Raw genomic sequence first — 72,089 nt, forward strand, 5'->3', positions numbered from 1 at the left:
CACCTTACATCGTTTGCTAATGTTACCAGTGGAGCATGAGAACAAAATACAATACAAAAAGCTAACTGGAGAAGCATGCTTGGAAGTTTCAAGAGTATTGAAGAAGATGCAAGTTCTCATTATTGATGAGGTGAGCATGGTATCAAACTTAATGCTTGCCTTTGTGCATTTAAGAATGCAGCAAATTCTAAGGACAGACTATGACGTGTTATTTGGTGGAAAACATGTCATAGTTTTTGGGGATCTTCTACAGCTTACTCCAGTTAAAGGACAACCAGTGTTTAATACTGTGACACATGAAGACACAAAGAAGTCATTGGGAAGCATTGGTAATGCAAATATTTGGTCCTTCTTTGAGTACAAGGGACTTACTACTAATATGAGGCAAGCAAACAATGAAGAATATGGAAGTATTCTGAAAGATATCAGGATTGGACTACTCACTGAAGCAGGCACAAAAGCATTACAGAGTCGGTTGCTACATAATTTATTTCCAAAGGAAGAAATAGTTGCAGAGAAGATATACAAGAACATTGCAGAAAAGAAAAGTGTCATCTGCTTAATGCCAACTCTACGTGAATGCTCAATATTCAATGAGGAGCTTTTGAAATTGGAAAAGGAAGATATCAGGAAATTGGAAGCAGTGGACAAAATTGAGGATGGAAGAGTTACTATCACATTAACAGGCACACTGAAAAATAAATTGGATTCACTAGAGAAGAACATTTCCAAAACAGCTGGATTAGAAAAAAATCTATATGTTTGCATGAACTGTAGAGTATTTTTAAGGAGAAATTTGGATGTTGAAAAAGGTTTAGTTAATGGAGCTATGGGAAGAGTTGTGGGTTTTATTAATTATCAGAAAAAAGATGGAATTGAATGTTTAAAAATAAAATTTGATCAGATAGAAGAAGTTAAAGACATTTGTCGTTGTTCAGTTCGTTGCATGCTTGTGAAAGACTTATATGTACGTAGGAAGCAGTTTCCGTTTTCTCTAGCATATGCTGTAACTATTCACAAGTCTCAAGGATTGACTGTAGATTGTGCATTTGTGAACATTGGTTCAACTGTGTTCAAAGAAGGTATGGCATATGTTGCTTTGTCACGAGTGAAAACATTATCAGGTTTATTCATGATAGACTTTGATGACTCAAAAGTTAGTGCTGATACAAATTGTGTAAAGGAGTATAATAGATTAAGAAGAAGCTATGCTCCTCATTTAGGTCAGTATCCTGTGTTGGAGAAACGTGTAGTTTCTCGTAAAAGGAGAAATGAGAATGTCTGTAATGAAGATGTAGAGAGGAGGAAAAAAAAGAGGAGTGATGTAATTGCAAGCAAAAAGAAAAAGGAAAATGAAGAACAGGTTGTAGGATGTCATTTTGAAAATAGCTCTGGTGTCAACTGCTACGCTAATGTAGTGCTGAATGTTGCATTTTATCTGGAAAGTGTGCAAGAGCAGATAATAGTAAATCAGGGAAAAAGATTCTGTTCTGAGTTGAGTCTCCTTTTTCAAAAGCTGAGTAATGATAAAACTCAAATAGAAAGTGCTACTGAAATTAGAAAACTTTTAGATGTATGTTCAGGACGAACACAGTTTTCTCAAAATGTACAGCAAGATGCACAGGATGTCTTGATGTTTTTTCTTCAGGTACTGGAAGAAGAAGGGGTTCCCATTGAAAATGTATTTGGTCTCTCTTATAAATGGGAACATAGTTGTGAAAACTGTTACAATATATGTGGCTCTAATGTTGATTCTGAAAGGTTTATTTATTTAACATTGCCAGAAAGTAAAACAGTCACTTTTGCTAAATTAGTTAAAGATGCTAATCATAGCATGGAATGCAGTGAGTGTCAATCTGACATGTTTTCAACGTTAATTTTAAAGGAATACGGGCAATATGTAATTTTAATGATGCAACGCTGTAAAGCTGATGGTTCAAAATTAGATACTTTAATAAAGAAGTTTACAGGACAGCAATTATCAATTTCAGGAAAAACTTTTGTAACAGTTGCAATAATTTTCCATGAAGGACCTACTGTAACTTCTGGACATTACACAGTTTATCTTAAATGTGAAAAAGGCTGGACACTGTGTAATGATTCCCAATTGATTTTTAAGCAACGTTTGCCTTTTGATTTAGCAAATTCCTATCTAATCTTCCTGAAACCTAAATTTTAGAGAGATTTGGCAACATCTGTACAAAACAATTTTACCATTTTATTGGATTACCATTGGAATTTTAAAAAAAAATGATTTTACTAATTATCATTTGGCCTAATGGAAAGGTAACCAATTGTAATGTGGACTTTTACAATTTTTAATGAAACTTTGGAAAACCAAAAATTTAGACAAAATCGGTAACATCTGCACAATTTAAATTTTGGAATGTTATTGGATTGCCATTGGAAATTTATTCAAAAAAGATTTTTAAAATTACTATTTGGCCATGCGGAAAGGTAAACAATTCTATTGTGGACTTATTTAATTATTAATTAATCTTTCGGAAACCAAAATGTTACAGACAATCGGTGAGATCTGTACAATTTAAACTTTAGATTTTTATTGGATTACCATTGGAAATTTAATCAAAAAAGAATTTTAAAATTACTATTTGGCCTAAAGGAAATGGAACCAGATGTATTGTGGAGTTATTTGAGATATATTTTTGTGATTATACTTCTGAAACAAAAATGTCAGACGGTATTTTAAAGAAATAAGTATTGATATTAGATGATATTTTTTAAGAATATTATGCATTTCTATAAAGTTATGTTTATGCAAAAAGAGATTGTGGGCTTTTTTAAAACAATCTTTGAGATTGTTAATTTTTTTTTTGCCCGCTGTTAAATGATGAATGCAATTGCTTTCACAATTTATAGTGAAATGCAATATATTCTGAAAACAGCAAAAAAAAGGCAAAACATTTTTTTGAAAAATATGTAAATATGTGTACTGTATTATAAAATGTTTTATTAAATATTAATACTTTTTTCTTTTTTTTCAGATTGAGATAGAAAATTTTCGAAAACTAGAACCATTTTTAAAGCAATTTAAATTAATAAATATTTTTTTGAGTGGGTATGGTAAGTCAAAAATTTGATGGTCCCTTTTTTCCACTTCTCCACAATCACATTTTCAGTTTTTCATTGTAGTCTCTCAAGGACCTTGTAATGTGATAATTGATTTTTAGTGTTTTTTAAAAAAAAAAAAAAAAATTACGCGCACCGTACGCGTACGGTAAAAAAAAAATTAAAAAAAAGTTTTAAAAACATATATAAAAAATAGTTGAAAGGTAAGGTTGGCTCTTACAAGAGCCGTTGTGTTCATGCAGGGACAGAGGAAAGAAAGAATGGGAATATTAGTCGGTACGACAAATGTGCTGATCTATTTTATTGTTCACTAGGGAAACACTGGTCTCCCTATGACAAATTAGATCATGACAAGTGGCGCACCGTATTTCAACCCTCACAAACCGATGGTTTGTTTCCAGAGGAGAAGAAAAAGGAGATGCTCCCACCACAGATGAAGGGCTCACCTGACCTGCCGAAGATGGACTCGGCCCTGCAGATGATGGACCAGGCTGAGCTGCTGTGGATGTGCTTGGTTGACTTACTGAAGGGTTACCTTCAGTATGTCGAGCATGTGTCCTTCTGTGTACATCTTTAAGGTGTCTCAACATGGTGTGATTCCCGAAGGAATACTTCTTGTTGGGATTCCCTCTTGAAAGTACACGGCCACACAGCTTACAAGTCACTAAGGGTGCATTTACCTTTTTCTTGTTCTCTGGAAAAGTAAAATACTCCCATATGAAAGAGGTCTTTTGTTTCCTCCTTCTCTGCCTCAAGGTAGTGCTGCTAGCCTCACTCTCAGCAGAAGAGTACTGTTCTGCCATCGTATCACAAAGACAACCCAGCTCCTTCTCCTAAGGGATCACAAGCAGAAATGAGGGGAATGGGTGTGGTGTAGGAGAGTTCTAGAACTGAAAGTAGTTTCAACCAATCAAAAGTTGTGTTTCATGATCACATGACCCACCGTGCGCGTACGTTACGCTTACGGTGCGCTTACGGTGCGCTTACGGTGCGCTTACGGCAAAAGTACGCATGCGCGTAAAAAAGACACGCGCTCGCGCGCATGCGCATAACAGTCACTCCCCAACACTTCCGCGTAACGTGCGCGTGTAGCGTACACGCCTACGCGGCCCACGCGCAGTACGCGCGGCTACGCAAATTGCGTAACTATACGCAAACAGAGTAGATAAATTACGGACATTGCGTAAACCGTACGCTTACCGTACGCTTACCGTACGCGCACTACAAAAAAAAAAAAAGAAAAAAAAAATATTTTCAAAGTTATACTAATATATCTTACCTGTTTGGTAAAAAAAAAAAAGAGAAAACTTGAAATATTGCAGATTTTTTAGAAAAAACATAGTGTTTTAAGAGAATAAAAAGTTTTAAAAAAACTTGTTTTTTTTTAAAAAAACACATTAAATATAAGAATTTATAATAAAAAATCATAAAAAATCAATAAAAAAAAATATGGGAATCACATATGTTATAGCTAAGAATTAGCATTTAAAAAACCATACAAATTCACTGAAAAAACCATGGGTTTCACACACGTTATAGTTAGAAATTAGCATTTAAAAAACCTTGCAAATTCACTGAAAAAACCATAGGTTTCACACATGTTATAGTTAGGAATTAGCATTTAAAAAACCTTGCAAATTCAGTGAAAAAACCATAGGTTTCACACACGTTATAGTTAGGAATTAGCATTTAAAAAACCTTGCAAATTCAGTGAAAAAACCATAGCTTTCACACACGTTATAGTTAGCTGGACATTTCACTCGTAAAAAACCAATGAAATTTCCCCGTTATAGTTAGTTAAGCTAACTATAACTCGCGCGCCCGCAATGCACTGCTGATGACGTCACATATTACATCACTCATGACATGGTCAGTGACATCACTCATGACATCACTGATGACATCTCAAATGACATCACTGATGACATCACTGATGACATCATCCATGTGATAAAGTGGCAGACCTCCTCTCACCCTAATATAACCTTTGATACACACATTCAAAAATAGAGACTGAAATTTTCAAAAAAATGGACATGCCAATACCAATTACAACAACCTCTTTAATAATTCTAAGATCCACATAAACATCCACTTATTCACCAACAGTCCTGTACAGTCACTCATTCGTGTACTCACACATCATATGTACTCATACACCTATACATCCTGTAACACAATGCCTCTCATCCATAGAGTTACTCACACACATAGTTACTCATGCTAATAAAGAATCAAACATACATTTATTCGCATATACAGTTATACACACACCACCACACTTACTTCTACGGAAACTTACACATACTTAGTCTTTTAAACAATCACTTATAGAAACACATACTTATTCATACAGGAACTCTTTCAATCTCTCACTCTCACATACAATCACTTATATACACCAATAGTCACATATACTAGTTTAAAACATATGTAGTTACTCATAAAGACACTATTGAGACAGCCATTCACTCACTAACACACCCATACACACACTCTTCCACCCATACAGTCCTGCACATATGCTGTCTTCAACACATACAAACAGTGAGTCACTCATTCATGCACTTATGCACTACGTAATACCCCCCACTGAACCATACAGACACTCAGACACTCATACTGATACTCAAAAAACCAACTAATAACCTATATAGACACTCATGTTGCTGCTCACCAACCCATGCAGCCACTTATACACAAAGTGAGAGACTGATACAGGTATTTACACATTTAAACATTACTCACTTAGCCATGTATTCAATAAGATACACTTAATCAGTCAGTAATACAATCAATTTTTCAAAAACAAATCATCCATTTAGACACTTATATACTCATTTATTCTTCCATCGACCTTGAGATATATAAAACATATTTAATTTTCAGAAAAACACACATTCACTGGATGATGTCATCAGTGATGTCATTTGAGATGTCATCAGTGATGTCATGAGTGATGTCACTGACCATGTCATGAGTAATGTAATATGTGACGTCATCAGCAGTGCATTGCGGGCGCGCGAGTTATAGTTAGCTTAACTAACTATAACGGGGAAATTTCATTGGTTTTTTACGAGTGAAATGTCCAGCTAACTATAACGTGTGTGAAACCTATGGTTTTTTCACTGAATATATATATACATACATATATAAACATATATATAATCTGCATATCTATATAAATACAAATATAAATGCATGCATATATATACATATAAATATACATATATGCATACATATGCATGTTATGTACATGAAAGTTTGAAAAACACTAATACAAGCAAAGCTAAAAAGCCACCTAATTACAAACAGAATTGCTTTAACTTAAACGAGGGCGAGACCTATTGCATTTTCAATGCTTGTTTACTTTGGTTCTATCAAGAAGGCATTCAGATGTGTCACACATTTTCCATCAATTCTGAATGTTAGCACTCTAGTTACTCATTAGATCACTGTAGCAAAGCTACTGCTCACCAGGGAAGTCTGCTACTGGTACTCAAAGTGCATGTTTCAGTCTGCATGTCAGAACTTTTTAATGAAATAGAAGAGGATTTGAGAAGCCAAAATGTGCCCTAATTTTTCTTTCTGCAGCACTAATCATAATTTCTATGGCAAAATGAACCCCCTCATTTTGTTCCTTTGCAAATTAAATGTTTTAAGTGTTACCACTTTATTCCAATCAAGATGGCTTCAGGTGTGCCATACTTTTGTCATAAGTAAGACTGTTAGCGGTCTAGTGGTTCTTGAGAATACTCTGGGACATTCTGTCATTGGGCTATACTTGGGCTACATCTGGGTGATATTTGTGCTACATTTGGGCTCTTTTGTCTCTGGTGGCCATCTTGGGAGACTTATTTGTTATGAAGTTTCTTAATTTCCTCATTTACTACAGTCTCTTCAGTAGGAAATACTTTCAGCCCCCCCAGCCCTTCTTCACTCACCGGGCTGCTCTTCTGGGGGGGGCTCCTCCTCGCGGCTGCAGCACTTCTGTTGCGGGGATTCCCTGCACTCCTGGGAGCCCCGCACTGCTGTGGTCATCCTCGGCCGCCGCATTCTTCACCCGGGCCCCCTCCTGGGACCCGGGGCTTCTCTTCACTCCGGCCGCCACCGCGGGGCTCTCCCTTCAGCATGGGAGCCCCGCGATAGCACGGCACGACGGTTTCTGTTTTTGCCGGATCAGGCCCCCAACGTCCCGGGCAAGGGCGCCTGACTTCCGGCTTGTTTTTTGTTGTTGCTAATTTCAACCCGCTTCGTGGCCTGTTGCTGACACATTGAATAGAGTGACTTTGTTTAATACACTCCCCCACGGGCCCGATGATTGTATTTGTTCTGATTCTTCATTCGTATTTCTTGAGGTGTTGGAAATTGAGTGTTTTTTGCTTTCCAGGTCTCGGTGGCGGACAGGCGAGGCTTGGGCTGCAGTTTAAATAATGCATTTCTGTGGGACGTAAGGTGGTCTCCCCAGTTCGGGTTGAGTGGTTCTGTGATGAGATCGTGTTGCATGGCTTCAACTAGCACCTGCTGAAAGAGGCAAGCGTTTTCCTCTCTTTGTAATACTTTGTGTTAAAAGATATTTTTTAAATTACAGAGGGCGACCTCTTTGGATGTGTTATTTCTTTTTAATTGTACCCATAACCCTTATCTTTTGAAGTTAAAAAAAAAAAGAATTTGCAATTCAATAGGTCTCACATTTGCGAGGGTTTCAGCTATGGGCATTGTAATTGACAATGTCTTTTATTTATATGTTGGTTTTTTAAACAGATAAATTAAAGGCATAGTCATTTACAATGCTAATAGCTTAAACTCTCGCAAATGCGAGACCTATTGCATTGCAAATGCTTGTTTACTTTGATTCCATCAAGAAGGCATTCAGATATGTCACACATTTGCCATAAATTCGGAATGTTAGCACTCTAGTTGCTTATTAGATCAATGTAGTAAAGCTACTGCTCACCAGGGAAGTCTGATGCTGGTATTGAAAGTGCATGTTTCAGTCTGCATGTCAGAATTTTTTATTGAAATAGAAGAGGATTTGAGAAGTCACTCAAAATGTGCCCTAATTTGTCTTTTTTCAGCACTAATCATAATTTCTATGGCAAAATGAACCCCCTCATTGTGTTCTTTTTAAATTAAGCTACTCACTCTCTACTACTCACTCGCTACTACTCTCTACTACTCACTCTCTACTACTCACTATCTTCTACTCTGTACTACTCTCTACTACTACTCTCTACTACTCACTCTCTACTACTCTCTACTACTCACTCTCCTACTCTCTACCACTCACTCTCTACTACTCTACTACTCACTCTCTACTACTCCCTCTCTACTACTTCCTCTCTACTATTCACTCTCTACTACTCTTTCTCTACTACTCACTCTCTACTACTCACTCTCTACTACTCGCTCTCTATTGCTCTCTACTACTCACTCTCTACTACTCTACTTCTCTACTACTCTACTTCTCTACTTCTCACTCTCTACTACGCACTCTCTACTACGCACTCTCTACTACTCTACTACTCACTACTACTCTCTCTACTACTCACTCTCTACTATTCTCTACTACTCACTCTACTACTCTCTACTACTCTCTACCACTCACTCTCTACTACTCTACTACTCACTCTATACTACTCTCTACTACTCTCTCTCTACTACTCACTCTCTACTACTCTCTCTCTACTACTCACTCTCTACTACTCACTCTCTACTACTCACTCTCTACTACTCACTCTCTACTACTCGCTCTCTACTACTCTCTACTACTCACTCTCCACCACTCACTCTCTACTACTCACTTTCTACTACTCTACTAATCTCTACTACTCTCTCTACTACTCACTCTCTACTAATCTCTACTACTCATTCTCTACTACACACTCTCTACTACTTGCTCTCTACTACTCGCTCTCTACTACTCACTCTACTATTCACTCTCTACTACTCCCTACTACTCACTCTACTACTCACTCTCTACTACTCTCTACTACTCACTCTCTACTACTCCACTACTCTCTACTACTCCCTACTACTCACTCTCTACTACTCACTCTCTACTGCTCTCTACTACTCACTCTCTACTACTCTCTACTACTCACTCTCTACTACTCTATCTCTACTACTCTCTCTACTACTCTCTGCTACTCTCTACTACTCACTCTCTACTACTCTCTCTCTACTACTCTCTACTACTCACTCTACTACTCACTCTACTACTCTCTACTACTCTCTCTGCTACTCACTCTCTACTACTCACTCTCTACTACTCTCTACTATGCTCTACTACTCACTCTCTACTACTCTCTCTACTACTCACTATCTACTACTGTCTACTACTCACTCTACTACCCACTCTCTGCTACTCACTACTACTCACTCTCTACTATTCTCTACTGCTCACTCTCTACTACTCACTCTACTAACTCTACTAATCTCTACTACTAACTCTCTGCTACTCTCTCTACTACTCTCTACAACTCACTCTCTACTCTCTACTCTCTATTACTCATCCTCTACTCTCTACCTCTCTACCTCTCTCTACCTCTCTCTCTACTTCTCTCTACCTATCTACCTCTCTACCTCTACCTCTCTACCTCTACCTCTCTACCTCTACCTCTCTACCTCTACACCTCTACACCTGTACCTCTCTGTACCTCTCTCTACACGCACACATATGCACATATATATATCTTTGTATACTGCTCGTTTCAATCCCCAATCTCCGGAATATGAAGCAGGCACGGACCACGTTTCAGTGCAGAAGATTTATTTCTTTAGTCAGCCATGACGTGTTTCGGTCCTTCCTGGACCTTGATCACATGACAGCGCTCTTTGGCTTCAACCACCATTTTTTAATCCTTAAAGTGACAGTGCATAGTGAAAAAAACAGCAGCAGCAGCTTTGGCCCAATAGACAGTGATAACATACTAACCATGGAACCAGTTAACTCATTACATTCCATCTGTTTCAATAAACATTAACATATAAATAGTCACTTAAATATTCAATATGTATGGATTACCACTTAATGATTTTGGCACGCTTTTGACTATAAATACTAATCAATAAATAATTTAAGTCAATAAATAGGTACATAAAAACTATATATGACCAAATGGATAATAAAACATGATAAAATATCTTGTATATTATTTCAGTGCTAAAAATCATTGTATATAAAACGACAAATCATTTAATAATTGCATAAATGCAAATAGCAGTTATTTAAAAATTGTTTGTTTACTTTGGTAGGTTATCACTCCTGTCCATGATAGTTGTTGTAACCAGTAATAATGCTGTTTTTTATATAAGTGCAAAAAGGTGCTTTATTTCGTGAACTCACATTTGAGTTTGGACCTATTAGGTGACCTAAAGTTTTGAAAGCAGGTAGTAAAACCTGCCCTAGAGTTATGTTATGTTATGTTAATTTGGATTTGTTGAGCGCTTAATACCAAAAAGGTCTCTAAGCGCTGTAGAAGAAGAGTAGCGTAGACTCAGCAGAGCACTGATCGATATGTTAAGCCCAGGCTTCTATAAACAAGATGGTTTTCAATTGTTTCCTAAAAGGGAGAAGGCGGGCTTCAGCTCGAAGTTGGCTGGGAAGCTTGTTCCAAAGAGTTGGAATAACGGAGGAGAAGGCTCTTCCTCCTCTGGAGACATAGTTGAAACTGGGACAGTGGAGCAGACTTCCTGTGGAGGACCTGAGTACACGCCCTGGCACGTATTTTGTGAGGCGCTGTTTGATATATGAGGGTGCTTGGCCATAAATTGCTTTATGGGCAATGCACAGTCCCTTGAATTTAGCCCTTTGTTTCACAGGGAGCCAATGAAGGCGTTGGAGAAGAGTCGAGGCTCGAGTGTGTCTTGGTAATTTGAAAATGAGCCTAGCAGCGTCATTTATTGCTATCTGTAGTTTTTTAACCAAGAAGTCAGGAAGTCCAATATATAGGGAATTGGCGTAGTCGAGACGGGCCAAAATGATGGCAGATACAATAGTTCTCATGGTGGAGAATGAGAGAATGGGGGAGAGCCTCCTTAGCAGTCGAAGAAGTCCCACACAAGTGCCGAAGACCGTGGAGACTTGATTGGCCAGGGTGAGTTTGTCATCTATTTTGATACCCAGGCTTTTAACCACCGGGATCGGGACAGGGGCCTCACCCAGCTCCTGGGGCCAGAACAGAGAGTTCCACGGATTGTGGTCATCTGACATTGCCAGGACTTCGGTTTTGTCAGGGTTAATTTTAAGTGAATTGGCCGTCATCCAATTGACCGTAAAGCTTAAAATCTCTTTTGCCCTGGATTGTGCATGGGGAGAGTTCTCAATGTGGAGGATGAGCTGAGTGTCATCTGCATAGTTAAAAATCTGGCAGTCCATAGCCGACAAAGCCTTGATTAAAGGACTGCGATAAATATTGAACAGAAGGGGTGAAAGTGCGGATCCTTGCGGGACTCCACAGGTGATAGGGCCTTTCCCCGAGACCCAATCACCCATCTGGATTCTTTGGGTGCGATCTGTCAAAAAACAGGTGACCCATTGTAAGACTGATCCCCCCAATCCCAATGAACGTAATCTTTTCAGAAGGGTAGCGTGGTTAACCGTGTCGAACGCTGCCGACAGGTCAAGAAGGACCAGCACGCAAGGCATCTTATTGTCGACATTTAATCTGATGTCGTCGAGGACCGATAGCATTACCAATTTGGTGCTATGGTGAGCACGAAAGCCTGCTTGCCTGTCCCCCAGAAGATGGTGATCTTCAAGGAACCTGGAGAGATTCTGCAGCACATGCTGTTCAAGTATTTTAGCGAGAAAGGGAAGTTGGGAGATGGGGCGGTAATTCTTCATATCGGATATATCCGCACCGGGTTTTTTAAGGAGGGGGATAATTCTAGCCTCCTTGAAGCAGCTAGGAACCTTCCCTAAGCGTAGGGAGGCGTTGAGAAGAGCCAGAGTGTCGTGCTCAATTTCTGGGAATGCAAGGTTGAAAATACTAGGTGGACAGGGGTCGGCTGGGGAGCCAGATTTAGTTTTTTTGGCCAGACCTCGAAGGACATCCATTCCGAGGAGTGAGAAGGAGGAAAGAGAATCGGCCATAATGACTTGTGAGTCGTCCACTATTTTGGGTGGAGGTGTGCAGGGAGAGTTGTCAATCTCCATCAGAGTGTAGTAATAATAATGCAATTGTGATTTTAAAAAACCATAGTTGTTTTGGTTAAGGTCTGGTGGCAGCCTGTGGTTACATGATTACATTTCCACAGTTTTCTATTTGTTTATTGACATCTGATGTATCAGATTTGAAATAGTGGGGATCGGCTTAAGGATCATTACAAAGTTAAATCCTTCCAATGCATATAAATCTTAGTGAGTAATGACGCATGTATCGCAAAATCGAGTTAGTTTGTAATAAATAAAACCATTGAACTCATGCGTTAAACCACACCAAGCACCTTGCCTTAGCACACTGCCACCAGCTTACCCCGTATCTGGCGCTGCTTTTCATTGATCGGTGTTCATGGCCTGGTGTGTGGCCCTACGCCACACACGCTGGGAGGGGACACTCACCAGGCAGACGCCCTTGTGGAGTGGCACCTAGCTGAAGGAAACTTCTTCCCTCCAAGGCTTCAGTCGCTGGGACCACATCAGGATCTCGCTCCTCGGAGACGTTTGGGTAGGGGACCACATCCGATCGTTTGCGGATCTCCAACAACGTTACTCACTCCACTCCTCCCAATTTTATAAATATTTACAATTAAGGCATGCCCTAAGAATGCACATTCCGTCTCCCACCTCCTTCCCGGAATTCAGTCCCCTCGAGGCCCAAGTGATGATGGGGAACCTGGGCAGAGGGGGGGTATCGCAGATCTACCGTTCCCTCATGAACAATGGCCCCGCATCCCTAGACTTGCCGCTGGGAGGGGTGACGCTGATTGGAGGGATGCCCTTATGGCTCCCAAGACCCTGACAGCCTCCTCCAAGCTGCATCTGGTCCAACTCTATTATCTCCATGTGGCATACCTTACCCCAGCGCGCCTTTACAGGGCCCGTTTGCGACCTTCTCCATCCTGCGCGCGTTGCAGTCACGCCCCTGCAGATTTCTACCACATGACCTGGCAGTGCGCCGACCGGGAGCCATTTTGGTCGGGGCTGGAGCTGGAACTCATGCAGACCCTGGGATGGGAGGTTCCTCACGACCCGGTGCGCCTGATCCTGGGTGTGTTTGACGGTCTTGATGGCTCCCGGGCCGATAAGCGCTTCCTGGGCACAGCGTTGGCGGTGGCGAAAAGGGATATAGCGGCACTCTGGTCCCAGGCCAAGCCACCGACTATGCAGAAATGGAGAAGGGGAGTGGACTGGTGCGGTACCCAAGAGGAGGCCCTCTTTGAGGCACGGGGCTGTCCCGAGCTTTTTGATAAGGTATGGGGCAAGTGGTTCAACCTGCAGCCCTAGGGGGTGCAAATGCTTTTTGTCTAAGATTGTTCGTGGGTGATTGTGTTCTTATTTTATTTGCAACTACCTTACAGGTCTATGTCCTTTTTTCTTCCATTGGGTCTCTTCAATCATTGTGCATGATTTTACTGCCAGGAATGTTTCTTTGTAATTTGTTCTTGAAACCAATAAATTTGAATATCAAAAAAAAAAACACACCAAATTGTATATGGTGCAGGAGGGCGGGAGGGAACAGGTTAAATGCAAGTATAAAGATCTTCTGTGGTATTGAGACCTCCAGGCATCTTGCTATCGAGATTGATGATATATCTAGTTTCCAGTTTGCGCAATGTGCCCTCTCTGTCCCCTCCTCTTCTGTTTTTAGGCACCGAATCTATGAGATAGTAGGACAAGTGTTTTAAGTCGCTGTTATGTGTTTCTTGGAAATGTCTCATGACTGGATAGGTGGGGTCTCTGTTGGTTATGGCTCTGAGGTGCTGTAGTATTATTTTATTTGCATGGAGTTTTGTGCTGCCCACATATCTAAGATTATATGTGCATTCGAGAATATACACAGCATAATCTGTTTTGCAATGTAATGCTCGACTTATTTCCACCTCCCTGTTACTGAAGGGTGTCTTATATGTTTTCCTATTTATGCCTTATTGACACGCTTTGCAATTTTTGCATTTAAAAAACCCTTTTCTTTGCGTGAGCCAATTCTGGGTTTCTACCATCTCAGGGCTGCTTGTAACGAAACTACTACTCATAGAATGTGCCTTCCTGTACGTTACACCCAATGTTTTTGGTAAGAGCCCTCCTATGGCCGGATCATCTAGCACTATAGGCCAATTGCGCTGTACTATATTTCTGATTGCTTTGTGTTGAAGATTATGGTGCCGATTCCGATCCTGGGAAAATTTCCCACGTACGAATTGGATCCGCATTTTTTTCCTTACGAATCGTACAAGTAGCGTACAAACTGCCAAGTATGATTCGCATGGGAAAAACTCCATACGATTCACATCCGGAACATTTCCCCACACGTCCTCGGGTCGGAAAATGTGTCCGACACATCCCCGGACGATTTACCGTACGAATCAGAAAAATGAAGTCCGACCGCGCAAGTACGATCACTCCCGTCCTTTCGATTTTACAACTGTATGGAGAAAACACCGTACGGACCGAACTCCTATAGCACCCATGGAGACATGTGCCCGCATACGCGCCGAACACCCCACCCCAGACCCCGTATGTACGCGCAGAACAACTGCCCAGCCCTCGTACGTACGCGCCGAAACCCCCCCATCCCCCGCATGTACGCGCCAAACGCCCCCCGGCCGCGGATGTCCGTGCCCAACCCCCCCCAGTGTATGTATGGAGCGTACCCCCACCCTTGTATGTATGGAGCGTACCCACACCCCACCAGTGTATGTACGGACCGTACCCCCACCCGTGTCTGTACGGACCGTACCCCCACCCGTGTATGCATGGAGCGTACCAACTCCCCACCCGTGTATGTACGGACCGTACCCCCACCCGTGTATGCATGGAGCATACCAACTCCCCACCCGTGTATGTACGGACCGTACCCCCACCCGTGTATGAATGGAGCGTACCAACACCCCACCAGTGTATGTACGGACCGTACCCCCACCCGTTTATGTACGGACCGTACCCCCACCCGTGTATGCATGGAGCGTACCAACTCCCCACCCGTGTATGTACGGACCGTACCTCCACCCGTGTATGCATGGAGCGTACCAACTCCCCACCCGTGTATGTACGGACCGTACCCTCACCCGTGTATGTACGGACCGTACCCCCACCCGTGTATGCATGGAGCGTACCAACACCCCACCAGTGTAAATACAGACCGTACCCCCACCCGTGTATGCATGGAGCGTACCAACTCCCCACCAACCGTGTATGTACGGACCATACCCCCACCCGTGTATGTACGGACCGTACCCCCACCCGTGTATGTATGGACCGTACCCCCACCGGTGTATGCATGGAGCGTACCAACTCCCCACCCGTGTATGTATGGACCGTACCCCCACCCGTGTATGAATGGAGCGTACCAACACCCCACCAGTGTATGTACGGACCGTACCCCCACCCGTGTATGAATGGAGCATACCAACACCCCACCAGTATATGTACGGACCGTACCCCCACCCGTGTATGTACGGACCGTACCCCCACCCGTGTATGCATGGAGCGTACCAACTCCCCACCCGTGTATGTAAGGACCGTACCCCCACCCGTGTATGCATGGAGCATACCAACTCCCCACCCGTGTATGTACGGACCGTACCCCCACCCGTGTATGTACGGACCGTACCCCCACCCGTGTATGCATGGAGCGTACCAACACCCCACCAGTGTATGTACGGACCGTACCCCCACCCGTGTATGCATGGAGCATACCAACTCCCCACCCGTGTATGTACGGACCGTACCCCCACCCGTGTATGTACGGACCGTACCCCCACCCGTGTATGCATGGAGCGTACCAACACCCCACCAGTGTATGTACGGACCGTACCCCCACCCGTGTATGTACGGACCGTACCCCCACCCGTGTATGTACGGACCGTACCCCCACCGGTGTATGCATGGAGCGTACCAACTCCCCACCCGTGTATGTACGGACCGTACCCCCACCCGTGTATGCATGGAGCGTACCAACTCCCCACCCGTGTATGTACGGACCGTACCCCCACCCGTGTATGTACGGACCGTACCCCCACCCGTGTATGTACGGACCGTACCCCCACCGGTGTATGCATGGAGCGTACCAACTCCCCACCCGTGTATGTACGGACCGTACCCCCACCCGTGTATGCATGGAGTGTACCAACTCCCCACCCGTGTATGTACGGACCGTACCCCCACCCGTGTATGTACGGACCGTACCCCCACCCGTGTATGCATGGAGCGTACCAACTCCCCACCCGTGCATGTACGGACCGTACCCCCACCCGTGTATGTACGGACCGTACCCCCACCCGTGTATGCATGGAGCATACCAACACCCCACCAGTGTATGTACGGACCGTACCCCCACCCGTGTATGTACGGACCGTACCCCCACCCGTGTATGAATGGAGCGTACCAACACCCCAACAGTGTATGTACGGACCGTACCCCCACCTGTGTATGTACGGACCATACCCCCACCCGTGTATGAATGGAGCGTACCAACACTCCACCAGTGTATGTACGGACCGTACACCCAGCCCCCCCTGTATGTACGGTGTGAAACACCACCACCGATGGACGGTGCGGACCAACACCCTGCCCGTGTCTGTACGCACCCTACCCCAGGCCCCCACACCAGCACCCTCACCCAACATCGCGCATGTACAAGTCGTACTAAGCCATAGCAAAGGACAGCACTGTACAACAACATGGCCCATGTACGCACCGTACAGACGCAAAAAACACTCCTACTGAACCAGGACAAACCAAAAAAACACAAGGAGAGTCAATTCGATGCACACAACACCACAAAACATCTCCAACAAGCCCAAATACATCCTATACACTGACCTGCAACTGACAAACAGCTAAACAGAGGCCCAAACCACTACCACTCCTTATAACACACCCACCCAAAGTTCAAACACAGCCACACCCACAAATGGACCAATAAAAAGGCCCAGCACACACGAACCATGATCCTTTGCAACAGATCCACTACTGCCAGACCACAGAGACAACGCACTGCACCATACTACATACATCAATACACCTTACACTTGCACTCCTTCACACAACCACCATCACCAACACACCCTCATCACATTCACACACACACACCTGCACAACCACACTCACACCCCCACAACCATCCACACCCACACCCCCACAACCATCCACACCCACACCCCACACCATGCCCACTAACAAGAATCCAAAGTTCACCAAGGAGGAGCTGGAGGTCCTTGTCGACGAAATCGTCAGAGTCGAGCCACAGCTCTTTGGAACATTGGTCAGACGGACCAGCATAGCCGAAAAATCAGCCATGTGGGAGAGGATTGTCAATTCTGTGAATGCTGTTGGGTCCACCAGAAGGACCAGGCATGAGTGCCAAGCCAGGTGGTACGATCTGCGGAGGACGGTCCGCCGCAAAATGACGGACGAGCACAACCAGGCCAACATCACTGGAGGAGGGCCGCCCCGCAGACTGGTACAGTACCATCGCTGGGAGGAGAAGGTGATGGCCACGCTGCCACCGGTGGGAGTAGACGGAGTAGAAGGAGTCCGAGAGCCTGGTGAGTACACAAACAACTCACCTCACATGGGGAGAAACGCCATACACAACCAAAATACCAATAATGCACGCAACCCCCCCAAAGCCAGCACCGGACACAACCACACTCCAAAAACACACACATGCCACTAGCGCCTCCATGCCCCATGCCCCAAGCAAGGCCATGCCAAGTCACAGGCCACACAAAACACCAACACAAGACAGGATGTCCCCGATGCCGGGAGGGTGGGCCCCAAAACTAACATGGAGCAACTCTGAAGCACACAACAATGCCCTCAGCCCATATGGCCTAGGGCACAGCCATACAAACAGTGTGTCCCCACACATTACTGTGTTGCCTGCTAATGGTGGCCGTGTTGCAGGATGACATGGGTATGAAGGCACAATTTGCACATAACAGCAGCTAATGAAGACGCATCACCCTGAAAGAGTGTCAGCACACACCGCCACAGCAGCAGCACAGACTCAGACACTCCGCCCAATGAGTGCCCGGAGATAAGAAACAAACCCACATGAACAAGCCAATGGCCTTTGAAAGACCTGCAAACTGTGTGTGCCCAGGAAGCTGGGCTGAGGTGACAGAGGGTGACACACAGAGGGAGGGAGAGGGGGAGAGAGAGGGACGGAGACAGAGGTGGACACAGGGAGACAGACAGAGGGAGGGAGGAGGCTGACAGAGGGAGGGAGAAAGGGAGACAGAGGGAGACGGACAGTGGGAGGAGGCTGACAGGGGGAGGGAGAAAGGGAGACAGAGGGAGACCAGACAGTGGGAGGAGGGTGACAGAGGGAGGGAGAAAGGGAGACGGACAGTGGGAGGAGGGTGACAGAGGGAGGGAGAAAGGGAGACGGACAGTGGGAGGAGGGTGACAGAGGGAGGGAGAAAGGGAGACGGGACAGTGGGAGGAGGCTGACAGAGGGAGGGAGAAAGGGAGACGGGACAGTGGGAGGAGGCTGACAGAGGGAGGGAGAAAGGGAGACAGAGGGAGACGGACAGTGAGAGGAGGCTGACAGAGGGAGGGAGAAAGGGAGACGGACAGAGGGAGGAGGCTGACAGAGGGAGGGAGAAAGGGAGACAGAGGGAGACGGACAGTGGGAGGAGTGTGACAGAGGGAGGGAGAAAGGGAGACGGGACAGTGGGAGGAGGCTGACAGAGGGAGGGAGAAAGGGAGACGGGACAGTGGGAGGAGGCTGACAGAGGGAGGGAGAAAGGGAGACAGAGGGAGACGGACAGTGAGAGGAGGCTGACAGAGGGAGGGAGAAAGGGAGACGGACAGAGGGAGGAGGCTGACAGAGGGAGGGAGAAAGGGAGACAGAGGGAGACGGACAGTGGGAGGAGGGTGACAGAGGGAGGGAGAAAGGGAGACGGGACAGTGGGAGGAGGCTGACAGAGGGAGGGAGAAAGGGAGACAGAGGGAGACGGACAGAGGGAGGAGGCTGACAGGGGGAGGGAGAAAGGGAGACAGAGGGAGACGGGACAGTGGGAGGAGGCTGACAGAGGGAGGGAGAAAGGGAGACAGAGGGAGACGGACAGTGGGAGGAGGGTGACAGAGGGAGGGAGAAAGAGAGACAGAGGGAAACGGACAGTGGGAGGAGGGTGACAGAGGGAGGGAGAAAGGGAGACGGGACAGTGGGAGGAGGATGACAGGGGGAGGAAGAAAGGGAGACAGAGGGAGAACAAATAACCCTTGGGTGGTGTGGCCATGTCCGCTCGTCAGCGGGTGGACTGTGTGCATGTAGACAAGGTTTGGCAGTGCGTGAACCCCCCCTCAACCCATTGATAAACACTGGGCCATGTGTCAATCTGTGCACGAGTACATCCGTGCTGCAGGCACCAACATAACCTTACACCCAGTATACCCACCCACTGTGTTTGTCAGAACCCTGTCACAAATGCTTAAGTTACCTACCTGCATTCTCAAATAGCATGGAAAAAACACCATTTGGCCACGTACAGTGCAACACGTAAGGCGGCTCTGCATGGCTTGCTACGCCCGCTCACTACACTGCTGACTGTGTTCCCAAAAGATGCATCAACTAAGATTGTGTCACACGTAGGTAAAGTGTCGAAAGCTGTAGCCAAGGGACATACCCATGCACAAGTGCACTGAGAGGAATGCTAGCCAAATCCAACCACCCAGAGGAACTGTGCCAACTCAAAAATGAATGAAACATGGATGTCGCATGTAACACAATTAACACTGTCTCTCTCACACACAGGTCAACGTCGTCGATCTCCCCCCAACACTGGGGGGAAGACTCACAGGACCAGGCTCTGCGTGAAGAGGACCCCACCGGCAGCGACGACTCTCACCACTCCGTGGATGACCCAGATCAACCTGGCCCCTCTGGTGTCCAACCACCTGCAGCACCTGCGTCAGGTACAACTGTGCCAACCACCACCCCCATTCCTGCCACATCCCAGGAGACACCCAGGAGCCCTTCCCGCACACAACAACACAGCCAGTCTGTCCAGGAGGGACAATGTTCTCTGGGCACCCAGGAGGAGGCAGGCGACACCGCAAATGCCATCCCTCAGGGGTCCCGGAGACCCGATGTGCCCACAACGGCAGGCCAGACGCAAGTGGGCAGGGGTGGTGGGAGTGGAGGACGGCGGAGGCGCGAACCTGACCAGTTGGCTCAGGAACCGGTAATGTCACACGTCAGCAACATCCTGGACACATACCGCGTGACACCAGGGGCATCAGCCAGGTTGTGTCCACCCTCGAGGAGATGAAGACCCTGCAGGCCGAGCAACATGCCAGTCAACAGCGACACCAAGGACGGATGGAGGCAAGACTGACTGAGCTTGTGGCGGTGCAAACGAACATGACCCGTGTACTCCGTCGGATTGCCGAAAACATGGCCAACCCTCCGGGATCAGGAGGAGGAGGATTCATCCGACGGAGCATCACAAGCATCGTCACGGCCTGCTTCTGAGGGTCCCCGCAGGAGGGTGGGTCGTCCACGCAAAAGACCGTGAGAGTCAGCGGAACATCACCATCTCCCAGGTCACCTGGCCTGGCACCTGGCCCTCTGGCCCAACAGCAGCACATCAGCAAAAGACATTCTCTGCCACATGGCCTTGCTGGTCACTGTCTGACCAATGTTGACAAAGACTGTGGCATAGACTCTGATGACTTTCAATGGCAAGGATACAAACTCCCCTTGTGAACTTTGGATTCTACACTCCCGCCAAGCACCTCTTGTCATCCCCCCCAAACACGTGCCCCACCACAAATAAAATTCATCACAATCACGAGATGATGCCGTCATTTTGCATTATTCCACTACATGTGTGTGTTGCAAAGTCAAACCATGCCTGATTTCAGAAGTTACTTCAACCATCCATACCCTGGGGTCTGAGTCTGGCACAGGACACACATGGGTCACAATGTATCATCCAATACAGACATGGAGCACCATACTCACCCGTGATGGGCCAAACCAGCTGAGGGGGTGCCCGCACAACTGTGCCTACAGACCTATTTAGAAGAGCAACAGTCATGAGCAGAGGTCAGGGATCATGTGGAGTGTCCTGGGGTGGGAGTCCCAGGTATGTGTAGACACGTGGCAGAACCATGTCCTGCATGCTTGAGTCAGGTGGATGTGGAGAATGGTGGGCCGGCCAAGGTTGGATGCATGGAGATGGCACAATGGGGTGTGGGATCACAGTGCCACAAGGTTGTGTTGTGGTTGTGGGCTGCATCCTGAGTGTGTGCGTGGATTGAGAAGGTCATCCTGCAGCTGGCAGTGATCCATTCCCCCCATCTCTGTTGGACGTTGATGTGGCCTGGTCGCCGGATGTAGAAGCAGAGCTGAGCAGATGCACCCTGGATGTGGACAACTATCATGGTAGTTGTAATGCACATGTCCGTAGAGTGCAGGGTAGGATTACACACGGATGTCGTAGTTGACCAGGGGGATGGTCTCCCTCTTGCCTTGAGGTGGATGGAACTGGGGATCTTGTGCATAATGCAGAGTGTGCTGCAGCATGAGGCACAGATGCTGCTGATCAGCATAGCACATGTCAGCAAGCAATCCATGATGGACACCAGCTCGTTTGCGTGGACACTGGGTGCCCTTGCTGCAGGGCCTGCAGCAGCATGCGCCATGTCAAGAAAACAATGCCACAAGTAGCACACAAAGACAAGGATCTCAGGAAGGAACTATGCAAAAGGTGTATGTCAAGGAAGGAATGTCTGGTTCAACATGGCACACACACACACAATGGATTCACATGCAGCACAGTGGCCGTCATGGATACTGACATGCCACAATACGTACACAGCCATGGACATCATGCACAATACAGATTCTAATCCCTGACAAACAGCTTGCATCTTGCTACTCTACACATAGACTCATATGCACCATCTCTGAGAACAATGCCAGACATGCCGCATGCACAGTGGCAACAGACCACCATTGACAGAGATGAGGCACCTTGGAGGCAGAGGGACACCTTTATTACTCATGTGTGTCGGAATGCTAATGCAACTCTGTCAACACATACACAGGTCATGTGGATGAATACGTGGGACCAACACTGGCACCCCCCTTTGCACCACAGATGCTGGAAATCCATAGAACTGGCACACAAGTGACGGGTTACAGCTAAACACCCCCTGCTGCTCACGGAGAGGCTGCTATACAGCATTGAGCCCCTAATGGGGAATTCACACACCATGTCAACCCGGTGCAACCCGTATGTTTCCGAGGGCAGTGTTACACACATTGATGGCTTCATCACAATCCACAATCCCATTACAGATGACTGTCACCAAGTGTGACCATCAATTCAGGTGAATTCAGCTCCATGTCATGTGCCCCATGTTGATTCTACATGTATGTAAAGTATCCAAACATGAACAGGAGCAGTGCACACACATTCAAAACAAATACCCCTCCCAAAAAGCCGTGCTGCATCCCTTACCCTAAGGAGATTTTCAAACTTGTCCGTGCATGTAACGCTGATTCAGCACATGTTGCTGTGTTCATGAGGAATAGCAGGAGCACAACAATGCCACCAGCAGACAGCATGCGCAAGTACCTGTGGATGAGAGACCCACCAGAAGTCAGCCAAAAGAAGCACATCCGCATGCATGTGCATGTACTCAACACGTATAAGGTTGTCAACATGCTAGGTGACAATGATGACTCTGGAAAAACATTCTTCCATTGCACCATCACTCGAGTGACACATTCAAACACACCTCTGACTCACTTGGCAGACATGCAGATGGACACACACATTGCAACACATGCCACACACGGCCCAATGCGTGCACACGCAGACACTGGAACTCACCACTAAGCAAAGAAGTTGCGTATGAGCCGACTCCGGATGTCCTCTACCGCCTCCTCCTCCTCCACATCACTTGCCTCGTGACCAAGCCCTTCATCCTCCACGGGTGGATGGTCCTGCTCATCTGGATCCAGGATGAGTGGCACAGCTTTCTCCACTGCCATGTTGTGCAGCATGCAGCACACGAGGAAGATCTTGCAGGCCTTCACCGGTGCATATGGGAGTGCGCCACCGGTCTTGTGGAGGCAACGGAATCGGCTCTTCAGGAGGCCAAAGGTCCTCTCTATCACTCGCCTGGTCCGCCCATGGGCGTTGTTGTAGCGGTGATCAGCAGCCGTGCTGGGGTTGCGGAGAGGCGTGATCAGCCATGGCATGTTGGGATAGCCAGCGTCCCCTACATGGAAACATCATGGACAACAGTGGGTCAGGAGAAGCAGTAAGACAGGAATATGACGTTAAATACAGGACTGCCAGAGTACACCCACCAACAATACATGCTCGTTCGTTGCGCAGCTGCAGCATCATTTCAGGCACCCTGCTACGCCTCATGATGTAGGCATCGTGTGCTGATCCTGGAAAACGAGCACAGACATGTGAAATCACCATGTTGGCAAGACACACCACAAGGGCATTAATGGAGTGGTAATGCTTGCGGTTCCTATACGCTACCTCCTGTGCCTGTGGTGGTACCAAAGCCACATGTGTTCCATCTATGGACCCAATGACATGGGGCATCCCTCCCAGGGCATAGAACTCACGCTTGACACCTGTCAACTGCTCAGGAGTAGGGAATTTTATGAACTCATCCAGGTGTTCCAACATGGCCTCTAAAAAATCATGCAGAACACGGCTGAACATGGTTTGGGACATGCCACCAACATGGGCAATGGTATGTTGAAAGGTACCCGTGGCAAAGAAATGTAGGGCTGCCATCACCTTCATCTTGGGTGTCAGTGCAGTAGGATACCTGTGTAGCAGTTGGAGGTGTGGTGCCAGCCGTGTCGTCAAGTCCTCAATCAAATGTTGGGGGAAGCGGTAGCGGCGTATACAGTCATGTTCCCTCAGGTCAGCCAAGTCCGGAATTGGTGGAGGGAGAGGCGGAGCCCTGCAGTGAATTAGAAGGGACAACGAAGAGTGAGTACAGTACACCACCAATGTCAATGTACTGAGCACATGTTCAACAGGCAATACACATATGCTACATACAGATTCAGGTCTGTGCAATATGCCCTGGACACGTATGCCAGGCAGGTGACACTCCTACCAAGAGCCAGCTACAAAGGTTGAATCTCAACCTCAATATGCCATGCCATGAAACTAACTGTGGGCCAGTGTAAGTGAACAGGCAGACGCTTTGCAGGAGTTACAGACATCCACACATGTGCAGAAGAAGGATGTGTATTGTACAGACAGGTTGCTGAACACTAGAGGCACAGGTCACATGTCATAGAAAAAGGACAGACCACACACCTTGCCATGAAGGATTACATGTCAAGACTGATCACACAGACATTGAGAGTATGCAGATATGTCCTTGTTTTGAAACTCCGTGTCGATGCATACATACACACCTTACGTCGGATTACACATGTGGGCTGGTGTGCGTAACAGTGTGCCATGGCCATCTACACACAGACACATGTTGGTTGCAGCAACTGCAGATGCATGTGACCAAACACCTACAGCAAACCTATGGGAACACATGACACACACATGACATAGTTACAGCGTGCAACGCGGGCATTCTCATGTCAGGGGTAATATTCCGTGTACCTGGCATCAGGGGACAGTTGCGGGTGTCGGTGACTGTGCCATGCCAGTGATGCATGGCTCAACAAGTCTGTACTACATGCACACATGTCAAAGGAGTGAAGGGGATGTGTGGCACATAGGGCACCATCACACATGACATGTGTACACAGCTCATCATACTTTTATTAGCTTCACACCGCAGGAGTATAGTGCCAGATCACAGCCTGACCCACCTGTGCCTGACACATGTAGTACTGCACAGACAATGCCTTGATGTCCAGCCTTGGACAAGTATGACAGCTCAATTCCTTTCTGTGTGCCACCTGTCACCACTGTCAGGTGTGAAACGCACCGTACATACGCTCTGAGGGCGTGTGTAGGGTCCCTATCACTATGGGAGTGCTGGAGTACACGTACGCCATAGTGATACGGACCGTACACGCGTGTGTAGGGTCCCTATCACTATGGGAGTGCTGGCGTACGCGTACGCCATAGTGATACGGACCGTACATGTGTGTGTAGGGTCCCTATCACTATGGGAGTGCTGGCGTACGCCATAGTGATACGGACCGTACACGCGTGTGTAGGGTCCGTATCACTATGGGAGTGCTGGCGTACATGTACGCCATAGTGATACGGACCGTACACGCATGTGTAGGGTCCCTATCACTATGGGAGTGCTGGTGTATGCGTACACCATAGTGATACGGACCGACCCTACACACGCGTGTACGGTCCGTATCACTGTGGCGTACACATACGCCAGCACTCCCATAGTGATAGGGACCCTACACACGCGTGTACGGTCCGTATCACTATGGCGAACGTGTACGCCAGCACTCCCATAGTGATAGGGACCCTACACACGCGTGTACGGTCCGTATCACTGTGGCGTACGCATACGCCAGCACTCCCATAGTGATAGGGACCCTACACACGCGTGTACGGTCCGTATCACTGTGGCGTACGCCAGCACTCCCATAGTGATAGGGACCCTACACACGCGTGTACGGTCCGTATCACTGTGGCGTAAGCGTACGCCAGCACTCCCATAGTGATAGGGACCCTACACACGCGTGTACGGTCCGTATCACTGTGGCGTACGCGTACGCCAGCACTCCCATAGTAATAGGGACCCTACACACGCGTGTACGGTCCGTATCACTATGGCGTACGCGTACGCCAGCACTCCCATAGTGATAGGGACCCTACACACGTGTGTATGGTCCGTATCACTATGGCGTACGCGTACGCCAGCACTCCCATAGTGATAGGGACCCTACACACGCGTGTACGGTCCGTATCACTATGGCGTACGCCTACGCCAGCACTCCCATAGTGATAGGGACCCTACACACGCGTGTACGGTCCGTATCACTGCATTTGGGGTGCCCTAGGGCCATGGAACGGACCGTACCTGTGTGTAAATATTGAAATAACATAGGGGACACATGAGGGACAAGTTTAAGGGCCTAAATGCATGCTGGTTGTCATGGAGACCGAGTTTAAAGTTTGAATTATTGCATCAGGTGGCCAGCAGAAGTCGGTTTGAAACAATATACTTTGTTGCAAAGTGGTTGTTGACTTGACATCATGCTCAATTTTTAAACCATGCAAAGCCACTCACTGGGGTAGGTTTAAAGGGATTGGAGGAAACGTAGGATGCTAATGTGACTGACCAATCACTCTGTACTCCTGTAAATGAAACAGGCCAGCAAGGCAGATATAAGGCAGCCAGGTCCCATGAGAGAGCACTTGCCTGCACATCCTTTCATTCCACAACACTGCTGCTGCTCGTGATTCCTCTGGCACCATGTCCAGGTCTTTGGAGAGGGCCCAGCCATTCACCATGGAGGAGAATATGGCGTTGGTGGATGTGATCCTCCCACAGTACACCATGCTGTATGGTCGACCAGGGGAGCAGGTGCGTGCAGACTTCACTAGCTTAGACTGTGCCCCTTTTTTGTGACTGTGACTTCTGGCATTGTGTCCCTGTGTGACAGACATGCAATGTTGTTTCGAGTGGGTCCCAGGGTGGGGAAGGCCTCATGTCTCCCATGCAGAGTATGCTGTGGTTCCTGTGTGCACTCCTCACTTGCATTGTGCTTACTGTGACAATCAATGCATGGTGCATGCCACATTCTGCCTGGCTACTCCTCCTGGGAATGTTGTTGCTACAGTCCTGATGTGATTCTGTGGTCCCCCCAGTGTGACAGGTGACAGTACCCATAGATGTGTGTTTGTTCAGTGTACCTGTGCTGTGAGTGTCCAAATGATGTGTTCGTCCCCTGGACATTGGTGTGTGTGTAAGTCCCCTGTCATGTGGGTGAGTGCATATGGGGAGTGTTGCACACCAGCTGCATGAGGGATGGATATACCCTGCCCATGTGATGTGAGAAGGGAGCAGTGCTGTGTGACTGCCGTGCTGAGCCAGCCCCACACCTGCGACACCCCCCAGTCTAGTGGCACATGGGCAGAGTGAGGTTTGTACCCGCAGTTGGCAATGGCAGGTGATTGTCCTGTGCCTGTGTGTGTCTGTGTACTCTGCTGAGGTAGCGTCAGTGGGCTGGGGCATGTGACTGCTTAGAGGTGCTGTACATAATCCTTGTGTAGCTTGTGATGCACAGTGTGATCCAGGATCATTGATTGTGTGGCACCCCTCATGCCACCTGTGTACTTTCAATGCCACGTAGTGCATTTTGCCTTCCACAGTGGGTTATGTCCCTATGACAAATGTGCAATGAGTTGCCTGCATACCATGGCCTGTTCAAAGAAGACAAATTGTTAATATGTGTGTCTCTGTGTCATTGCTCAGGTGAATTAAAGTATTCTCACTTTTGCATCCTCACAGGTAGGCGTCCATGCCAAGGGGGAGATATGGAAGCAAGCCGTCAGTGCCGTGAGGAATACGGAGGGTCGGAAGCGGCGCCTAGCCCAGGTGAGGAAACGCTGGCAGGATATCCGGTGCTGGACGAGGAGGATTGCACGGGTCCTGCTGGGGGACTCACCTGAGAGCCGGAAGAACCGTGGGCGCCGGCGTCTGACCCACATCCATAAGCGTGTGCTGGCGGTGGTCTTCCCCAGCTTTTGGAAGTGCGCAGTTGCATGGATACACTGCCAGGGTTTACATGTGCAGTGCATAACCAGTTCCCCAAAGTAAACCGGTGCCTTTCTTCCTCCCTTCCCCTCCTTGCCATGGATTCCCTGGTCTGTGTGTAGTCACTCTTGCACAAGGTAATCTAGGCTGGCAGTTAATCCAAGTGCCCAATGCTTGCAGCATCATGTGTGGGGGTGGAGTGTAACAGGTTTTGGGACCTTGGCTGTGCCCTGGCCAGTTCAGTCATTGTGGGGTCCATGTCAGTTGGCACTGATGCTGAGTCCCAACATAGGAGTGTGTCTTTAAAGTGTACTGCCTTCCAGCATGCATGTCCAATGTTGTGCCCTCTGACATGATGTCCATGAGTGGGAGTAATGCATAGTGCATGGACGGTTGCTTCAGTTGCAGTCATATCCATCCAGGACCATGGAGGTGTGTGGCCACTACCGTGCCCTGGGGCACCTTTTCCTAGGTATCATGTGTGTCATCCAACTATGTGGACATTCTCTGTGTCTTCGGCATAGGTTGGGCTCTGTGGCATTGTACCCTGGCCTCATCTGTATTAACGTAAACTGTGCTACGTGTGTCCACTGTACAGTATGACCCAATTTTGCTTGTGCATACTCACAGTGGGCAGTTCCTGTGTGTCTTGGTACGACAATCTGATGATGGTTGATTGTCAATGATATATGTGGACAGGCGCACCAGGGGTGGTTTGTGTACAATCAGGATTTAGTGCAGGCCACGTGTTTTTATCCCAGAGTAAGAGGTGTAAGTACTTCCTCTGTCTCAATCACATTGTCTCAGGTAGGGGGTGCTTTGTGCAGGAAAGGCCTACATGTCCAAATCTGAAGTCCCCCTGCTAGGTCTGGCATGTGTGTGATGTTTGTCTGGACATACACTCAAGGTGCAGTGACCCAGTCATGTTGTGCATGTTTTAATGTATTAGCTTTGCAGCATGTGCAAAAAGTTAATAGACATGGTTCCTGCTCATCCCTTTTTTGTCAACTCTGTGTGGTACAGATGCTGTGCACGATTGTCCCCAGAGCCTGGCTCCTCTATCCTATTTGATATCAAGAAATTTGCTGTTGGGTCGTGCTCTCCATTGTTTCTCAGTGGCATGGTGGGTCAACCAGCTGTGTGTTGCAGGGCCTACATATGTACCTTGTGTTGTAGATGTTACTCATGTTGCTTTCCAGGCTATGCACTGTGACCTATGTAGATTTGACTCATGTGACATATGTATACAGGTGTCTGATTATTTCCTGTCTCTTCACCTTGCCCACAGCATCGTCTGGGGACACCGAGGGAGACACTGGCACGGACCGTGAGGAGGGAGCAGGCACCAGTGGCAGCAGTGCTGTCTTGTCTGGCGCATCGAGTGGCACGGAGGCCGAGGGGAGTGAGGCGGAGGACCTGTCCAGTAACACCACCGACTATGACGCTGACGGGTCCGAGGCTGATCTCCCAGAGGAGGCGGAGGCTGCTCCCACAGCTGACAGCAGCACTCGATCTCTACCCGCCCCCTCGATTCCCATCACCGGCCTCCCACTTGCTCTGGTCCCTTCCCGCCGTGCTAGGTCACCTCGTGTCTCCTTCTTGCCAGGCACCGCACCCCCTGCCCCTGTCTCCACTGCTGCCACCAATGCCGAGTCTGTGGACATCCTGCGCCAGTTGCAGGTTGGTCAGACTGCGATGCTTAATGTCCTCCATGGCCACACACGAGTGCTCACCCAGATGGAGGCATACATGGAGGGCATCTCAGCTGCGCAGTCTGACCAACGCCAGTTGCTGAGGTCCATTGACTCGACACTGACTGCAGCAGTGGGTCTCCTGCAGCGCTACGTCCCCACCCCTACCCCTGCACCATCCACACTTCCCACTCCCATGCCTGTCCAAAGCACACCCAGACGTCCCATGCACGCACCCCACCAGACACAGGCACCACACCACCAGGGAAGGCCAAGCGCACACCTCCTGTCACGCACACACAGGGTGAAGTAGGCACACCCACTGGGTCGGGGGGCAAACGGAAGACACGCAGCCACAGTGGGAGTCCACATTCATCACAACCCACTACCTCCAAATCCACTCCCCTCAGCTCTCCTGGCCAGGATTCCACCAAAGAATCCTTCATGGCCACTCTGTCCCTGAGCCCCAAAGTGACACCACCCCGCAAGCGGTCAAAGGAGTCCCCGGTCAGGGTGGTTGAGTCCCCCCCTGTCCACACCCTCCCCCAGTAGTGCTGCGACCCATCCCTCTGACCCCCCCCCCTCCTTGGGGCATGTGGTTCCTTCGGGTGCAGGGGAGACGCTGGAGGACCTTGCAACCGTGTGCAGCGCCCTTCTCACCTCCACCTTTGGCGCTGCCCCACCCCCTGTGGTCGAGTCCTCCGTCCCTGCACCCACAACACCTACCCTTGTCCCTCCTGTCCCTGCGGTGCCTGGTCCTTCCCCCCCACATGATGCCCCCCCCCTGTGGAAGCAAAGGAGGTATGAACTGTGCAGGCAAGCTAGGGGACACGCGTCCCTATGTGTCCCCCACCAGGAATTGGACTATGGACTGCCCTATGGGCCTTGTACATATTGAACTTTTAATAACAAATGTTTTTTTTAATGCTGAATAAAGCAATGTTTTTTTCCCTTTGCACACTACTGCTTTTCTGGTATTGCTGTTGGTGGTGCTGCTCCATGATTTGGGGTGGGGATAATGTGTTAGGTGTCTGGGAAATGTGCTGCTCATGGGGTGGACCCTGGTATCTGTGTGCCATCACAAGGTATTTGCGAAATAACTTTGTTCATGTAAGCTCTTACTGCATGGTGACATTGTCCCAAGGTGTGTTCCTTCCTCTGTGGACCCTGACATCTTCCCTGCAGGGTGTTTCCTAAATGTTGTGCTGAGCTGTGTCTACATATCCTTGGTGTGTGACGGATCCGTTCAACTTTGGCCATGCATGCTGGGCAATGTCTCCACCTGCATCATTTGTGGCATCCTTGGTGGTCACTGTACTTGTGTGTGGAGTATATTGAAGTTACTTCATGTGGACATGTTCCCTTTTACACACTATGCATGTGTGTACTCCCAGCCTCGCACACATATTACGTGTTCTGCAGGGTCTTTGAGCACCTGACTGACAATTGTGGGCATTGTATCTGTGGGTACTGCACCCTTTTCTTTCCATGGGCACTGCTGGGAGGACTCTGCACCCACCCCTCCTGTGTCTGGGCACTGCTGGGAGGACTCTGCACCCACCCCTCCTATGTCTGGGCACTGCTGGGAGGACTCTGCACCCACCCCTCCTGTGTCTGGGCACTGCTGGGAGTGATAGGCACCCACCCCTCCTGTGTCTGGGCACTGCTGGGAGGACTCTGCACCCACCCCTCCTATGTCTGGGCACTGCTGGGAGGACTCTGCACCCACCCCTCCTGTGTCTGGGCACTGCTGGGAGGACTCTGCACCCACCCCTCCTGTGTCTGGGCACTGCTGAGAGTGATACGCACCCACCCCTCCTGTGTCTGGGCACTGCTGGGAGGACTCTGCACCCACCCCTCCTATGTCTGGGCACTGCTGGGAGTGATAGGCACCCACCCCTCCTGTGTCTGGGCACTGCTGGGAGGACTCTGCACCCACCCCTCCTGTGTCTGGGCACTGCTGGGAGGACTCTGCACCCATCCCTCCTGTGTCTGGGCACTGCTGGGAGTGATAGGCACCCACCCCTCCTGTGTCTGGGCACTGCTGGGAGGACTCTGCACCTACCCCTCCTATGTCTGGGCACTGCTGGGAGTGATAGGCACCCACCCCCCCTGTGTCTGGGCACTGCTGGGAGGACTCTGCACCCACCCCTCCTGTGTCTGGGCACTGCTGGGAGGACTCTGCACCCACCCCTCCTATGTCTGGGCACTGCTGGGAGGACTCTGCACCCACCCCTCCTGTGTCTGGGCACTGCTGGGAGTGATAGGCACCCACCCCTCCTGTGTCTGGGCACTGCTGGGAGGACTCTGCACCCACCCCTCCTATGTCTGGGCACTGCTGGGAGGACTCTGCACCCACCCCTCCTGTGTCTGGGCACTGCTGGGAGGACTCTGCACCCACCCCTCCTATGTCTGGGCACTGCTGGGAGGACTCTGCACCCACCCCTCCTGTGTCTGGGCACTGCTGGGAGTGATAGGCACCCACCCCTCCTGTATCTGGGCACTGCTGGGAGGACTCTGCACCCACCCCTCCTATGTCTGGGCACTGCTGGGAGTGATAGGCACCCACCCCTCCTGTGTCTGGGCACTGCTGGGAGGACTCTGCACCCACCCCTCCTGTGTCTGGGCACTGCTGGGAGGACTCTGCACCCACCCCTCCTGTGTCTGGGCACTGCTGGGAGTGATAGGCACCCACCCCTCCTGTGTCTGGGCACTGCTGGGAGGACTCTGCACCCACCCCTCCTATGTCTGGGCACTGCTGGGAGGACTCTGCACCCACCCCTCCTGTGTCTGGGCACTGCTGGGAGGACTCTGCACCCACCCCTCCTGTGTCTGGGCACTGTTGGGAGTGATAGGCACCCACCCCTCCTGTGTCTGGGCACTGCTGGGAGGACTCTGCACCCACCCCTCCTGTGTCTGGGCACTGCTGGGAGGACTCTGCACCCACCCCTCCTATGTCTGGGCACTGCTGGGAGGACTCTGCACCCACCCCTCCTGTGTCTGGGCACTGCTGGGAGTGATAGGCACCCACCCCTCCTGTGTCTGGGCACTGCTGGGAGGACTCTGCACCCATCCCTCCTATGTCTGGGCACTGCTGGGAGGACTCTGCACCCACCCCTCCTATGTCTGGTCACTGCTGGGAGGACTCTGCACCCACCCCTTCTGTGTCTGGCCACTGCTGGGAGGACTCTGCACCCACCCCTCCTGTGTCTGGGCACTGCTGGGAGTGATAGGCACCCACCCCTCCTGTGTCTGGGCACTGCTGGGAGGACTCTGCACACACCCCTCCTATGTCTGGGCACTGCTGGGAGGACTCTGCACCCACCCCTCCTGTGTCTGGGCACTGCTGGGAGTAATAGGAACCCACCCCTCCTGTGTCTGGGCACTGCTGGGAGGACTCTGCACCCACCCCTCCTGTGGCTGGGCATGTACGCTCGGGACATACACGGGTGTGGGTACGCTCCATTCATACACGGGTGGGGGTACGCTCCGTACATACACTGATGGGGTGTGGGTACGCTCCATTCATACACGGGTGTGGGTACGCTCCGTACATACACTGGTGGGGTGTGGGTACGCTCCATTCATACACGGGTGTGGGTGCGCTCCATTCATACATGGGTGTGGGTACGCTACGTACATACACTGGTGGGGTGTGGGTACGCTCCATTCATACACGTGTGGGGGTACGCTCCATTCATACATGGGTGTGGGTGCGTTCCATTCATACACGGGTGGGGGTACGCTCCGTCCATACACTGGTGGGGTGTGGGTACGCTCCATTCATACACGGGTGGTGGTACGCTTCGTACATTCCCGTACCCACGATCTGCAGGCCTGGGTACTACCGTACCCACGCCTTAGGAGCGTGTGTACGGGTCGTACCACGCCCACCCCTACGTCACCCCAACAATGGCGGTACGGCCCGTACCCACGTTATGAAGACCTGGGTACGGGCCGTACCAGCATTGTTGGGGTGATGTAGGGGTACGCGTGGTACGACTCGTACCCACGCTCTGAAGGGCTGGGTACGGTGCGTACCCCTACGGCACCCCATTGGGGGTCTGCACCGTACCCAGGCCTTCAGGGCGGGGGTACGGGTCGTACCATGCGTACCCCTACATCACCCGAACAATGCTGGTACGGCCCGTACCCAGGCCTTTTGAACGTGGGTACGGGCCGTACCGCCATTGTTGGGGTGACGTAGGGGTGGGCATGGTACGACCCGTACCCACGCTCTTAAGGCGTGGGTACGGTACGTACCGGTATCGTTGTGTTGCCGGTTCGCGTCACCATCCACTTCCGTTGTGGTGGACGCTTGCGTTGCTGGACACGCCCCCACCCCCTCGAGGTGACCAGGTCCTGCAGGTCAGGTATGTCCAGGGCATGTGTGATTTGTGACTTGGGTGGGGGTTATGTGTCCTGCCCCTGCCCCCCCCTTTGCCCCTGGGTGTTGTTCTGACCTTCTGCGGCGTCTGCGTCGGTTCCTGTAGAGCAGGTGGACTGCTATGAGTGCTGGGATGACACGTAGGTTCGAGTCCATGGCTGTCTGTCGCGTACAGGTGCTCCTTGTGCGCGTCATCCTGATTTTCCGGCAGTTTTTGGCAGCCGGAGATTTTTATCCGTGCGGGGTGACGTCGGTGCGGATCGTACTTCCTGGTTCGTGAAACGCAGCCTGCATGCGTCCCGACGTCACGTCGGCGCTGTCTCGGATCACATTGGTATGTATTTTTTAGTCGATCGGTGTTTTTTACGGTTCGTACGGAAATGGTTTTTCCGTGCGAATCGTACTTGCATGTTTGTAATGTTTATTTCCCGGGTACGAGTCGGACGGAGAAAACGCTCCGACCGACGGTTCGTACCCGGTTTCTCCAGGATCGGAATCGGCCCCTAAATGTAGTAATCAAACGCAATTGGTGTGCTTCGTTGTCTTTTTCTGATTTGTTTGGCTTAGTTGTTAAAAGAGTCTCCCGCTCTAGTCTCATAGTTTTGGCTATTGCTGCATCTATTGTTTTGATGTTATATCCTCTTGCTAAAAATCTTTTTTTGCTTTCTAATTGTGCTGTTTGTAAATCAATTAAATTACTGCAAATATGCTTGATTCTTAACATTTCCCCATAGGGGATACTGTTTATCAGATGTCTTGGGTGGAAACTCGTAGAGTGAAGCACCGAGTTTCTTGCTAATTTTTTCCTAAAAAGTTTTGTTTCCAGTTTCTTGCTCTTTACAAAGACCTCTACATCCAAAAAATTGAAAGTGTGACTATCAATTGTTGCCGTAAAACTCAAATTGATCTCATTAATGTTAATACTTTTTAAAAATTCATTTGCTTCAGTTAATGAGCCATCCCAAACAACAAAAATATCATCAATGTATCTAAGAAATAGTTTCACATTTTTGTCCATTGTTTTCTTGTGTGTCACGTTGAGGACCAGCTCCTCCCACCAGCCCATGTGTAAACAGGCAAAGCTGGGGGAGAAGCTGGCCCCCATCGCAACACCACATACCTGTTGATAGACAGTTTTATCAAACACAAATACATTATTGTTTAGGCAAAATTTAGTTAGATTGCTTAGCATTATACAATGTGTAGTCTTGGTTTGCCTTTGCTCAGAAAATATTCTAGTGCCCTTATACCGTCCCTGTCTCTTATGCTGGTATAAAGTGACACTACATCCAGAGGCATTAAATAGTATCCATCTTTCCATACAAAGTTTTAATTTTTTCTAGGGAATTGCTGGTGTCTCCAATGTATGTTGGCAAGGAATGTACTGATTCCTGTAAAAAAATAGTGTATATATTGACTGGCATTTTCCAATAGGCTATTTTGTGCCAATATGATTGGTAGGCCAGGTGGATTTTTGATGTCTTTATGAATTTTAGGAATTAAGTAAATATTGGGTACAGTTGGATTTTCTTTGTGTATGAACTTGTACTCTTCCATTGTTAGGATTCCTGCACTTTTCCATGCCAGCACTTTCCCATAGAAATCGTCTTGTATTGTTTTTAACGCACCCCAGTTGCTGATTCTATAGCATGATCTATCGTTGAGGTGAGATAGCGCCTCCTTCATGTATTGATTTCTATCCCACAACACGATATTGCCTCCTTTATCAGCAATTCTTACAATCAAGTTCTTGTTACTTTGTAATTTTGTCATTAACTGTTTGTACTGTCTATCTTTAGGGTGCCATTTTTGTTTACTTTGCAGTATTTTGTAGTTAAGTTTTTTGATTTTATTGGTTACTTGTTCATTAAAAATTTCAATACTGTCTCTGGGCATTATAGGATTGAATGTTGATTTTCTTTTGAAAGGGGTACTTGTTCTTTCAGGCATTTCTTCAGCTGTAGGTGAGGTTATTGTCTGTATTGTTTCACTGTTGTTTTGAAGACAAGATTGCGTATTAGTATTTTCTTCACCTTCGGTGGAGCTTGCATTATGTAATTCCATAAGTGTTTCCAGTAGAGTTGAATCTGCTACCTGCGATGTTTCTCTTTGGTCATTTTCAGAAATGTTAATTTCCACCATTTCTTTTTCTTTTGTTATCTTATTTTCTTTTGTTAATGCATGATATTTTTTTAGCTTTAATTTCCTTATGAATCTGTATATGTCCATTGGTGTTGGCATAATTGAAATTTGATTCAGGGCACAATGAAAGTCCTAATGATAAAATGTGTTCTTCAGCTTTTGTTAAGGTAGTTCCCGTGAGGTTGATGATTGTTTTTGCTGGATTTCTATTTAGTTGTGGTTCCACCAGCCCCTCCCTCTCCCTCTTGGCTTTTTGACTGTTGGCCGCTCGGTTTGCCTTTCTCCTCTGTCTCCACTTATGGTTGCGCCTCTTCCTCTGGCGTTCTTCTGAATCCTCGGACGTAGCGTCGCCCTTCTTTCTTCCACTAAAAAATTCATTTCTTCGCCTGGAGATAGGCTTGGTAGTGTTTTTCTTGGAGCTGATGATTGGCCCTCTGGTTCTGCCTCACTTTCCAGATTGGAACTTAAATTAGAATTTGATATCGGTTCATAAGTATCTTTGCGTGTAGATGCATTGGTATCCGTTTCGTTCTGTTTTTTAATATTGTTGGTTTTCATCACATCGTATTTTTTAGAAAAAGTGAAAATACGACCTGTTTCATAGTCCACTCTGTCTCGGTGGAATTTAAAAGCTTTACGCTCTTTAATCTTGTCTTCCTCTCTTTTTAGGTGCACTATCATTTCCTCTCTTAATTTTTTCTCTTCGTCGCCCTTATTCATTTGTTTAATTTTTTCATTCAGTGTTTAAATTTTTTCCTGCAGTTCCACTCTGTCTATTTCAGCATACTTAACTAAGATTTCGACTAGCCTCCTGGACGATTCCAAGTTACTTTGGGCCCAGTCTCTCATCATGCTCGGATTGGGTTGGTCATAGCTGGGGGCTATTAATATTCTTAATCCCCTCGGGATTCTATCCACATCTAAATAGTGCTGCAAAGATTTACGTTCCCACCATTTGCCTTGTTCTGATTTAGACAGTTTTTCTAGCAGCCTGAATTTGTCTTTAATATTTGTGTTTACTGGATTTGCCGCAACTTGATATGTTACTGAGTTGCCTTGAGGTATATTACTAAATAATTCAGAGGCTGCCGCCTCGCGGTCCCTGAGCGTGTCCGCCAACATATTCAAGTGACTCCAATATTTTATGCAGCTAGAAGTGACAAGCGTTTCTGCGAATGCGTCCCGCTGTCTCTGCTGCTCGCACACCACTCTCCCCGCAATGCCGTGTACCCTCCTACCTTAAATGTTCAATCCTCGGCTGGCATATATATGCATATGCATTTAGATGTATGTATGTGTATATATATGCATACATATATAAACATATATATAATCTGCATATCTATATAAATACAAATATAAATGCATGCATACATATACATATACATATATGCATACATATGCATGTTATGTACATGAAAGTTTGAAAAACACTAATAAAAAAGCAAAGCTAAAAAGCCACCTAATTACAAACAGAATTGCTTTAACTTAAACCAGGGCTGTTAAATGGTAGCGGCAGTTTCAGTCGGTATCCTTTCAAGTATTTGCCCGGCGGTAATCGCCTCTCATACCACTCGATAATTTACCAATAAAAGAGGCAGGCGCCGGAGACTGGAAGGCAGGAAACAAGGTTTTATTCCGTCGGAGCAGAACACATCAGATCAGACAGCAAGGTATCGTCACGAGGTGCTCTAACTGCATCTCTGAGACCTGGTCTCTTATACACTGGTTTATTGCTTTATTACACATAGTACATTCTCGAGATTCCCTTGATGTGCGGGGGAATATCCCCTGAAGCCCCGGTTCAGATCCGTTCCCACACATAGATACAGTAGAAGTTCCCACCCCATCCACAGTAGGAGATGGCTATTGCGCAGCAGGGTATTCCGCCAATTCCTGGGGGTGTGTGCGACCGGTCGGGTCTCAGGGAGTAGGGGCTTTGATCTACTGTAATCCCTTTGATGTGGGGTGTTTCCCTTACAGTAGGGGCAATAAACTGCATCTGCAGGGCTAGGTGATGGCCTGGGACCAGTTCGGACAATGGGGCGCAGAGGAAGGGGGTTATCAAAGGAGAGGCATGACCATGTATGGGATGTCGGTCGGATGTGGTTCCGTAGCAGGGTCGCGCAGAAGGAGAGGGTTTATGGCCTGTATGAGAGAGCGGGGGTGGCCGGCGCGCGGGGGATGCTTGCAGCGCCAAGGGGACCGCGCTGGCGATTGACAATGAGTGGGGAGAGAGTGGGGTGCCTAAAATGGCAGCCGTGCGTTCGCTGTGCGTGGTGCTGGGGAGGGGCAAGATGGCGCAGATAATGTTCAGTTTGCAAGCTAAATTTCCACAGTCCTCCCTTTTAACATATCTCGCCAGCTTGTCCGGTCAATATTCACCTTTGTTAGCCTTTCAGTTACAGTATCGACAATGTTCGTCACACATTTTAAAGATACAGAGTCGTTAGGGTAGGCAGGAGTAATCTGACACATTTGTACATTGTCTCATACAGTTTGATAAAGTAGGCGAGGAGGAAGTGCATTCAAAGTTGCAGTATAGTCGTGTACATGGCTGGTGTTGTATGAATGTTACTATACAAAGTTACATTTTCTTAACTTCTCAGTGTACAGTCGGAAGTGATTGATGCAACATCATGAAAACTTGATAAGAAGATAGTTAATATTATAAGGTGGTTGGGAGAGGATTTTCAACTTTGACATGGGTCCTTCTTTCCAGTGTCCTTGTTTTATAAAGAGCTATCACTGGTAAGCTCTCATTGTTGTCCTTCTTTCGTTGGCACTGTTGAGCACCGGCGGTGGAGCTAAGGTCCAGCTCAAATCCGATTTCTCACGTGGCAGGGTGTGACCACTCACTGTTCTTTGATCACAGTCCTGTTCCTTAACACAGTTCACCACAGGCACTTTGAGACAGGGTGCCGGCCTTTTGTTCCTCGGTAGTAGGTCAAAGTCATAGTCCAAATGAAAGAGGAAGAGAGAATGGGGTGGCATGGGATCGGATCAAAAATGCGGACCAAGGAGAGCAGAATCTTTTCAGCACTGAGCCCACCAATCGGGCCCGACGGGTTGAGACTTCAGGCACGCTGGTCAGTGAGCAGGGGCCTCGATGTAGCCCTCCGCGCTCATTGTTCTGATAATGGTGTCTCGTCTCACACCCTTGTTGCTTCGTCGCTTCCCCCTTGGTCGATGTCATAGATGCTTTATGATCCGCAGCCAGACTGTGCGCCACGTCCGACCCCTCTCTTCCGATGGCTGCAGGTTATCCTTTATAAGAAACGAAAGTCTTAGAGATCTTGGCAGGGAAGACATTTACATACTTCATTCTCTCTCCCAACCACTGAGTAGTTGCGGAAATGCTCTTATCTGTTACTATATGATTGGTGTCTATTAACTCTGATGTTAAGGTGCGTGTTACTAATCTATTAATTACTGCTGTGGTGCAGGGCTCTGTGGGTGTCCCTGTCCATCGTCTGGCCTTCTAGGTGTCAGTTTCTGCGCCCTATAATACAAGGTTTGGTAATACCCGTAAGTGCGAGGTGCTATGGTCATGCGTTCACGAGTATCCTTTTCATACAGTAGGTGACCCTTTATCAGTTTAAAACAGGGCCATCAGCTGTTTCGTTCGGGATACTCTGAGACGGCTAGTATAGGGCTGGAGTTATCTTTGGGAGAACAGGGTGCTTTAGACATTCTATTTCGGGCTAATTGGTCAGGGGTAATTCTGGGCGGTGGAGATGGTGTCCCTTAAGAACAAAAACCACTGACATATAGTCCCCGTGTTGAGGGTCAGATTGGGAGACATCAGTCGTCTTACCTGTCCTTTCCTTCTCAGCCGATTAGGCTTAACGTTTGTAAAAAGGAGAGGTAGTAACGTGGTAAAGTATGGTCGTTTTTGTTTCTGTCAATTTGTTCGAACACCACTGTGTTCAGGCCAATTATACACTTACCAAAGAGGTGTATGTCGTTAATTTATTCAAGAAGAAAAGAGGGCAAGAAAGAGCCTTTTGCGAGGGAGGGGGAGAGAGAGTGAGAGAGAGAGAGAGAGAGAGAGAGAGAGAGAGAGGGAGGGAGAGAGAGAGAGAGAGAGAGAGAGAGAGAGAGAGAGAGAGACGTGTGCATCAAGTAGGCTATTTTGGCATACATACGACACAAAACGAGAGAGAGAGATGGGTAAGATAATAGGCCACTTGGTGCACACACAACATGGAGTAGCATGGGTCTGTTCCATGTAAGAAAACACAAGCGGGGAAAAGACATAAATTCGGTGACCACGTACACACAAATGCCGGATAGGGTGTGACAGTACATGCATCAAGACGGAGACTCAGGGCTGCGTCGAGCACGGGGACCTCTCCTTTCCTGTCCTCTATTCCTATGCATGCTGCGTACCTTTAGCATTTTGTAGTTTATCTTATGGGTTGTCTGACCCTTTATTCTCCTCCCTTTGATCGGTGGACGAGCACCTCAATCATACGATGACGCTCTCTTCAAGTGACCCGAACATGAAATGCATACACATTCATATCGTATAATCGTAGTACACACGCACAATCATATCATACAGTTTTTCATGTTCCCAATGGTGGTCTGTAATTTTACGCACTATCTCACAACGTTTGTCTATGTTTTCCCTGATATTGAACTTGGTTCGGTCCATGTCCACTCCACTCTTCAGTCGGAACTTCGTCGTGACCTATAGAGGGGAAAATAAGAGGGGAGGGGAGGGGAGGTGCAGTATTCAAAATACCCCAGCGCGCGCAGACACGAAAGGTTCTACCTACCATGTACCAGGCTAGCCGCAGGGGTGGGTAATACCACGGACCTATTATTCTTTAGTTCGAGGCAAAGATGTTCTAGTTCATTCATCTCCTAAATTCGCGTTCCCTGGTCGTGCATGTATTTCTCAATTGGTCGTGTGTTATGGTGCAGGATACCATACCTTGCGTGCGACATATACCTTAAGTTATAGTTCATTATTGATTTGACAATTCTTGGAAAAAGGGCAGGCGTGATGGGTACAAATTCCGTTAAACAAAAAGATTTTTAGGCAAATTGTGTCTGTATTATCTGTATGCTTTCGCTTAGGAGTAACAATCATTTATTTAAAAGAAAAACCTTCAACAACCTAGATGATTAGTCATGACACTGATTTCGTAATTCCTTTTTAAGAAGCCCTTTATTTAAAACAATGTCAGTATGGAAGTACGGGCCTACAGCCGCCATAGACCGGCCACGCTGTGAGAGGCGTCGAGCAACATGAGCAACACTAGATTAACATAAAAATCGGTTCCCCCCCTTTTCCCCACCATCATGTGTGAAAGCATCGCATATATATATATATATCTCTTTTTAACACAAATGTCACGTGACTGGAACGCCACAAGGAGTTGTAGGCCACTCCTACATCAGCGCCATCTTGGGGCGGGGTCGGGTCAGTGCACAGTCTAAGTCTTTCCATGAATTAGCTGTTGAACCAGAATTCCTTTCGGTAGTTCGAGAACTTTCGTTAGCGTCAACTTTGCGTCAGCATGGCGTCACTGCAACCCTGTAGCAATGCCACGGTTTGTTCTTAGGGCGGGGCAGCAGGCGGGTTCTTCCGCCGACGCTTTACTGTCTCACTGCACCAAGCGGAGGCAAGGTGGCTGCCGCCCGGGGGCAAAAAGAGCAATGGTGGTGGTTTTGTCCTTATCGGAAGTCCGCAGGAGTCGAATGTCAAATGACTCCAACCAATTCTGCAAGGCTGAGGGGAGCGTTCTGTCAAGGGTGGGGCCCATGCCCTAGCAAACAAGCTTTCGAGTCCAGAATAGTCTCACGGTGGGCCAGGCCTGGAACCGGAGGGGTCAACCGCCGGAGTTCAAGGGCAGCAGTAGCAGCAGCTCTTCGGTACAGTCACCGGAGAGGAGCCAGCAGCAGTAACAGCAGCAGTTCGGGTGGTACTGCCACCGGGGTGATTCCAGTAGCAGTGACGACAGCAGTTTGGATGGTATCACCACCGGGGTGGGTCCCCGATTACCTTGCTGCGGGGGCCCACTCCTCACGTCGGGTGCTAGCGGCAGTCCTGGTGAACCCGGTGCTTGGGTGGTTGCCTGGCGGCCGCGTGCAGGGGTGCCGGCTCAGCCGAACGGCGAATGAAGTGGCAGGGCGCAACTCAGCTGGCTGACGTGTGAAAGATGCGGTTGGGGTGCCCTCATCTGCTGGTGAGCCTCCACCTGGGGAGGTGGGGGAGGCCCGTCCGCGTCGCCTCCCCCCGCCAGGGCACCCTCCGTTATTGAAGGAAGAAGTGACTGGGAAGATCCGCACAGCGTGCCAGGGTGAAATTCAGCAGGCCGATGAAAAAGATGGCTGGGTGCAGCTTAGCTGGCCGGCGAATTAAAGACGGTTGGGTGCAGCTTAGCTGGCCGGTGAGTCAAAGACGGCTGGGGCGCCCGGCGAGCCTCCACCTGGGGAGGTGGGGGAGGTCCGTCCGCGTCGCCTCCCCCCGCCAGGGCGTCAGCCATGATTGAAGAAAGAAAGAAAAACGGGTAGGCCCGCACAGCATGGCGGGCTTCGCCTTGGTGTTGCCAGAACTTCGGCGCTTCGTATAGCCTCCGGCCTATTCGCACAATCGCCCGCCACTGGTGTCAAGGGATTTTTGCATGGCTTTTATAGCCCAAAGTCAACTAAAAGAACCGCCCAAAACAGGCCAATGTTGCAATTTCGAGGAAGGAGAGGCGAGGACGGTGTCACGTGGACGTGAATGCTTTGGGATGCAGGTCGCAGCAGACTGTCATGTAAATAGTTGTTTAAAAACGTGTTTTAACCTGTTTACCCTGTTGGTGTGTTTGTTATATCCTATAGGTTATTAAAATGTTATAACTACATTACTTCGTTGGAGTGTTTGTACATATTTGTAGTTTGATGACGAGCACAAGGAGGTTACTGTGCAATCGGAAAAATAACACAGCCCAATTGTGCGCGATCTAGCCCTAGTTTGGTGACGTCGATGGTGGGTGTCAGCAGGCTTCCGTTTGTGCGGGATTTTGTCATGCTTATTGGGCGGGGTGGGCAGTAGGGCAGACATGTTTAGGTAGCGAAAGTAATGGAGTCGGGCTACCTCGCGGTCGTCTCGACCGTGAGCTTGACTCCTTCCCTTGGTTTCATATGTCCCACAAAGGGCTAACTCCTAGCGTTATTTTAGTTTTTGTAAGGTCAAAAAGGATCCTACCAGTGCCTTTACTATCTTGTCGATTCCTGTTCGTTCATCCTTAGTTAATCGATTCATTCTGGTGGACTCTTCCTTTCCTATCTCATGGTCGTCTAGCGTTGTAGTCGACGTTGGGTTCGGCACAAGAGGCTCAGCCGGCGCGGAGGCCGTGAGGGCCGAGGCCCCTGTACTGCTTTCGCTCGCGTTCGGGGGTTGTGGGTGTTGCACTATTGATTGGGAGGGTGCATACGGAGGGGGCATGTAAATGATCGGGGGACCTAACAGTAACTCGTCATTCGTTCGCTGCTTGGAGGACAACTCAGGGTAGAGCAAAGAAGGGGTCCTAACAGCGTACTGGCCTGAGGTTTCGGGCTCCTGTCTTAGTTTAGTTTCCCTTCTCTCCTTTATGTCTTCTTCTAACTTTCTAGCGGCAAGGTGAGCTGCCTTTCGTAATTCCTTTTCTGCCTTTACTTCTTCCCTCTTTTTCCGTTGCGTCGCTTCTTTGCGCCACATGCCGATACTGTCAAGCATAGTAGGCGTCGTCTTATTGCTACGCAGAGCTATTTCTAGCGCCTCTATCTTATGGTCGTCGAGGGATCCCATCAGTGGCCACTGACTCTCGGGGTCCTTCTTTGTATATTTATGTCATAGCTTGGTATAAGCTACGGCGACTAGTCCATATTTGGTGAACATGTCCTTATTAGGGGTGCCCTCCAGTGGAGCCGGATGGTTCACCTCTAATAAGCGGTCCGGGCAGAACCAACTACCAATCAGTGGGGAGAAGATAGGCATGACGGGTTTCAACGGGGACAAAAGTCAGCACTACCTATCTTTTCACTGCTTGCAAAGACTAGACAGAATATCTCTATTCTTCGTTATTTGCAAGCAGAGAATACCTCCAAAGAACCAATATCGAACAACTAGTGTTCGGACAATCAATCAATCAATCAATCAATGGGAGATAAAAATAGGCATGACGGGTTTCAACGGGGACAAAAGTCAGCATTACCTACCCTTCACTATTTGCAAAGACTAGACAGAATATTCCTATTCTACGTTATTTGCAAACAGAGAATATCTCAAAAAGCACTATTCTTCAAAACAATCAATGTTCGGACAATCAATCAATGGGGAGATAAAGATAGGCACGACGGGTTTCAACGGGGACAAAAGTCTGCGTTACCTACCCTTCACTATCTGCAAAGGGAGAGAGAGAGAGTATTTCTACTCCTCCCCGTTTGGTAGACAGCGAATATCTCAAAGAGAACAATCAATGAGCACAATCAATGAGTATGAGTATCAATACTAGTATTTCCAGAGCATTAAACAATCAATCAATTATTTCTCAATTTGTCGTGTATCACGACCTTACCCGGACCGCGTGGACAGTTTCTCGTCTTCCGCCTCCAGCGCCCGATTGTCCTCTACTCTCCGTATTTGCCGCGGCACTCCTGATGGTTCCCAGTCAGGACCGTAGATCACTCGAGAGAGGTCTGCTCGGAACCAGTGAAGTTCGGATGATCGGCTGCCAGACGAGGGTCTATTGGGCAGGAGCTCTCCCGATCGTTGCAGTCGTTCACTCTGTCGTCGGGACCTCTCCCACTGGATCCACGTGTCGCTGATGGGCCCCACGTTTGGGACGCCAATTGTTAAATGGTAGCGGCAGTTTCAGTCGGTATCCTTTCAAGTATTTGCCCGGCGGTAATCGCCTCTCATACCACTCGATAATTTACCAATAAAAGAGGCAGGCGCCGGAGACTGGAAGGCAGGAAACAAGGTTTTATTCCGTCGGAGCAGAACACATCAGATCAGACAGCAAGGTATCGTCACGAGGTGCTCTAACTGCATCTCTGAGACCTGGTCTCTTATACACTGGTTTATTGCTTTATTACACATAGTACATTCTCGAGATTCCCTTGATGTGCGGGGGAATATCCCCTGAAGCCCCGGTTCAGATCCGTTCCCACACATAGATACAGTAGAAGTTCCCACCCCATCCACAGTAGGAGATGGCTATTGCGCAGCAGGGTATTCCGCCAATTCCTGGGGGTGTGTGCGACCGGTCGGGTCTCAGGGAGTAGGGGCTTTGATCTACTGTAATCCCTTTGATGTGGGGTGTTTCCCTTACAGTAGGGGCAATAAACTGCATCTGCAGGGCTAGGTGATGGCCTGGGACCAGTTCGGACAATGGGGCGCAGAGGAAGGGGGTTATCAAAGGAGAGGCATGACCATGTATGGGATGTCGGTCGGATGTGGTTCCGTAGCAGGGTCGCGCAGAAGGAGAGGGTTTATGGCCTGTATGAGAGAGCGGGGGTGGCCGGCGCGCGGGGGATGCTTGCAGCGCCAAGGGGACCGCGCTGGCGATTGACAATGAGTGGGGAGAGAGTGGGGTGCCTAAAATGGCAGCCGTGCGTTCGCTGTGCGTGGTGCTGGGGAGGGGCAAGATGGCGCAGATAATGTTCAGTTTGCAAGCTAAATTTCCACAGGGCGAGACCAATTGCATTTTCAATGCTTGTTTACTTTGGTTCCATCAAGAAGGCATTCAGATGTGTCACACATTTGCCATACTTTCTGAATGTTAGCACTTTAGTTGCTCATTAGATCACTGTAGTAAAGCTACTGCTCACCAGGGAAGTCTGCTGCTGGTATTCAAAGTGCATGTTTCAGTCTGCATGTCAGAATTTTTTAATGAAATAAAAGAGGATTTCAGAAGTCAAAATGTGCCCTAATTTTTCTTTCTGCAGCACTAATCATAATTTCTATGGCAAAATGAACCCCCTCATTTTGTTCCTTTGCAAATTAAATGTTTTAAGTGTTACCACTTTATTCCAATCAAGATGGCTTCAGGTGTGCCATACATTTGTCATAAGTAAGACTGGTAGCGCTCTAGTTGTTCTTTAGAACACTCTTGGACATTCTGTCATTGGGCTATACTTGGGCTACATCTGGGTGATATTTGTGCTACATTTGGGCTCTTTTGTCTCGGGTGGCCATCTTGAGAGACTTATTTGTTATGAAGATTCCTAATTTCCTCATTTACTACACTCTCCTCAGTAGGAAATACTTTCAGTTTTTTACTTTAATTCCATCAAGAAGGCATTCAGATGTGTCACACATTTGCCATAAATTCAGAATGTTAGCACTCTAGTTGCTCATTAGATCACTGTAGTAAAGCTACTGCTCACCAGGGTAGTCTGCTTCTGGTATTCAAACGGCATGTTTCAGTCTGCTTGTCAGTATTTTTTAATGAAATAGAAGAGGATTTGAGAAGTCACTCAAAATGTGCCCTAATTTTTCTTTCTGCAGCACTAATCACACTTTCTATGGCAAAATGAACCCCCTCATTTTGTTCCTTTTTAAATTAAATGTTTTAAGAGTTACCACTTTATTCCATTCAAAATGGCTTCAGATGTGCCATACGTTTGTCATAAGTAGGAATGTTAGCGCTCTAGTTGTTCTTTAGAACACTCTGGGAAGCTGCAGTAGAACACAAAGGAATCAACTGACAGTCTCTGCCCTTGTTGGATGTACATGTTTTACTGAGAATGTCAGACTTCATTCTCACATGACTGAGAAAGATAATGTGAATTTACAGAAAATATGCTCTCAGTTTAGCTTATAGATCACCTTCCAAACCTCTGTGGTAAAAGCATGAGAAAATTGTTTTCTCTCAAACATGATTCATGATATCCGCGCAGAAGGCTTTCTCACATGGTAAAATCACCTTAGAACACACCACAATTCCTAAAATGAGTATGGTACCATCAACAAATGATTTAAAATGTAACTAAAGTCTTAAAACCTTCTATTAACTGCAATGCTTTCTAATGAGGTGCTATCATGTATATTGGTCCCAAGATGGCTGCCAACACTTCTTGGATGAAGTGCTGACAGCCAATCAGATCTCACGATGAGATGTGTGGTTAGGCTCCGCCCAGATATATCTATGATTTTACTTGTGATTTTCTCAGCAACAACTGAACGGAGTTACACCATTTAACCAAAAGGCACAAGTGTGAACCAAGGGCTACCTCTTTGCCAAATTTCGTGTAATTCCGTTCAGCAGTTCGGGCTGCAGCTGCGATTAACGGTTCCTATGGAAAATTGCATGGGGAAAACACGTTTTGGGACCCCCCTTTTTTCTCGGCCCCCACTTGACGAATCACCCCGAGACTTTCAGGATATGAGCGGACCGGAGCGCCCCACCAGTTTTGAAAATTTCGCAAAGATTCATCAAACGGCGCCAAAGTTATTCCAAATAGAATGTTGCGGATTTCCTATGGATAATAGGTCCTAACTATAACTACCTACTGGGACCGCTAGATATAGATATATATAATTGATTTATAAACAAAATGTAAAAGTGTTAGGTTTGTGCTTACATGGTTAGTACCTCACAATGACCTCTTAATTTGTTTTATACCCATAAGTGATATCTAACAACACAACCTAATTAGATAACAACACATATGTAAACCACTAAATGTTATATTGATAGTCAGTCCTTTGATAGTGTTGAGGGTAATATGATATGTAATCTGATCTTTAAGAAATGTGCAACATTTGTAATTACATCTGTCTCGTTAATGGTGGGGTCATGAGCATTGCATTTGGTTTGTGAGTTATGGTCTGCATGGCTGTTGTGTAAGTCCTAACCATAACTTGCAAATATCAGATATGTTTTGGTTTTATTTTGTAACAATCTATGCACTTTAACTCTGTTTTTTTCAGTGATTTATTTCCTGAAGCATTTTTAAACCTATGTTTAGATGATATAAACAAAGATAACTTAACGTCAATCTTTGTATATATGTAATACTCTAGTGGCGATAGCATCAGAGTATTTATAGTTATGGCAGAGTTTCCATAGGAAAGGCATTTTTTGTTTACTTAATAACTCCATTCAGAGAAATTTGCATTTAGAGAGGTACTAGGATTGGGCATGAAGGGGTCAACCATTGAGGAAAACTTGAGAAAAAGTTAGTGATATCTGGACCATTGGTACCCAGATATACTCTCATTTCCCAATTTCCCAATTTAATGAGTATTTGTTAATACGAAGTGGCTGGCTACAACATGAACAATATGTTGTGGCAGCCATTACCGTGCTCAGGGACATGGTCTCTGTGTCCTGCAGATTAATTAAAAAAAATTAGGTGGTAATGTGAACACTCTCCCTTGGTTGACTGGCCAGTGCATGGACAACATGTTGTGGCAGCCATTACAGGACTTGTGTTCATTGGCCCCATTGAAATTCACTGTAGCAAAAGTCTGTTTTTGAGAGTCACAAAAAGGAACACATATGAAAAGTTCTAACAGTTTGAAGACCCAATATAAATCATTTGTTGGTGGTACCTTACTAATTTTAGTAGTTGCAATATGTTCTACGGTGATTTTACTTTATGAAAAATGATGATAGTCTGCTAAGATTTGATGTGTCATGTTTATGATTTTCTCATGGAGGTTATGAGAGGTGCATCATGGTTGGGAAGTTTGCTTCCAGGGACCTGTAGATCCAAACTGTGATCCTTGGACTAGGGTGCAAGGCTGGAAAATCAATGAAAAACCAAAGGTTTAAGTGGTGTTATAGTTAAGTTTGGTATTTTCATGTTGTTTAAAAAACCTCACAATTTCTCTGAAAAAAACCACAAAGTGCAGTTTGAGTGTCAACAGTGACGCTTGCCATGGCGGGGGTATAAGTTGTAGTTCACTGAACTAAACTATGAGGGGTGAATTTCAGCGTTGTATGTGTTTTTTCAGTGAATTATATATATATATACACAAAATATAAAAAATAACCAAGATAAAACAATGAAATAATACACTTGCACTAGGGTGAGCACTTGATATCAGTTAGCATGTACAAATGATCTACGGACTAACGTATATGTAAGACATTGGTCATGCAATTAATACAAAACGCATAGCGGATACTTTTTTCACACATTAGTAAAAATATATGTATCTTTTTTGCATTATGCAGGAATTAATAAGTGTAAATATATAAATTGAAGGTCCACTATATACATTTTAGCTGGATATTCGTGTCTATATAAATGGTTTTTAAGATTTGATATTTATTAAGTTTGATGACCTATTTATATAATGCATTATTTTGCACAAAAAACGCTCGGATTGCACAGTGTAAATATATCAATTAAGGATCTGCTTAACATTGTGTGCGATTTTATATATAATCATGGTTTTTAAATTGATATTTATTGATTTGATTAACCTATTTATAAAACGCATCAAGTTGCACAATATATGCTCATTTTTGCACAGTGACCAATGTTTACATATGTATTAACAGGAATATGTGTTTCAAGGTTGATTCCAATTGAAATGTCTGTTGTCCATGTTTACTGCACTAGCACTTTAAATTGAGGAAAGGGATGTCAGCGCGTCATGTGATCAAGGTCTTGGGAGACCGAAACGCGTCATGGCGGCTTAGCGCATTAAATAATAAAAATTCTGCACCATACAAGAGGTGTCCGTTCCTGCTTTCCGATTCGCCTGCTATTAGAATCTGTTGGAAAAAGGTTACCTCGGATATATATATATATATATATATATATATATATTCACTGAAAAAACCATAGGTTTCACACATGTTATAGTTAGCGGAAATTTTACTGATAAAAAACCAGTGAAATTCCCCCGTTATAGTTAGTGCAGGCAACTATAACTCACGCGACCGCAATCCTCTGCTGATGCTAATACTGTATTTAGACACTTATTTGCCCATGTCTTCTTCCATACATTTTTAGCTATACATATATTTCAAATATTTTTTTTTCATAAAGACACATATGTCATCAGCAGAAGATTGCGGTCGCGTGAGTTATAGTTGCCTGCACTAACTATAACGGGGGAATTTCACTGGTTTTTTATCAGTAAAATTTCCGCTAACTATAACATGTGTGAAACCTATGGTTTTTTCAGTGAATTTGCAAGGTTTTTTAAATGCTAATTCCTAACTATAACGTGTGTGAAACCTATGGTTTTTTCAGTGAATTTGTACGGTTTTTTAAATGCTATGTTACTTTACGCCATTCGTGGCGTGCGCGCCCACTTAACGCAGTTCGTTCCGTGCGCGCACGGTGCGCTTCACGCACCGTGCGCGCACAGTAAGCACGCGGTGCGCTTCGCGCACCGCGCGCCCACTTTACACAGGATGGGCCATGTACGCATGATGCGCTTCGCGCACCGTGCGCACATGGAGGACATATGATGCACTTCGTTTTGAAAGGTAATATTTTAATTTTTCGTAATTTTTATAAGCCATGCACAAATGGTGGCCTTCGGGCACCATTTGCACACGGGGTGGAGAGAGTGTTGTTAATTTTTTCTTTTATTATTTTTGTTTAAAATATTGTGGTTTTTCACAATTGCAATGAGCCATGCACATTTGGTGGCCTTCGGCCACCAAAAGCACAGGGGGTGGGGAGAGTGTGGATAGTGTTTTTTTTACATTTTTTACCGTACGCGTACGGTAAGCGTAATCGGCGAAATTAGCGAAAAAATAAAAATTGCATTTTTGGCCTTGGGGGGTCTTTGGGGACTCCCTCAACATGGCTATGTGTGTGGGAGCTGTCTAAACAGCCCCTTTACATGTTTATTGGTTTTATTTAACAACCTAGCTCTCAGTGCGAGAGAGAAAATGGCGGCCGCCGCTTCCTGGTTTCGGCTGTTTCGAATGTTTACTAAGATCTAAGAGCCAATCAGAATCACGCTCGCGCACGCCACCGTACGCGTACGGTAAGCTTACGGTAAGCGTACCGTAAGCTGGCTCAGATATATATATTGATTTAAAGGCTATTTTCTCAGAATCTACTGAACAGATTTACACCAAACCTACAAAAGGCACTTCCTTGACCTGAGGACTACCTCTCTGCCAAATTTCTAGTAATTCTGTTCAGCCGTTCGGGCTGTAGCCCTGTCTAAAGGTCCTATGGAAAAATGCATGGGAAAAACGCGTTTTGGGACCCCCCTTTTATCTCAGCCCCCGCTTGACGAATCCCCCCGAGACTTTCAGGGTAGGAGCGGAGCATAGCGCCCCACCTATTTTGAGAAATTCGCAAGGATTCGTCGACCGGCGCCAAAGTTATTCAAAATAGAATGTTGCGGATTTCCTATGGAAAAGGGGTCCTAACTATAACTACCTACTGGCGACCGCCAGTAGGTAATATATATATATATATATATATATATTATCTACTGGCGGTCGCCAGTAGATAGTTATAGTCAGGACCGTGTTTCCATAGGAAATCCGCAACATTCTATTTAGAATAACTTTGGCGCCGGGTGACGAATCCTCGCGAAATTTTCAAAATAGGTGGGGTGCTCCGCTCCACTCCTACCCTGAAAGTCTCAGGGGGGTTCGTCAAGTGGGGGCTGAGAAAAAAGGGGGGTCCCAAAACGCGTTTTCCCCATGCAATTTTCCATAGGGACCTTTAGTCCAAGGTACAGCCCGAACGGCTGAACAGAATTACTTGAAATTTGGCAGAGAGGTAGTCCTCAGCTCAGGGAAGTGCCTTTTGCAGGTCTGGTGTCAATCTGTTCAGTAGTTCCTGAGAAAAACAAAAGTAAAATCATATATGTATGTGGGCGGAGCCTAACCACACATCTCATCCTGAGATCTGATTGGCTGTCAGCACTTCATCCAAGAAGTGTTAGCAGCCATCTTGGGACCAATATACATGATAGCACCTCATTAAAAAGCATTGCAGTTAATAGAAGGTTTTAAGACTTTAGTTTCATTATAAATCATTTGTTGATGGTACCATACTCATTTTAGGAATTGTGGTATGTTCTAAGGTGATTTCACCATGTGAAAAAGCCTTCTGCTGGGATATCATGATTGAGAGAAAAATATTTTCTCACGCTTTTCCCACAGAGGTTTGGAAGGTGATCTATAAGCTAAACTGAGAGCTTATTTTCTGTAAATTCACATTATCTTTCTCAGTCATGTGAGAATGAAGTCTGACATTCTCAGTAAAACATGTACATCCAACAAGGGCAGAGACTGTCAGTTGATTCCTTTGTGTTCTACTGCAGCTTCCCAGAGTGTTCCAAAGAACAACTAGAGCGCTAACAGTCCTACTTATGATAAACGTATGGCACACCTGAAGCCATCTTGCTTGGATTAAAGTGGTAACTCTTAAAACATTTAATTTAAAAAGTAACAAAATGAGGGGGTGCATTTTTCCATAACAAGTATGATTAGTGCTGCAGAAAGAAAAACTAGGGCACATTTTGACTTCTGAAATCCTCTTTTATTTCATTAAAAAATTCTGACATGCAGACTGAAACATGCACTTTCAATACCAGCAGCAGTTTTTCCTGGTGAGCAGTAGCTGTACTACAGTGATCTAATGAGCAAAAAGAGTGCTAACATTCTGAATTTATGGCAAATGTGTGACACATCTGAATGCCTTCTTGATGGAATCAAAGTAAAAAACTGAAAGTATTTCCTACTGAGGAGACTGCAGTAAATGAGGAAATTAGGAAACTTCATAACAAATAAGTCTCCCAAGATGGCCACCAGAGACAAAAGAGCCCAAATGTAGCCCAAATATCACCCAGATGTAGCCCAAGTATAGCCCAATGACAGAATGTCCCAGAGTGTTCTTACAAACAACTAGAGGGCTTACTGTCTTCATTATGACAAAAGTATGGCACACCTGAAGCCATCTTGATTGGAATAAACTGGTAACACTTAAAACATTTAATTTAAAAAGGAACACAATGAGGGGGTTCATTTTGCCATAGCAATTATGATTAATGCTGAAGAAAGAAAATGAGGGCACATTTTGAGTAACTTCTCAAATCCTCTTCTATTTCATTAAAAAATTCTGACATGCAGACTGAAACATGCACTTTTAATACCAGGAGCAGACTTCCAAGGTGAACAGTAGTTTTACTACAGTGATCTAATGAGCAACTAGAGTGCTAACTTTCAGAATTTATGGCAAATGTGTGACATATCTGAATACCTTCATGATGGAATCAAAGTAAAAAACTGAAAGCATTTCCTACTGAGGAGACTGCAGTACATGAAGAAATTAGGAAACTTCATAACAAATAAATCTCCCAAGTTGGCCACCGGAGACAAAAGAGCCCAAATGTAGCCCAAAATCACCCAGATGTAGCCCAAATATAGCCCAATGACAAAAGTGTGCAAAACACTTATTATTTTGTGTTTTTGCAGTGTTATATAGTGCAGACTTGTCAGGTATTGGAGTGCTTTTCATGAGCATTGGCTACATCACACAAGAACAAATTCATTTTGGTTGTAGACATGGGGAGACTAAGTGATTTGACCAAAATCACAGAATGTCGAGCTGAAGCAGAAACTCCAACCTGGTTCCCCAGTTGCAAAGTCTGCAGTTCTGGAAGTAACACCACATCCTCTCCCCTAAGTGCAACATTTAATCAAGTGGCCAACTGGATAAAAAAACATAAAGATAACAAATAATTTAAAAGTGCTTTGTCGCTATTTGAAAACTCAGAAAATATGTCCTTATTTTAGTCTTTTAGAGCACTAACCATAATTTTGATGCCAATAAGACCCTCTCATATATGTAATTTCTAAAGGAAATGCTCTAGGTATTACAGTTTTGATTACATCAAGATGACGTCAGGCGTTCCACACTTTTGTAATGAATATAGAATGTTAGCAATCTAGTTGTTCATTAGGATACTGTTGAGAGGCAGAGGCCAGGGGCACGGACTCTGAAAATTGAAGGCAGGTAGGAGGGTGCAAAGGCAACAATTTAACCACACTGAGCAGGCAGGAAGGGCTGTGGCAGCACAACAGACTATGGAGGGCAGTGGAAAGGGGGGCAGGGGCAACAAACCAACAATACAGGACTTGCAAGAGAGGCTGTGTCAGTGTAATAGACCATTGTGGGCAGAAGGAAGAGGCAATGGTAGTACAACCATACATGCCAACAGACCCGATTCAGCCAGGAAACGTCCAATGTTTTTAAGCTCAAATGGGCTTTATTTGATGTGTCTCCTGTCTACAATCTCCTCTTTTTCAATGTAACTCAAAGGGGAAAATCAATACCACAGTTTTTTTTTCAAAATCTCCCTCTTACCAAGTTCAAAATGTTCGCAAGTATGGTACATTGGATCATGGAAGGAAATGGGGTAGGGACATGGACTTGGATAACAGAGGACAGGAGGGACATGGAGAGGTGCACCAAACTGACCCTGCAGGGCAGGCATCAGGGTTTGCAGCAGCACAATACACCACACAGGGCATGCGGGACGGGAGTGCAGCACAACAATCCATAGAAAGCAAGAGGGAGGGGACAGGACCATGCACATGGACAACAGAGAACAGAGGGGCAAGAGGCAATGGTAGCTAGCTGACCATATTGGACAGACAGGAGAGAAAGCTGCAGCATAACAGACCATAAAGGGCAGGAGGGACGGATCAGGGGCATTACAATGGAACAGACAAGCCAGGAGAGAGGGAGTAGGGGTCTGCACATGTAAACAGAGGGCTGGGGGCAAGGGGGCAGGGCAGGAGCAGCAAGATAGCCATGGAGGTCAGGCAGGATGGGCACTAGAAGCACGACACACCATGAAGAGCAACACTGAGACTGTGATGGCATACACACAGACCATGGAGGGAAGGTGGGAGGGGGTCAGGGGCAGCTAACTGACCACACAGGGAAGGTGGGAGGGGCCATGGCAGCACAGAATACCATGCATGGCAAGTGGGAGGGTTAGTGGCAGCACAATGGCTATGATGGGCAAGAAGGAGGGTGCAGGGGCATGCACAAAGGACGATGGAGGATAGAAGGGAGGGTCAGGACCTATGCACAGACATGAAAGTTCAGGGGAAGGGGCCTCACAACAGACCACACGGGGCAGGCAGGAGGAGCAGTTGCAGCACAACAGACCAGGGAGGGCAGAAGGGTGTGGCAGTACAATGGACCATGTAGGACAGGAGGAAGAGGATAGGGGCATGGCATGTGGACAGGCAGGGTGGAGGTGGCAGGGACAGGTTACAGTCATCTGACAATGCTAGGCAGGTGGGAGGGGAGTGGCAGCTCAACAGAACACTCAGAGTAGATAGGAGTGGCAGGTCCATGGAACATGGTGGGCAAAAAGGATGGAGCAGGGGCATGCACAAAGACATCGGAGGGCAGGGGGAAGGAGAATAGGGGCAGCAAGCTAAGCACAGAGTTTAAGCAGGAGGTCAATGATGGGGCATAGAATTGGGCAATGGAGGGCAGGAGGAGGGGACTGGTACATCATACTAAATTGAGGGCAGTGGCAGCACATCAGACCATGCATGGCAGGAGGGAGGAGGCTAGTCCATGGATTCACACAACAGAGGATAGGGAGGAGGGGGATGGGGCAGCAAGCCACGCCCCCTCCTTGCAGCACTCTGCAAACGCACCCCCTGGCGAGTTGGAAGTTGGGGAATAATTCCTCTTCAATACTGAGGGTCCCTGAGGGCCAACTAGCCCAACAGGCATCTCCAGTATGCGCAAGTGAGCTGCGCTGCAGACAGGTGTTCTGAGGCCAAGCCCCTTTTTACACCTCTCTGCAACGCAGCTCTGTGGCGCTTACTGGAGGTACCTAGTGGTCTAGTTTGACCCTAGGGACCCTTAGGATTCAAGGGGACTTAATCTCTCAACTTAGAACAGCCACAGGGCGCATTTACACAGTGGTGAAGGGAGGGGACGGGGCCTGAGGTGACGTGTGCAAACACGCACTATGGCACATTTTAAATTGGGGATATAATTTCCCTTCAATACTGAGGGCCCCTGGGGGCTAACTAGCCCACCAAGTGCTTCCAGTAAGTGCCACTGAGCTGCATTGCAGAGAGGTGGTCCAGGCTGTGCCACTTTTTACACCTCTCTGCAACGCAGCTCTGTGGCACTTACTGGAGGTACCTAGTGGGCTAGTTGGACCCTAGGGACCCTCAGGATTCAAATGAACTTAATCTCCCAACTAAAAACGGACACAGGGCGTGTTTACACAGTGGTGAAGGGAGGGGACGGGGCCTGAGTTAACGTGTGCAAAAACGCCCTGTGGCCTGTTCTAAGAGGTAGTTTTAATCCCCCTGCCCTATTATATACTAGGGGCTTACAGAGGAGGTCATGCTAATCACAGGGGGACCCCAACGCATAATGTTCCCTAGTGTATGTAGGTGTTTTCGGTGTTTTCTAAGTGTCTTTTATCTTAGCACTGGCTCTAGGACTGGTTAGTCAGACTCAGTTACCACCAGTATCCGTCTGAAAAAGTTGAGGGTACAGGATGATTTTGCAACAAGGATTCTTTCTGCTCTTCTTTTTGTTCTTTCTGCACGTTATCCTTCTTCCTGCTCTTTTCTTCGTCTTTGAGGACTTCTGTTGCTTCTTTCTGCACTTCTTTTTTTTCTTTCTGTGCATTTTTTCTTCTTTCTTCACATGTCCTATCTCTGTAGGCATAGTTAGAAATTAGCATTTAAAAAACCTTTGAAATTCGCAGAAAAAACCATAGGTTTCAGGCACGTTATAGTTAGGAATTAGCATTTAAAAAACCTCAGAAATTCACTGAAAAAACCATAGGTTTCAGGGGTGTTATAGTTAGCTGGACTTTTCACTTGTACAAAACCATTGAAATTCCCCCGTTATAGTTAGTTCAGCTAACTATAACTCGCGCGCCCACAATGCACTGCTGATGACGTCACATATTACATCACTCATGACATGGTCAGTGACATCACTCATGACATCACTGATGACATCTCAAATGACATCACTGATGACATCATCCTTGTGATAGAGTGGCAGACCTCCTCTCACCCTAATATAACCTTTGATACACACATTCAAAAATAGTGACTAAAATGTTCAAAACAATGGACATACCAATACCAGTTACAACAACCTCTTCAGTAATTCTAAGATCCACATACACATCCACTCATTCACCAATAGTCCTATACAGTCACTCATACATGTACTCACTCATCATATGTACTCATACACCTATACATCCTGTTACACAATGCCACTCATCCATAGAGTTACTCACACACATAGTCACTCATGCTAATAAAGAATCAAACATACATTTACTTGCATATACAGTTATACACACACCACCACACTTACTTCTACGGAAACTTACACATACTTAGTCTTTTAAACACTCACTTATAGAAACACATACTTATTCATACAGGAACTCTTTCAATCTCTCACTCTCACATATACTCACTTATATACACCAATAGTCACATATACTAGTTTAAAACATATGTAGTTACTCATAAAGACACTATTGAGACAGTCATTCACTCACTAACACACCCATACACACACTCATCCACCCATACAGTCCTGCACACATGCTGTCTTCTACACATACAAACAGTGAGTCACTCATTCATGCACCTATGCACTACGTAATACCCCCCACCGAACCATGCAGACACTCAAACTGATACTCAAAAAACCAACTAATAACCTATATAGACACCCATGTAGCTACTCACCAACCCATGCAGCCACTTATACACAAAGTGAGAGACTGATACAGATATTTACATATTTAAACATTACTCACCAAGCCATGTATTCACTATGATACACTTAATCAGTCAGTTACACAATCAATTTTTCAAAAACAAATCATCCATTTAGACACTTATATACCCATTTATTCTTCCATCGACCTTGAGATATACATATATAAAACATATTTAATTTTCAGAAAAACAGACATTCACTGGATGATGTCATCAGTGATGTCATCAGTGATGTCATTTGAGATGTCATCAGTGATGTCATGAGTGATGTCACTGACCATGTCATGAGTGATGTAATATGTAACGGCATCAGCAGTGCATTGCGGGGGCGCGAGTTATAGTTAGCTGAACTAACTATAACGGGGGAATTTCAATGGTTTTGTACAAGTGAAAAGTCCAGCTAACTATAACACCCCTGAAACCTATGGTTTTTTCAGTGAATTTCTGAGGTTTTTTAAATGCTAATTCCTAACTATAACGTGCCTGAAACCTATGTTTTTTTCTGTGAATATATATATACATACATATATATATGGATCACTGACAAAATATCGAGAAGGAGAAAATTGACCTACCAAAATATAGAAGGAAAAATATAGAATGCCAAAATATCGAATGCCTATCTCCAAACAGGTAAGTACAAAAATATAGAATCCAAAATATCGTTGTAAAAAATATAGTTAGTCAAAATATCGAATTTTTTATTCGTCTTAAAAATAATGTAAAATTAATGAAATAATACATATAATTAACTGAAACATACTTACAAATACTTAAATAACTTTAACATTAATAAATAATTAATGTAAGTAAAAAAAATAAAAAATTAATACATATATATTAACGTAATATTAATTTAAAATATTCAATATTTTTTGCGTAGGATAGCGGGTGGGTAAAATTTACTATTACCACTCCAGTAAGTGCAATAGTAGGGAAAGCGTTGGATAGCGGGAGGGTAAAAATTACTATTCCCACTCCAGTGAGTGCAACAGTAGGGAAAGCGTTGGATAGCGTAGGGGTAAAAATTTCCTATTCCCACTCCAGAGAGTGCAACAGTAGGGAAAGCGTTGGATAGCGTAGGGGTAAAAATTACTATTCCCACTCCAGAGAGTGCAACAGTAGGGAAAGCGTTGGATAGCGTAGGGGGAAAAATTACTATTCCCACTCCAGAGAGTGCAACAGTAGGGAAAGCGTTGGATAGCGGGAGGGCAAAATTTACTATTCCCACTCCAGTGAGTGCAACAGTAGGGAAAACGTCAGATGGTGTAGGGGTAAAAATGACTATTCCCACTCCAAAGAGTGCAACAGTAGGGAAAGCGTTGGATAGCGTAGGGGTAAAAATTACTAGTCCCACTCCAGAGAATGCAACAGTAGGGAAAGCGTTGGATAGCGGGAGGGTAAAATATATTATTCCCACTCCAGTGAGTTCAATAGTAGGGAAAGCGTTGGATAGCGTAGGGGTGAAAATTACTATTCCCACTCCAGTGAGTGCAATAGTAGGGAAAATAATAATGTAATTTTTTATTAAAAATAAATTAATTATTAATACCAAAAACAAAAGTATTACAATTAATTACCAATCACACAATATTTAATAATTAATTAATTATAAATACCATTACTGTATTTTTTAATTAATTACCTATTAATAATTAATTAACAATCAATTAAGTTTCAATAACAAAAAATAATAAATACAATTAATACCAATTAATAATTAATTAATAATAAATTAATTATCAATATACAAAAATAATTTCAATAATTAATTATTTACAATTAAATTACTTCCCACCATATTCCCCTATAAACCCACAACCCGCTCCAAATAATAAATTAATACAATTAACATAATTATCAATTAAACAATTAATACAAATTTATTACCAATTAATAAAAATTATTTACCAATTAATAATTAATCAACAACCAATTAATTTTCAATACCAATTAATAATTACCTAATAACAATTACATTACTTTCCACCCTATTCCCCTATAAACCCACAATCCGCTACAGAAGTAAAACGCAAAATTAAATTAAAAATTATTAATAATTCCTAAAAATTATTATTTAATGTACTATAATTAAATTACTTCCCACCCTAATCCCCTATAAACCCACAACCCGCTACGGAATTAAATTACACAAAAATTAAATAACCTAAAATTCATTACTTCTAAAATATTCAAACATACATTCCAAAATTAATACATACTTTTAACACATATGCTCACACTTAAAACACTATAAAAAATTCTATATTTTTAACAACTATATTATTACTGTCGATATTACTTACTTCTATATTATTTAAATCGATAGTTCTTGCCTGATTTTCGATATTCTTCACCACTATATTTTGGCAATTCGATATTCTGTCCATTCTATATTAAAAACTCGATATTCTGTCCTGTCGATATTTTTTATAAGATATTATATCTGTTTACCATATATGTATATATACATATACATACATACATATATATATTATCTACTGGCGTTCGCCAGTAGATAGTTATAGTTAGGACCTATTTTCCATAGGAAATCCGCAACATTCTATTTGGAATAACGTTGGCGCCGGTTGACGAATCCTCGCGAAATTTTCCGAACTTTTGGACAGCTCCGCTCCGCTCCTACCCTGAAAGTTTTGCGGTGATCCGTCAAGCGGGGGCCGAGACAAAAGGGGGTCCTAAAACGCGTTTTCCCCATGCAATTTCCCATAGGATCTGTTGTCGCAGCTACAGCCCGAACCGCTGAACGGAATGACACCAAATTTGGCAAAGAGGTAGTCCTCAGTTTGGACTCGTGCCTTTTGCATATATGGTGTGAATCTGTTCAGTAGTTCCTGATAAAATTAGGGTAAAAAAGTTAGTGATATCTATGGCCGGGGAGGATCCGTGGACCCTACCTGCACCGTAAGCGCACCCTCCCCGAACCGAGCGCGCACCCTCCCATTCGCGCACTGAATGCTAATTGGCTGTCGAGTGTCTCTCTACATTCGAAACCAGGAACTGCTGGCGGCCATTTTCTGCCTCGGTAGAAGCGAGGCTGAAGATGAAGGGGAATAAGTGTGTAAAACATATAAAGGGGGTAGAGTGGAAATACTCTGACCCTCTAGAGGTGCTTAGGGGTCCCAGAAGGACCCCCTGGGGCCCCCCTTTTAAAAAAAAAAAACGCCGAAATGCGTGCATAGTGCGCGCATCCTATCGCGTTGGATGCACGGATCCTCTCGCGGTGGGTTTGCGGATCCAAGGGAAAAAAATGAAATTGTTGGGATATAAAGATTAAGCTTAAGTGTTTTGTTCTTGAGTGGCTCTAAAAAGAGCCGTTGTGTTCATTGAGAGTTTTTGGTACTTATAAGTAAGTAACTATACAGAGTCTAAAGTTGTTGAGGAAGACTCTGTTTCCTTCATCAGTAAAGTGTACTCCATCTCTCCTATACATCTCTTGCATATGAAAGCGCAGATTGTTATTGTAAATGGACCCCATTCTGTAGTCTCGGAGAAAAGCAGAAACAGATTTATTCACATGTTTCCTAGCTTTCTCAATCTGTGGACAAAAATGATCGGACCAGTTCCATTTCTGCCTTTCGCATATGTTAGAGTACACAAAGGCAGTTTTAGGGAAAAGTGAAATCAGTTGTGCAAAGGGGTCCTTCATAAGCATTTCCAGACCTACCCCTGTCAAAGTGCCTAGGTCATTGCCACCACAGTGCACTATTATGAGGTCAGGGTGTTGGATTTGCATGAAGGATTTCACCAATGGCATCACTTGGTGCCACTTTAACCCTCTCTGTCCAATCCATTTAATGTCTACATTTGGCAAACCTAGGTCTTTGTGAATGCCTTTGTTTTCTGCATACCTTTGGCTCCAGAAAATGTAGCTGTGTCCCACAATCCACACTGTAAGCATCTTGTAAGGAGGTCTGGATGCACTCAGATGGTCTCTGTAAAGGAAATGGCAGTTTGGAAAGTAAGATGTTTCTAAAATGGTGGCTAAGATGCAATTTTGAAAAAAGACGAGAAATCATTGGTTGTTTAACAACCTTCTACACTGAAAGGTAGGGTGCATGTTTCTGTTTTTTAAACGCATGATTCTTATTGGTTAACAAAAAGTGTGTGAAAGGAACATTATATATGATAAGCTGATATGTCGAGAAGTCAAGCACACTTGCTGTTTTGATTAGCAACATTGTGTGTGCTGAACTTGTGACCTGTGTGCTCAGTACAATGTTCCATGACCTGTTTCTATTGTAACGGGCAGAAGTCAGATTGGGGGAAGGGTTGAAGTTTATGTCATTTGGAAAGGGTTGAAATATTTAACCAATAGAAATGTGTGTTTGCTTTTGAATTTATGTGGGAAGGAATGTGATTTGATGTTTACATGTATATGTGTGGAAAATGAGAGGGACACTTTGCCATTCTTTGGTTCTGCTGACAGGTGCACAGTGCAGAGATTCTGTATAAGAAAATCTGGTGTGTGACTGATATCTGGTGTGTGACTGATATACTTCTTAATCTAAAAAACATCTTGAAAGGTGAGTTATTTAATTGTGAGGGGATGTATGTAGACTATTTTTATTTTAATCAGACTAATGTATTTCTTCAGCTAAAGTGTAGGGAGTACTTTTTTTTCTCTACAATCTTATTGACAGTGTGTGTGCATGTAGAAACCATTCTGTGATAAGGATTTGTTTTTTTCATGTGTTTGTAGACAGATAACTATGCAGTTTTTATATTTTGGTAGAATTAGAAACAAGTCATTGTTTATGAATTTGTGAAATGAGTTATGTTTCTGCAGTAAAATGTAGTACTCCTTGTAAATGAAGAAATGTGTTTTGGTATAGTGCAAGGGATAGTGTTCACACAGAGAGCCTGTGTGCATTTGGGAACCACTGTGAGAGAAGCATTTAGTAATATCTTGTATTTGCTGACAGATAACTGTTTTAAAACCTGTCATGTTGTCAAGTTTTAGTAGCATGAGAAGCCAGTGTTTGCTTATGCGTTGATTAAATGAGTCAGGCAATGATACAAAAGTGCACTTTTGAAATATTCACATTGTGTGCAGTTCTCTTACCACTTCCAAAGTAGTAAATAAGGTTTGGTAAACTCATAGGGATAGTGGTTGTTGTCTAGAATCACACTGTGAGTCTGTGTTCATTTGGGAACCAATGTGAGAGAAGCATATGGTAACATTGCTTATTTGCTGACAGATAACTATTTTAAATCCTGTCATGCTGTCAAGTTTTAGTAGCATTAGAAGCCAGTCATTGCTTATGCGTTGATTAAATGAGTCAGGCATTGACACTAAAGTGTAGTCGTGAAATATGTAGATTGTGTGCAGTTCCCTTACCACTTGCACTGTAGTGAATGAGTTATGGTAAACTCCTAGGGATAGTGGTGCTTGTGTAGAATCACACTGTGAGTCTGTGTGCATTTGGGAACCACTGTGAGAGAAGCGTTTGGTAACATCGTGTATTTGCTGACAGATAACTGTTTTAAAATCTGTCATGTTGTCAAGTTTTAGTAGCATTAGAAGCCAGTCTTTGCTTATGCGTTGATTAAAAGAGTCAGGCATTGACACTAAAGTGCAGTCGTGAAATATGTAGATTGTGTGCAGTTCCCTTACCTCTTCCACTGTAGTGAATGAGTTTTGGAAAACTCCTAGGGATAGTGGTGCTTGTCTAGAATCACACGAGTCTGTGTACATTTGGGAACCACTGTGGGAGAAGCGTTTGGTAACATCGTGTATTTGCTGACAGATAACTGTTTTAAAACATGTCATGTTCTCAAGTTTTAGTAGCATTAGAAGACAGTTATGGCTTATGCTTCCATTAAATGAGTTAGGTATTGACAGTAAAGTGTAGTCGTGAAATATGTAGATTGTGTGCAGTTCCCTTACCACTTCCAGTGTAGTGAATGAGTTTTGGTAAACTCCTAGGGATAGTGGTGCTTGTCTAGAATCACACTGTGAGTCTGAGTGCATTTGGGAACCACTGTGAGAGAAGCGTTTGGTAACATTGTGTATTTGCTGACAGATAACTGTTTTAAAAGCTGTCATGTTGTCAAGTTTTAGTAGCATTAGAAGCCAGTCTTTGCTTATGCGTTGATTACATTAGTCAGGCACTGACATTAAAGTGCAGTCGTGAATTATGTAGATTGTGTGCAGTTCCTTTACCACTTCCACTGTAGTGAATGAGTTTTGGTAATGTCCTAGGGATAGTGGTGCTTGTCTAGAATCACACTGTGAGTCTGTGTACATTTGGGAACCACTGTGAGAGAAGCGTTTGGTAACATCGTGTATTTGCTGACAGATAACTGTTTTAAAACATGTCATGTTCTCAAGTTTTAGTAGCATTAGAAGCCAGTCTTTGCTTATGTGTTGATTAAATGAGTCAGGTATTGACACTAAAGTGCAGTCGTGAAATATGTATATTGTGTGCAGTTCCCTTATCTCTTCCACTGTAGTGAATGAGTTTTGGTAAACTCCTAGGGATAGTGGTGCGTGTCTAGAATCACACTGTGAGTCTGTGTACATTTGGGAACCACTGTGATAGAAGCGTTTGGTAACATTGTGTATTTGCTGACAGATAACTGTTTTAAAACATGTCATGTTCTCAAGTTTTAGTAGCATTAGGATGCATTGATAAAATGAGTCATGATTTGACACTAAAGTGCAGTACCATGTAGTATTGTCTTCACTGCACCAGAGCTGAAAATTTAAAATGTTTACCCAGGCACTGTCCTAGAAGTAGTCTGATGATTTAGTCAGTTTCTAAGTACTTATGTTGTGAACCATTCATTACCAAATAGACTGCTTCAAATGTCTATGCAGTATGCATGTAGTTCTCTAACCACCTACACAGTTGTTTTCACACCTTCAATTCCCTAGTCAGTATCCATACACTTCTAGGAAACACCATGTCAGTCCCTTTGCAGTCTTCTAGTGACCCATTCAGCACCATGTAGTAATCCATTCACTGTGCCAAAACCTAAACACTTATAAATTCACTAAGACACTCTCTTTACAGTACTCTAATGATTCAGTCACTGTCTAAGTATTCATGCACTGAGCCAGGCCTTAGTACATGGACTGCTTCAAACCCCTATGCACTATGCATGCAGTCTTCTAACCACCTACAGACTTGTCTTTTACACTTTCAATTCCCTAGTCAGTATCCATATAGTCCAGCAAACATCCTGTCACTCCCTTTGCACTCTTCTAGTGACCCATTCAGTACCAAGTACTAATCCATTCCCTGTGCGAAAAGCCTACCACTTATAAATTCATCCAGGCAGTCTCCTTGCTGTAGTCTAATCATTCAGTCAGTACCCAAGTACTCATGCAGTGAGCCGGGCCTTAGCACATGGACTGAAATGCCTATCCAGTATGCATTCAGTTCTCTAATCAGCTACACAGTTGTCTTTCGCACCTTCAATTCCCCAGTTAGTATTCATATACTTCTAGCAAACACCCTGTTACTCACCCAGTGTGTCTCCTTTTAGTAGTGTAATCATTCAGTCACTTAGCATGTAGTCTTTTAGGGCCATATGTAGGGAACATACTATTTACCGATTCATAAATACCGAATTTTACCGATTCGGTATTTATGAATCGGTAAATAGAATGTAGGTAAACAATCGGTAATTATTACCAATTCGGTAAATATCGGTGTTTATGAATAGGCCCATAGGAATGAATGGGAAGCCATCTACTATTACCGATTCGGTAAATACCGAATCGGTAATAGGGGAAGCATAATCATGGGTAGAAGGGTGTCACATTGACACCCTGTTGCACCCCTGATTCGTGCATGTGTGCACATGTGGCGCACATACATGCCCTAAGGGCATGTATGTCTGCCACATGGCACTTTTAAAGTAGCCAAATTTAGCTTTTTGAAAGGTATTCGTTATTTAACATCAACCTGTAGTTGGTGTTAAATACCGAATCCTTACTACTGAATTTCACTCACTTGAGTGCTCCCTACATATGATTTAAGGATTCGGTAATTTACCGAATCTGTATTTTACCGATTCGGTATTTTACCGATCCCTTACCGATTCGGTAAATTACCGAATCCTTAAATCATGTTACCGACCGGTATTTAGCTACCTACATGAGACCCTTAGTGAGGTAGGCTTTAGGGCATGAACTGCTTCAAAGTAGTATGCACTATGTATGTAGTGTTTTAATCATCGTCACACTTGTGGTTCAGGGCTATAGTTTCTTAGTCTGTTTTTAGATAAAATGTGTTTGTACAGTAATGGAATACTGTAAATTTGAAAGTTATTAATATACATTTATTTGTGATTCTTTTTTGCAGATACTGTTTTTCAACGTTAAAATCGAAAAATAATGCCAGAAAAAAAAAGAAAAAGAAAAGAACAGAGACAGGAGGATTATTTGAAGAAACATCAACCACAAGTATTGAATGAACAAGATAATGTGGCTAAAAGGAAAAAAAATTCTGGTAAGATCACGAAGCAATTTATTAAAAATGTTTGTAGGAGCAAACAGAATGTAGAGAATGCTGCAACTTCAGAAAATTTTTTAAGTAATAAAAAAAATCAAAATAAGAGGAAAAGTGAAAAAGCAAATGTTCAGTCAAAGGAGATAAAGTATGGTAAAAGAAGACAAAATCAGTATAAGGAATTACGCAAAAAAATATTTTACAAGAGAGTAGTGCATAATTTGCTGAAAGATATGAAGAAATATAAAAAGAGAGCTTTATTTTATAAAAAGAAGAAGCATATTGAAAGCATTGTGGAAAAGGCTTTTGAAGTAAAAAGGAAACTGTTTATTTTACTGTTAAACAGAATTTGATCACTAGATAAAACAATATATGTAATGAAGGCCAAAAGTAGTAGGAAAAGATTTATTAATAAAAAAAAAAATTGTGATTTTTTTGGGGAGAATGGAAACACAGTTCTAGTTCAGAGCCTTTTTTTAATGAAGAGAGTTATTCACTAAGTGAAAAATTATTGTATGCAGTTGACACCAGTGGTAGAGGTTATGAGGTTAGTGATGGTTGTCCAATGGAGAAAGAGAAAATGGTTGAAAGAAATGCAGAAGAAGTGATAGCTGATGAAGTTTTAGGGAGACGTGCTAAAAACCCTGTGTACACTTGGGATTGCAGTAGTGTTTGTAGTGTACGACAGGAATCTATTGAAAACTTATGTCGTTTTTTACGAGTCTATACTAAAAAAAGTGTAAAACAAAAGATTAAGCTGTTGCAAGGACTAGACCCTTGCAGAGTGAGAAAACATACTGGTTTGCAAGGTCATTCTCTGGCTTGTCTTTCTAGGAAAGTTTGTGAAAGTGTTTTTCACCATTTCAGAATGCTGGCAGTACATCATACTCAAATGCGAAAGTTAGTGAGAAGGTTGTATTATGCCAAAAGTCCAGCACTAAAGCTAAGTGAGTTGAACAGTGCTCTTTTACGTGGGTCAGTTTCAGATGTGAAGCAGGTCTGTGAGGATATTGAGTTTTGTTACTTTGGGCCTCAGCAAGAGAGTGAAGAAACTGACACATTAGTAATGTTGAAGACAATGTAGAATCTGTAATTACAGAAAAATTTGAGGATGAAATCACAAAGTTTAAGGTAATTTCAGGTGAAAGACCAAGGTGCCGATTCCGATCCGGTAAAACCCGGGTACGAATGGTCGTACGGAGCGTTTTTTCCGTCCGACTCGTACCCGGGAAAAACACCCTACAAACTCGCAAGTACGATTCGGACAGAAATACCATTTCCGTACGAGTCGTAAAAAACACCGACCGGCAAAAAAATACATACAAATCTGATTCTGGACGGCGCATACGCGACGTCTGGACGAAGTCAGGCAGCGTTCTACGGACCAGCAAGTACGATTCGTGCAGACGTCACTCCGCATGCAGCATTTTTTACGGGAGCCAAAAACTGCCGGGAAATTGAGGACGACGCGAAGAAGGAGCACCGGTACGCGACGGACAGCGATGGATCCCAACCTACGCGTCATCCCTGCCCTCATAGCCTACCACCTCGTGTACAGAATCCGCCGCAGACGCCGCAGAAGGTCAGAACAACCCCCAGGGGCAAAAGGGGGGGGTGTGCAAGGGGCAGGACACATAACCCACACCCCACAAAATACTAATACATCCTGCACATTAATTACCTCCATGGTCTGGTCACTTCGGGGGGCGTGTCCACCAATCCCACGTCCCGCCACAACGGAAATGGACGTGGACGCGTACCCGTCACCACCACAATGGTGGTACGGGATGTACCCACGCCCCCCAGAGCGTGGGTACGGCCCGTACCACCATTGTAGTGGTGATGTAGGGGTATGCGTGTACGGACCGTACCCACGCCCCCAGAGCGTGGGTACGGGCCGTACCACGCGTACCCCTACGTCACCGTCACTATGGTGGTACGGCCTGTACCCACAACCCCAGAGCGTGGGTACGGGCCGTACCACGCGTACCCCTACGTCACCGCCACAATGGTGGTACGGCCCGTACCCACGCCCCCAGACCATGGGTACGGGACGTACCACACGTACCCCTATGTCACTACCACAATGGTGGTACGGCCCGTACCCACGCTCTCCAGAGCGTGGGTACGGGCCGTACCACCATTGCAGTGGTGATGTAGGGGTACGCGTGTACGGACCGTACCCACGCCCCCAGAGCGTGGGTACGGTCCGTACACGCGTACCCCTACGTTACCACTACAATGGTGGTACGGCCCATACCCACGCTCCCCAGAGCGTGGGTACGGGCCGTACCACGCGTACCTCTACGTCACCGCAACAATGGTGGTACGGCCCGTACCCACGCTCTCCAGAGCGTGGGTACGGGCCGTACCACCATTGCAGTGGTGATGTAGGGGTACGCGTGTACGGAGCGTACCCACGCCCCCAGAGCGTGGGTACGGTCCATACACGCGTACCCCTACGTCACCGCCACAATGGTGGTACGGCCCATACCCACACCCCCAGAGCGTGGGTACGGGCCGTACCACGTGTACCCCTACAGCCCCATTACATGATGGATACAAGGCGTACACATGCCACGGATGTAGGTGTACGGCTTGGTAACACAGTACAGCAACTATTTATACCCGAAAAAACATTTGAATAAAAAGGTAAAAGTATTGCACAATATTATTTTATTAAAAAAGAAGTTGTGTATTCAGAGAAGAGTCAAAAATGATCTGCCTCCCACAATAGGTTACAATCTAAACATTATAAAAACACATTCATATTCAAGATTAATAAAAACAAGTCTTATGAAGACACATATGCATCCAAGATTGTTAAAACAAGTCGACGCGGCGTTTCGGTGTTTGTAGGGTTTTTCACCTTCTTCAGGCCAAAAATTTTTTTCAATCTTAATGCAGCAGAAGATTATGACTGATCGTGAGCCTAATCTTTGGAGGTAGACAGAATAATCTCCTTTGTTTGTAAAACACAAACCGAAATTCTATAAATAATTAATCCTTTTCTTATCACCGTCAGAGCCACCGTATCGGATAGAATGGGGACCAAAAGCTTCTTAATATTAGGCAATTCTATATTGTGGGCCAATAACGTAGGCGGATATGGTCCGGAGTTGCCGTCAGAGCAGGGAGGCCGACTTGAATCTAAGATTTTAAACCTGATGTACCCATCTAGACAAAGAGGAAACAGTCCCAAGGTACACTAATTAATAACGTTGAGATGACAAACGCCTACGTTATTGACCCACAATATAGAATTGCCTAATATTAAGAAGCTTTTGGTCCCCATTCCATCCGATACGGTGACTCTGACGGTGATAAGAAAAGGATTCATTATTTATAGAATTTCGGTTTGTGTTTCACAAACAAAGGAGATTATTCTGTCTACCTCCAAAGATTAGGCTCACGATCAGTCATAATCTTCTGCTGCATTAAGATTGAAAAAAATGTTTGTCCTGAAGAAGGTGAAAAACCCTACAAACACCGAAACGCCGCGTCGACTTGTTTTAACAATCTTGGATGCATATGTGTCTTCATAAGACTTGTTTTTATTAATCTTGGATATGAATGTGTTTTTATAATGTTTATATTGTAACCTATTGTGGGAGGCAGATCATTTTTGACTCTTCTCTGAATACACAACTTCTTTTTTAATAAAATAATATTGTGCAATACTTTTACCTTTTTATTCAAATGTTTTTTCGGGTATAAATAGTTGCTGTACTGTGTTACCATCACCAGGAATTCTGTTTTTGAGTCACCATTGTTTGGGAATAAGAGTGATAGATCGGTTATAGTGATTATAGCTATACATTTCTAGACCCACATTTTTGGATCTGATAGAGATATATCATTCTCTTTGCACTTTGACATTGGGACTTTTGTCTTTGGCTAGTTCTACAGTATACTCTGTCCCTAACCAGCACAGAGGGGTTCTTCCCTTTCTTGTTTTTCTGGTGTACGGCTTTGTGCAGCACATCAGCTGTAAATTGGGGGTGTTGTATGCCCAGGACAGCAGTGTACCACAGCAAGGGCGCAAGTGGGTGGGTGGGTGGGTGCAGAGGACTCCCAGCAGTGCTCAGACATATGAGGGGTGTGTGCCTATCACTCCCAGCAGTGCCCAGACATATGAGCGGTGGGTGCCTATCACTCCCAGCAGTGCCCAGACATATGAGGGGTGAGTGCAGAGGACCCCCAGCAGTGCCCAGACATATGAGGGGTGGGTGCCTAACACTCCCAGCAGTGCCCAGACATATGAGGGGTGGGTGCCTATCACTCCCAGCAGTGCCCAGACATATGAGGGGTGGGTGCCTAACACCCCCAGCAGTGCCCAGACATATGAGGGGTGGGTGCCTATCACTCCCAGCAGTGCCCAGACATATGAGGGGTGGGTGCCTAACACTCCCAGCAGTGCCCAGACATATGAGGGGTGGGTGCAGAGGACCCCCAGCAGTGCCCAGACGTATGAGGGGTGGGTGCCTATCACTCCCAGCAGTGCCCAGACATATGAGGGGTGGGTGCAGAGGACCCCCAGCAGTGCCCAGACATATGAGGGGTGGGTGCCTATCACTCCCAGCAGTGCCCAGACATATGAGGGGTGGGTGCCTATCACTCCCAGCAGTGCCTAGACATATGAGGGGTGTGTGCCTATCACTCCCAGCAGTGCCCAGACATATGAGGGGTGGGTGCAGAGGACTCCCAGCAGTGCCCAGACATATGAGGGGTGGGTGCCTAACACTCCCAGCAGTGCCCAGACATTTGAGGGGTGGGTGCCTAACACTCCCAGCAGTGCCCAAACATATGAGGGGTGTGTGCCTATCACTCCCAGCAGTTCCCAGACATATGAGTGGTGGGTGCAGAGGACTCCCAGCAGTGTCCAGACATATGAGGGGTGGGTGCCTATCACTCCCAGCAGTGCCCAGACATATGAGGGGTGGGTGCAGAGGACCCCCAGCAGTGCCCAGACATATGAGGGGTGTGTGCCTATCACTCCCAGCAGTGCCCAGACATATGAGGGGTGGGTGCCTAACACTCCCAGCAGTGCCCAGACATATGAGGGGTGGGTGTCTATCACTCCCAGCAGTGCCCAGACATATGAGGGGTGGGTGCCTAACACTCCCAGCAGTGCCCAGACATATGAGGGGTGAATGCAGAGGACCCCCAGCAGTGCCCAGACATATGAGGGGTGGGTGCCTAACACTCCCAGCAGTGCCCAGACATATGAGGGGTGGGTGCCTATCACTCCCAGCAGTGCCCAGACATATATGGGGTGGGTGCCTAACACTCCCAGCAGTGCCCAGACATATAAAGGGTGGGTGCAGAGGACCCCCAGCAGTGCCCAGACATATGAGGGGTGGGTGCCTATCACTCCCAGCAGTGCCCAGATATATGAGGGGTGGGTGCAGAGGACCCCCAGCAGTGCCCAGACAAATGAGGGGTGGGTGCCTAACACTCCCAGCAGTGCCCAGACATATGAGGGGTGGGTGCCTAACACTCCCAGCAGTGCCCAGACATATGAGGGGTGGGTGCCTATCACTCCCAGCAGTGCCCAGACATATGAGGTGTGGGTGCCTATCACTCCCAGCAGTGCCCAGACATATGAGGGGTGGGTGCAGAGGACTCCCAGCAGTGCCCAGACATATGAGGGGCGGGTGCCTAACACTCCCAGCAGTGCCCAGACATATGAGGGGTGGGTGCCTA

Source organism: Triturus cristatus, chromosome 1_1 (genome assembly GCF_964204655.1).
Source record: "Triturus cristatus chromosome 1_1, aTriCri1.1, whole genome shotgun sequence".
In the NCBI taxonomy this organism is placed as follows: domain Eukaryota; kingdom Metazoa; phylum Chordata; class Amphibia; order Caudata; family Salamandridae; genus Triturus; species Triturus cristatus.